At 34.4% G+C, this 72,089-nt stretch overlaps 1 protein-coding gene across 1 annotated transcript; it reads left to right on the top strand.

The window, feature by feature from the left end:
- The first annotated feature begins 7,964 nt into the window (after positions 1-7,964).
- On the top strand, positions 7,965-38,797 carry SLC6A15 (solute carrier family 6 member 15). Its single transcript, XM_063075953.1, has 11 exons — positions 7,965-8,265; positions 12,609-12,766; positions 13,131-13,257; positions 14,772-14,953; positions 22,166-22,276; positions 25,406-25,647; positions 25,747-25,939; positions 27,617-27,809; positions 30,770-30,929; positions 37,161-37,323; positions 38,410-38,797. The coding sequence occupies exons 1-11, from the start codon at positions 7,980-7,982 to the stop codon at positions 38,779-38,781; spliced, it is 2,187 nt and encodes a 728-aa protein (XP_062932023.1). The 5' UTR covers positions 7,965-7,979; the 3' UTR covers positions 38,782-38,797.
- The last annotated feature ends 33,292 nt before the right edge of the window (positions 38,798-72,089 follow it).

The raw sequence follows: 72,089 nt of genomic DNA on the forward strand, positions 1-72,089 counted from the left end.
AAAAATTTATAACAAAATAGTAGCAACCAGCCAGCCACCAAAAAAAAAAAAAAGAAGAAATTACTATGTCACAACTCTGAGATTTATCCCATAAAAGAAAGATTGGATATGATACAAAACCAATGCAATAATTTATATTAACAGATTAGGAGTTAAATGATTATTGTAAATGTGGAAAATTCAGTGTGAAAATTCAACTTATTCATTATTAAAAAAGAAAAAAACTCACTGAAGTAGGAATTAAAAGTCACTTCTCTAAACTGATAAAAGGAATCTATAAAACAATTTATAACTAAAATTGAACTAACAGGTGAAATATTGAGTACTTTCCCAGTAAGATTGGAATGTGAATGAAGATGCCACTTTTGTTCAGCATTTTAGTGGATTTCCTGGCTAGTAAAGTTAGTCAAGACAGGGGGCCGGCCTGTGGCTCACTCGGGAGAGTGCGGTGCTGATAACACCAAGGCCACGGGTTCGGATCCCATATAGGGATGGCCTGTTTGCTCACTGGGTGAGTGTGGTGCTGACAACACCAAGTCAAGGGTTAAGATCCCCTTACCGGTCATCTTTAAAAAAAAAAAAAAAAAAAAAGTTAGTCAAGACAAAGAAATTAAAGGTAAACAAATTAGAAAAGTACAAGTAAAATTATATTTATTTATGGATGAGATGCTTATGTAAGTAGAAATCATAAAGGATCTTTAAAAAAGACAGTTTGACTTAGCATTATAAAATCAGTTTATTCCATATTCTAGCAGAACACAATTGCAACCTGAAATTTCAAAAAAAAAAAATTACAATCATATCCAAAACTATAAACTAATTAGGAATAAATTTAACAAAAGGTGTGCAAAACCCGTACAGTGAAATCTTTGAAACATGGTTGAGAGAAATTAAAGAAAAAATAAATTAATGAAAAGATATATACCAAGTTTATATATTGGAAAAACTCTATTTTTAGATGTCAGTGCTCCCCAAATGATCCATAGAGATTGATACAGTCTAGTTTAAAATCTCAGAAGGCTTTTTTGTTTGTTTGTTTGTTTGTATTGGTAGAAATGGACAAACCGATTTCAACATTTATGTAGAAAGACAAGGACCTAGAATAGGTGAAAAAAATCTTTAAAAAAAGAAGAATATGTAAAATAAAGTGGTTGGGGTTGAGAACGATTGAGTTAGAGATTCATTATGTTGATCTATGAAAATTTTGGATCTAGCTTCAAAATAGATTTATTCTGAAAAAGTATACATTAAGATAATTAAAGCAATACAAAAAAGGGAGAATGAGAACAATGCAAATATGTCTGAATTTAATAATGTAAAGTTCCCAACATTTTTTGCATATTAATATCTAAAGAGATGGATGACTTATGTATACTCAGATAGATGAATAGAAAGATAACAACGTTTTTACATTCATAGTTTGTGTATTATTTAGGGTTCTTTTCAAGCTGTAGAAACTGATGCTGACTAAGAGGCAAAAGAAGAAAAAGTATTGGCAGGGTTGTGGGGGCTTAAAGAAAAAATGGGGTGCTTGGCAATGAGATGGAAAAGGGCAAGAATGAAAATAGTTCTGACACAACCTTCTCGAGGATCCATGACTACAGTAGTAGTTACAGCCTGGGCATAATGCCTATGATGGAATCGATTGAGATGCCAACTTTTTGATCTCTTTGTTCCTGTCTTTAAGATTCAAACTCCAGGGAGAATGAATTTAACAAGACAAATGTGAAAGATTATTTTCAAAGACAGTGACAATATTTTTCTCTTCCCTCTACTCAGGCCCTTTACAATACATTGTTGTTCTTTCCATCAAGACTTGGGGCTTATTTCTCTACTGTTGAATTAATCTGGACTTGGCTGTGAGACTTGCTTTGGCCAGTGAGTCATTAGCAAATGTGACACAAAAACAGGCTCTAATAGCACTTGTTCAGGGAGCTTACCTTCTTTTGGCTGTAGTTGGAAATCTGAGCTTACAATGCAAACAAGTTGGAGCTAGCATTTTGGAGAGACTACATGTAGGAGAACTAAAGGGCTCTGCTTGATAGCCTGCCTCCTACCAGAATGTGAGTGAGACCACCTTAGCCCATCCACCCTCACTGGAGTTAACAGATGACTGCAGTGCGGGAGTGACTGATCATGTATCAAAGCCTAGCTCACATTGCTGAACCAAAGAATCATGAGCAAATAAAATTGTATTTTTTAAGCCCCTAAGTTTTGAGTGACTTGTCATGCAGCAATAGATAACAGATACAAAAAAAAAAAATGGTGTTAAAGAAACTAAAACATGTAGCATCAGCTCTGGACTTATCATTCTCCTTAACAAAGTAGTATACAATAAACCAGTTGTATAATACAATAAGAATGCTAATAATCATAGTAATGAAAGAAAATATATATTGAGTCCTCTCAGCATGCTGAAATTTACTGAAGCTCTTTATTATTAGATAAACATATTATTGTCCTCATTTTATAAATGAAGAAACTGAAGCACAGCTAAGTAACTTGGCCAAGGTCGTGATAGAGCTAGGACTTGAACTTAGACAGTCTGTCTCTAAAACCTACATATAAATATTTGGCAACAATAGATGTCTGTTCTCATCCAAACATGTTAATTTCTATAAGATCCCATTAGAATTAAATAAAAAAGATTATATGAAGTCATGAAAAGGTTGAGGTCATTATTCTCTTTTAGACTATGAGTTTCATATTTAGAAAGAATCTATTACTTCCTGCATGAAAGACGAGAACATTTATTTTATTTCTCCTCACATTTCAATTCCTGATTTTGTCAGTTATGTTATTTTTAGTTTTAATTTATGCATTTCCCCTTAACATAATTTTAACAGATTGTAAATCTTATTGTTTAATGCTCACTTGTATTATTTAAAATGGCTACTCTGTTGCTGAGGTCTTTACTTTGTTTACTCTCTTGATTGTCTCAATTTCATATTATGGAGCCCTTCCCTCTATTTTCTCTCCCCACCCCCACCCCACCCTAGGACCTAGAGGGCTCATCACTTCTCTTATGGATAGGAATATTAACTTGTGGTCTTTATAACTGGAATACAAATGAGTTGAGTTAAAAAATTGGAGATTACATATTTTTTCTCTTAGTTTTTATAGATGTTATTAAAATTCTGAAAAGATTTTTTTATTTACCCTTCATACTTCTGCTTGAAATCCCCAGAAATTCTTTATCATAGTAATTTTTCAAAGCTTACTCTACTGTAATGTTATTATTTCAAAGTACAGGTCTTTAAGTAAAGACTTATTCTATCTTTTATTAATTTTTTGTGTTTTATTCTGTTCTCTTGTTAGGACATACCAATTATAAGTTTGTTGGATCATTTTTATGTGACTTTAGTTTCCACTAGCTTTTTCTGTAAATTACTTTACACTGTTTTATTCTTTTCTTTTCTTTTCTTTCTTTCTCTCTCTCTCTCTCTCTCTCTCTCTCTCTCTCTCTCTCTCTCTCTCTCTCTCTCTCCTCTCTCTCTCTCTCTCTTTACAAAGTTTCTTTAAGCCTGTTCTTCATGTCTCTGGATATAGTTTCAGTAGCATTTATTATAGTTTTAGTTGTTTCTAATATGACTTTTCATTTCTATGATGAGTTCTCCCATTTTTTACCTGTATTCATCTACCCAGCCTTTTTCTTCTAGCTAGTCTTTTATTTCACTTTTATGTGATTTTTTAAAAAAAGAATAAGTGATCTCTTTTTAACTCTGGAGCACCCTTTTTCCTGTTTTCTACATTTGTCTTTTGCTTATGTTTCTTCCTCTCTCAACTACTACCCCTTTATACCCATTTTTATGCAAAACTTTTTTATTCTTTGTAAGGATCCATCTTTGAATGGGGAGAATTATATCTTGGCACTTTTTTTTTTTTTTTTTATAAATAAAGTAGTGACATATAAATGGAGTGAGTTGGGGTACTTCACATCTCCAATTCAGATTTATTCTCTGGAAAACAGGTTGGCATAAGATTAACTCTGCTTCTGTAGCACAAAATTAGCCATAGACAATATGTAAGTGTATGGGCATGGATATGTTCCAAAAAAATGTTATTTACAGAATAAAAACAGTGGGCCGTATTTGGCCCATGGGCAATATTTTGTTAACCCCTGCTCTGTTGCTCAGTTGTAGCTAGGGGGCCCTTACCAGATGATGAGGAGGAAAGTTAATGCAATTCCTAGGTGCAGATGAAGTGCAGCAGGTGATGGCTCCCCCCACCCCCACCTCAGTTAACTCTCTGTTATAAGAATGGATGGTGCTAACTTGGCTGACAGAGGCTGCATAGTTACTTGTCCATGTGACCTCTTGAATACTGATACTTTATCACCCTCTATCTCACTTCCTTCCTGGAAATTCCTGTTTCATTTCTTTTTCTATTCCCAGATGTAGTAATTGTAATATACTTTTGGTAATAGTCAACCTCTCTTCTTATTCTCTTTTTCGTCTGTGTTTATGGCCTACATTAATGGACAAAGTTCTTCAGGCAAGCTTTTAGAATTCATAACAATTTTTATTCTTCAAAAAAGTCAGATCTTGAACATTTGAAGTTGATTTGGCTTCCAAATTGTTGTCTCTATACTTAGCTTTTATAAATCTGTTCAGAAACTCAATTTACTTTTTTTTACTTTTGGCTATATGAAACCTATGTACAAGAAACAAAGGTTGTTATTCAGTGGGTACAGGGTATTGGGGTAAAAACACAAACAAAAGCAAAAACATGTAATAGTGCAAAATCCTTGTTTAGTTATGATATTCTTTCATACTTCTTTCAGTTCATTCATTTGACAGAAAAGTTTAAAGATCGAAAATATGAGGATAAGTAAGATAAACAAAGTCATTATCTAGGCAATGACTTTTTCCACCTCTCCCCCCTTACGCATTGTTGTAATTTCAGTGTTAATTTCAATACCTCCCCATGTCTTCCTACAGCCACCCCAGACAAGAGCAGGATCTGAGAGATTGTAATAAACAGAGTAAGAAAAGGGAGTTTAAATTATTTTACTTGTAGTATCATGAATGTCTCATCACTTTAAAAATTTTTTTGCTTATAATAGAAAAGGAGCTGTAAATGCATGGAAATACATGTTTAATGTCCCTTTTGAATATGTCTGTTTTAATTTTATGAAGTTTGCCTAGGGTTGTTGCATTATGTAATATAAATGTATGTAATCATGTATATTTAGAGTATTTATAATATAATGTTGCATTTAAATTTTGTTTATATTCAATACTGGTTTTTCTTAATAGAAAATATAACCCTCAGGTAGTCTGATCAGAATTTGTAAATGTAAACTTCACTTAAGAGTATCTTATGTAAATTGATGATGATTATTCACTTGATATGTAAAAAAATTCAGTAGTATCCGAAGATGTTATTTTTCATTGTGATTTTTTGGGAGTATTTTTTCCTGCAAAGAGCTGTAATGTGTAGAAGAAATATGACAATTTCTGTGATGATTAATTTGGGGGAGGTTTATGATTAACACTAGCTTTTAAAATTTATAAAATGTTGGGTGTTTTTACTTGTATTAGTCTGTTTGCTTATAGTAGAATACATGGAACTAGATGATTTAAAAAGAAAATGAAATTTATTTCTTATAGTTTCTGAGGCTGGGAGGTCCGAAGTCCTTCTGGTGGTACTGACGGTGACCTAGGTTCTCACATTCCAAGATGGTGGAAGCAGAGAGAGCAGAGAGAGCAAGACAGATTCTCCTCTTCTTTTAAAGCCTTCAGAACCACAACCTGACCACCATTTTTAATCCAGTCACTACTGCACCGTCCTACAGTCCAATCACCTCTTTAAGGCTCCACCTTTCAATTACCATCATAGGATTTCCCACCCTCTTAACAGTCACAGTGGGGATTAAGTTTCTAATACATAAAACTTGGGGGACACAATTTAAGCTTCAGTGAGTTTTGGGGGGACATAATTCAAACTACTGCATTACCATTATAGTATCTCTAAACTTGGGCATTTCTTGCCTTTCTATTTATATAGAAAGAAGCAAAAGGAATAAGAGACCAGTGTTTATTGAGGAAACTGAGGTTAAGAGAGATATAACTACCAGTAGTTACGTAATTAATAATAGAACTAGGACACCATTCAATGTTTGTCAGACTAAAGTTAATGCTCTTATCCATGAATCATTTGTTGCCTTGCCAAAGCCTTTTATTTTCTGATAATTCAATAAATGTAGACCTTTAATCTGGATGATTTGTGTCTCACAAATCACAATTTCTTATATGCCAGTTGTTTTCTAACAGCAAAAATTATTTGGAAAATTAACTTATTGCAATTTTTAATGGTTGGCTTTATTCATTTATTCAACTGATTTCTAGGGGGAAAAATGCAAATTAAATAGACAATCCCAAATCTCATGAGCTATTTTCATATCAAAACCTTATTGTCCTGTTTAAAATACTCACCGTGGGAAGTTTTTCACTTATTCTAGAGATGTGTCTATCACACAAAATATTTTGGGGAATGCTTCTCTTTGAGAATTTCTTCACAGTTTCCTCTTAACCTTCACCAAATCCTAAATGAGTAAGTGTTTGCTCTTAGGTTATATATTTTAATTTTGGAAACAACTAAACATCATCCAAACCTGAAGGCGACAAATTAGTTACATGGTCAAGTTAAAGAATTTTTTTTTTTCCATTGAGTTGCCCAGCACTCTGTCTTGCTCATTGAGATTATAGATTGAAGTATGATAGCTTTTTTTCAATTAACTTTTAATGAAACTATAATAGCAGTTATATCAAAGAATTCCATTTTTTTTCTTAGCAATGAATGGCAAAATGCTTGGGAGTTATCATTTCTAAAGCTTCCCTATCCAGCTTTGAAGAGAAGCACTCACATGTTTAGTAACTCTATAAAATAGACAGTGTCATTGGTCTGTAAACATGCCTGTACATTTACATGTTCTGTGTCTAAATAAAGAAAAGGATATGACATGTCACATACAAGTAGAAAAAGGGAAAAATCCCAAAGTGATGGTAGTGTTTTCTTGAATTAAGAGAATATTCACACTTATATCATGAATTTTTACCATTTCTTGCCTCTGCTTATAGTGTTCCCTATGTTGGTGTGGTCTCACTCCTTTTCTGTTCAACTCTAATGTCACTTCTATCCAACATTCCTGATCTCTCCTACTGCAATGATGTTGGGTCATTTAAGTTCCACAATGTAGTATTGTACTGAACACTTTTGTGTATTATTTGAGATGTTCCTTTCTCTCTGTTAGGTATAAGCTTCCTAGAAGCAGACACTGTACAAGTATGTCTCATTAATGATTGTATCCTACAAGGTCCCATCACAATATCAAATGAGTGAATGGATGAATATGTGAACAGGAGAGATTATGTCTAAGACAGATTTACAGATTTGGCATGCAATCATTTATGTAATTCTATGAGGAAAAAAATAAAGGATGTATAAGAAAAGATCTACTTTAGTTAGGGAGGAAGAAATAAAGAATTAAGAAAAAGAGTCACAAAGTTTTAATTTCTAATGAAAAGAATACTCATTATGCATTGGGGTATATCTGAGATCAAAGCAGATTTTTGCAGGAAGAAGGAAGTTGGCTAAAAGGAAATGTGTGAAACTCATATGTGCTTTACAATTCTTACACTTCTGGAAATACTAAGCTCTGAAAGGCCAAGGAAAATCATATGTTTTATACTCTGTAGAAAGAAGTTTCATCATAAAAATAAACAAGAATGGGTGATTCAGTGCTTTTTAATATTTTTCATCATTAACTGTTTTCACAGGTCAACCTATAATTTTGCAGGTACCTACAGAATATTGGACATACAAATCTAGGATCCATAAGAGTTTACACCTTGAATCAAGGATTTGTTTGATATCCTTCTCAGTCTTTACTTAATATTCAATAACCTTTTCATAAAAAAAGAATTAACACTTTGTCATAAGGGAGTTTTCAAACATAATACTTCCTGTACTTTCCAATGCCTAAGAATAGCAAGGTGGTAAAAAGAGAATTGGACGATGAGGTTATTGAGTCTGTCAAAGACCTTCTTTCCAATGAAGACTCAGCTGATGATGCCTTTAAGAAGAGTGAACTAATTGTTGATGTCCAAGACAAAGATACAGATGTTGAAGAAGGATCTGAAGTTGAAGATGAAAGACCAGCTTGGAACAATAAGCTACAATACATCCTGGCTCAAGTTGGATTTTCCGTAGGTTTAGGGAATGTGTGGCGATTCCCATACTTATGTCAGAAGAATGGGGGTGGTAAGTTGTCTTTTTTTAATTAAAAAAAAAAAAAAAAAAAAACTAATAAATTACTGTAGTAAATTACAATTGTTTATCTTAAATAGCTCCTATTGTTGCTGCAGCCTTATTATTTTTGAAACTATGAATTCCAGATTGTGAAGCTAGGGAGACTCCTTTGTGGGAAGTGAGCCCAGCTCTGTTTTCAGATTAGGTTTCCATAGGAGCAGATTGTCTTGCTGCGAATACTCTGGGATTGCTTAAGGGTAACACATTCTCAAATTCTTTTTCTGGATGCTATAAACATCTCTGAATTACTGACTGGAACTTTTCTAACAAATGTATCCTTTGTGCCTTTCAGTTATTCCCTTTGAAGAATAACCAGAAACCTCAGATAAAAGACAATACTGTTGAAAGATGAAAAAGAAATTTTTTCTCTCCTTGACTTAATAGTCTGAATTTTAAGTTGCCTCACTCATCAAAAAAGCAAAAATGACATGTAATTTTAAATGATTATGGTTTTTAAATGCTGACCAGAACTTTTAGATTCCAGTAGAAGGAACGTAACCAGATAATTAGTGTAATTCCAGACATTCTTCATCCTTAGATATCTTACATATTTGGTTTCCTATTCTACAGTATTTGGAGACAATATTAAGTTTAAAAAAAAACTCTAAAGAAATTAGCATATTTAATTTTAAAGAAAAACATCTGCAAGATCATTGATATTCTTGCTTTTGGTATTTGTGCATGTAATTACCAAGGCTTACTTAGCAAAAATTGTCTTAAAACTATGGAAAAGGAGGAAATTGTTCATGTATAATACTACTTCTAAAGTACACCAAAATGAAACAATGTTAAATAAACTAACATTTGGCTTAAAATTTTATTATCTATGTACATGAAAGCTGTTAAAGTGTGGCTAAAAACTAAATATTCCGTAAGTTATACATTTCAGCACACAAACAAAATAAGGACTGTTTTGGTATTTGGTCCCAGTTTGGGATGATTTTGTTGACTGGACAAAAAAATAGTTTTATTTTTAATGTAGTTATAATCGACAAACCCTATATCAAATGAAATAATAAAACCACTCGTGTGAAATTTTTCTTAGCCACTAGGAGACAAAAGCTAAGGTGTTATAGTGACAAAATATGTTTAAGATATCTTTTAGTTAATTCAACCAGGCATTGACAAATCTGCCTGAGAGGTAAGAATCAATACACGAAGTCAGTAATGTAGTACCCATCAGTGTACTGAAATTGTAAGCTCCTCAGCTAGCTAGTAACATCACATATGAATTATTTGTCCAAACAAGTATAAGCAACTATGTACTACCCTATTTTTTTGTTTTTTTGTTTTGTTTCTAACAAATCATTCAATTTGCCAAGACTAGCAGCAGATGAATTCTGATTTTGAAACCTCTCATCTTGTAAACCTTTCTGGCCATCCTGTTAAGAAAGGATATCTTGGCTGAAAAGTCAGATTGCCTTCCATTTAGCACAGTTTCTGTCTTGGTGGAAAGCTTCACAAAATTTCGTATTCAGTAATTGGCTATAAGCAAAAACAACTCCTCCATCTTACTTCCGTATGTAAAAAAAGTCAAAATATTCTTCCTAGCATTGTTTCCCCTCTTCTAAATACAAATACTAGAGAGAAATACTGCATGTATTCTAAAACATCAGTGGATTTTATCTTTTCAATATGGCTGTTAAAGTACAAAGGTTGTACTCAACATGCGGTATAGCATTGAGCCTTCTAGGAATTTGAGGAATATTTTATGGCTATTTAGACAAATAGCTTCAGGCTACCAAAATTTTATTCATTAATCTTATGAAGCACTTTCTGAATCATAGGAAAAAAGTAATAGAACCAATATAAATTGATTTGTCTAAAGATATTACACTTAAAGCACGATTGTCAAGCTTGAGTAGTATTGTATAGAGCCTACTAGGGCAGGTTTTGAAGTCAGTTTTACTGTTTGAAGCCTGGATTGTTTACATACTAATCATGTGACCTTTTGCAAGTTACCTCTCTTCTTCGGGCTTAATTACAACATCTATAAAGTGGGGTTAGCGATTGTACTCATCTCACTGGGTTCTTGTAAGAGATAAATGAGTAACTATGTGTAATGTGCTTAGAAACGTGCCTGACAAATAGTAAATGCTCAATTATAGTCTAGCTATGACTGTTTTTAATAGAGGGGGCTAATGGTAGAATAATTTGAGTTGAAAGAAAAGGCTAAATATACAATAGCATGACATTCACACAAAACTGAGGAAAGATTCCCAATGATGCAGGTGTAAAAATTCACGTTCACGTTTCAGTTCTTTGGGAAACAGTTTTAGGTCAGGAGTGCCTGAATGTAACTAATTATTGCAGAATTCGAATTTTGATAATTTTGTGTTATAAATAATACATCCATGCTTTACAACACATACCACTTTGTAAAATTAAATCTGAAAGACTGAAAATCAGTCCTAGGAAGTGTATTAGTCTGTTTTCTGTTGCTTATAACAGAATACCTGAAACTGAATAATTTATTAAGAAATAAGATTTATTTCTTACAGTTTTGGAGGCTGGGAAGTCCAAGGTCCAGGGTCACATCTGCTCAGGGCTTTCTTCTTAGTGGGGCAATGCTGCAGAGTCCATTGGCGACCAGGGCATTACATGGTGAGCATAGTGTAAGCAAAAGAAATAACTTGCTCACCTGTTCTCCTTACAAAGGCATCAGAATGACTCCCTTATAAGCTATTAAACCTTTAACCCATTAATGGTTTAATCTATTCATGAGGGCACGGTCCTCATAATACAATAATCTCCTAAAGTCCCCTACTTTTAAATGCCATAATCAGATCTCCCAGCCTCTTAACCCTGTTACAATGGGGATGAAGTTCCCAATACATGAACTTTTGGGGGACATATCCAACCCATAGCAGGAAGGTAGATTATGTACTGATCACTAATTTATTGGAAATAGAGTCATTATTATAGAGATATATAGATCCTAACATAAATAATTTGAAAAAAAAAATCTATTACTATTTACTTCTTCAGCTTAACAGCCACCAGAACAATTTGATTAGTTTCCCAAATATATTCAGTTACATTAACCACATTTTTTAAATGGGAAAAATATAATAAATGGCCTTTTCTTAAAAATATTGGTGACTTCGATTGCGTGACTATTACACTTAACCGTAACTAGCTGGACAAAACTCTAGATTAGAAACTTGAATGTAGAAAGTCCAGCTTAAAGGTTATTTAATAATAATTTGCATATATATTCTCACGTAGAAATGAGTTAAAGTTTTACATTTAACATTTTTTATCCAATCAATAGATGTAATATTAACATTGTCAACATATTTGGGGTTTTTTTGTTTGTTTTTTGTCTTTTTTGTGGCCAGTAAGGGGATCACAACCCTAGGCTTGGTGTCGCCCACACCGCACTCAGCCAGTGAGCGTACTGGCCATCCCCATATAGGATCTGAACCCGCGGCGGGAGCTCCACTGCGCTCCCAGCACCGCACTCTCCCAAGTGAGCCACGGGGCCGGCCCAAATATTTAGTATTTTTAAATTACTGTTAATATGTCTTCACTTGTGGTTAGCTGGAAAAATTTTTTTTTAAATATGGAAACTTCACTACAAGGATAATTTCATGTACATTTTTACAATATACCTTAGATGTTTTAGTTTCTCAATTACTCTCATAACCCCTTCTCAGAATTTTTGAAAACAAAATATTGTTTCCTGAAGTACACTTTTTATGTGTAGTATATATGAAAAAATGACATCTGTCTCTGATAGAAGTTATTTTGCTTTTTTTTTTTTTTTTTTGTTCTAATCTCTAGGCAGCTATTTCTTCTTCCATGATGTTATTTTATTTAGGGAAAAAAGTCAGTTTTAATACAACAAACTCTTCTTCATCCTAATTTGTCAGATTTGGAATGCATGATTTAAATTATTTTGGGTAAAATATAATGACTTTATAAACATTGTGCGAATATGATTTCTTGGAGTTTGTGAAACTTCAGAAAACAATTGATTTTAAAGAATTAATTATTTTTATGAAAAATTAAGCTTATACCCTTGCAATAAAATGAAACTAAAACTATTCATCAGTATCCTTACTTTTATCATAATAACTACTTTTTATCAGAAATTCTTTGTAGCAGTAGAATTCATGTTTCAAAATCTAGATAGGTTAAAATAATGAAATTGCATTTTCTTCAGAGTCCTCTACAATTAGACTGTATAGAAATTCAAGTATTGTCTTTCATGAGATAATCAGAACTAGTGGTGTATTCTCTACTGTGACTATTGAAAGTATAATCTATTTTATTTGTTCTTGTCTTTGTAGGTGCATATCTTTTACCATATTTAATACTACTTCTGGTAATAGGTATTCCCCTTTTTTTCCTGGAACTTTCTGTGGGTCAAAGAATTCGGCGAGGCAGTATTGGTGTATGGAATTACATAAGCCCTAAACTGGGCGGGATTGGATTTGCAAGTTGCGTAGTAAGTTTCCTGGTGTGACATACGCTAATCTTTACAGAATTTGGAATTACAAAAATTCACATTTAAATGAAACTGCTGAGTGTGTGTTTCTACACAATTCTTTCAACATGTTTTTAAAAACACTACTGGAGTATGAATTATTCCACAAAACAAGCTGTAATTATTGATATGGCTAAATCTTGTTAATGCATGATCTAAGGCCTATGAGAGACGTTAACTTTTTAGGAAAGATAATGTGCTTCAAATAAGAAATAAAATGAGGAGGATTTTAAAAATGTTAAATAGAATTTTATGCATTTCATTTCATTGTTTTAAAGGAAGAGTCATGAGAGGGTGAATGTAATCACATTATTTTCTTTTGCAGGTGTGCTATTTTGTGGCCCTCTACTACAACGTCATTATTGGCTGGAGTTTGTTTTATTTTTCTCAGTCTTTTCAGCAACCTTTACCTTGGGATCAGTGTCCTTTGGTGAAAAATGCTTCACACACCTGTAAGAAATGTACAATGTAATGTTTTTTTTTTTAATGTGAATATGGTAAGATTGTGTGCTGGCTGTTTAGTTCAGTTGCTTATAGCACAGTGTTATAACACCAAAGGTCAAAGGTTTGGATACCTGTACTGGTCGACTGCCAAAAAAAAAGAAAGACTGGTAAAGGCACAGGCTCTCAATATTTTTCTTTCTTAAAATAATGTGGAAAAATCTTTCAAAATTATTATCATAACAGACTTGCCTTACTTTTAGGATTGGCATACTCTGAAAGAAAGACTTTTGGCACTGTCTAATTATACAAGCTCTTTCCAAGTCATGTAGGGTAAAATGCCCCATGACATTAGGGTAAAATATTGCAAGCCTTCAGTTGTTAACCTTGGCGGTCTTCCTTTATACACCCTATTGATGACTTATGTTTTCATTAAAACCAACAAAAGGGACAAAAAAAAAAAAAAAAAAGAATTTGAATGAAAATAATTGCTGTTTTGTTGTTTCATAGTTTTCCCGTAATTTTGAAAATCCTAGAAAATAAATCCTAGAATATAAGTAAAGAATAATTTCCTATCACAGCTATGTCCGGTAAACATAGAATGTAACTCACATATATAGTTTAAAATTTTATAGTAACCATGTTTAAGAAAAGTAGAAAGATATTGCCGACCCCGTGGAGCACTCGGGAGAGTGCAGCGCTGGAAGTGAGGCGACGCTCCCGCCGCGGGTTCGGATCCTATATAGGAATGGCCGGTGCACTCACTGGCTAAGTGCCGGTCACGAAAAAGACAAAAAAAAAAAAATTATAAGGGCCGGCCCGTGGCTCACTCGGGAGAGTGCGGTGCTGATAACACCAAGGCCCCGGGTTCGGATCCCATATACGGATGGCCGGTTCGCTCACTGGCTGAGCGTGGTGCTGACAACACCAAATCAAGGGTTAAGATCCCCTTACCGGTCATCTTTAAAAAAAAAAAAAAAAAAAAAGAAAAGTAGAAAGATATAGGTATAATATTTGATTTAATCCAGCATATACAAAATATTATAATTTCAACATATAATTAATATAAACATTAATGTAACAACTTACATTATTTTTCTTGTACTAAACCTGAAATCCAGTATAAATCTTACATTTAAAGCACACATCACTTCAGACTAACCCCATTTCAAAATTGCATGTAGCCAGCAGCTAGCGTATTTGACAATGCTGCTCAGGGAGTCAGATAATTCTGGGGTTGGGAGGGGAAGTACACCTGATTTGTTTTAATTACTTTGATAAGAAGCTCACATATTCTTCTTTCAGAAATACGTAATAAGAAATATTAAAGAGGATATATGTCTTGTTTTTTCACATTTTTTGCACAGTAGAACTTTTTTAGTCTTCATTGTGAATTTAAATGCTGCTGTAGAATGATAGTACTTTTCTAGGAAACATTAAGAATTGATTCACAGGTTTACTGGAAAAATATTTCTCGTTACTTTTTATAGCCTGAAATGATTGTGTGTTACCTTTCTTTCTACAGATGTAGAGCCAGAATGTGAAAAAAGTTCTGCCACCACCTATTACTGGTACAGAGAAGCACTGAATATTTCCAGTTCCATTTCTGAAAGTGGGGGCTTAAACTGGAAGATGACTGTCTGTTTGCTGGCTGCGTGGGTCATGGTTTGCTTGGCTATGATCAAAGGAATTCAGTCTTCTGGAAAAGTTAGTATTTTAGAGCCTCTCCTTCTGCTAATCACCGTTCCTGGGTACACTCAGTCTAGGGAGTTCATTAAAAGTTGGTAAAAAGTCATGCTTTAAAAATGTGCGTAAATTAAGGAAAGGACACAAATAAAGATATAAGGATTTTTGTAGTGAAATCTAATGTTATTTATAATCTTTATTTCAAGGAGATCTTTAAAATTTTTGTCAATACTTAAAAGTCCTTTCTTTTTACTATTTATTTAGTTGACTTTAATGTTTTAGTTCTCTGATTACCAGTTAGTTCTAATCATGGAAACTGGGGAAAGTGGTAGAATGAAGAATGTATTTACTTTGTTTTATAGCATTCATTTCTCTCTGCTGTAGGTATTCTAAGGAACAGTTGCATAAAGAATTTTAAAATAGTGTAGCGTGGAGTGTTTCTTAAAGCTCTGAATGTCATTAGGTAGATATAATAATCCCAACAAGGAATTCAGAGTAATGTGAAAGACTAAAGAGTATGCCTTCCAGGGCAAACTGAAAATTTAAAAAGGCTGTAGTTGAAAAAGACATTAAGTTAATTCTAGATACCTTCATTTCTTTATTTCTTTTTTTAATAAAGGACTCATTTGGAAAGTAATTGCTTTTTTATTTTTTTTCCATTACCACTGCCTTTGTTCTAAAGCATAGCAAGAATTTATGGCTGGCTCTTCTCTCTGTCCTTAACAGTTCATCTCTATTATTTTTCTTTCCAAAGCATAACTCTGATCATATATATTTGTAGGCTAACTTCTTACCACCCACCATCACTTACGAGCAGGAGTGAGAATAGTAGTAGTAGTAGTAGTAAAAATATTAATAATAAATGATGGTAAGCTGGCTGGTTAGCTCAGTTGGTTAGATGCTAATAACACTAAGGTCCAGGGTTCAATCCCTGTACCAGCCAGCTGCCACAAAAACAAAACAAAAAAATAATAGATGATGGCGAAGATAATTTTGACAATGATTAGAGCAAGAAAAATGATAGAAGCCAATATTTATTGCATGTTTATTTTACTTTGGGCATTGTGATAAGTAGTTTATATACTTTATCCTGTTTAGTTCTAAAAATATCTCTAAGAAATAATTGCTGCTTTCAGGCCCATTTTACAGATTGAGAAACAGGTTTGAGAAATTAGTCAACTGGCCCAAAGTTGCATGGCTAGTAAGTCCTGATACTTGGAGTCAAACTCAGGTCTGTCTAAATCGAGAGCCCAGGTTCTTTAATTGCAGCACTATAACGTCTCTCACTATCATATTTGTACCCGCCAAATAGTGACCTCTTTTAAGGCAGAAGTCTATCTAATTCATCTTTGCTTCCTATTACTTTGTATCTAATTAAAAATATTTGACTAATTTTTTTTTTTTTTTTTTTTTTTTGACAGCTGGCAGGAAGGCACAGGGATCCAAACCCTTGAGCTTGGTGTTTTCAAGTAAAAGAACTTGAGTCCGAGGGCTTTTTAACTTCTGGGGCTGACCACAGTTGATAACCAACTGAGCTCTAAACAACTGAGCCAACCAGCCAGCCCTTGATGACTTTTTAACTCGTAAATCTTAGCTGATTTTTATATTTACCTTTCTGCTAGAAGCTCTGTATCATTGTTGTCTTTGAAGAACTGAATATAATAGATAACACGTCTGTATATATTTAACTCTCACAAATATTACTGTATTGTATGACTAAATAATTTCAATCAATTGGTTCAATTGAGCACGTCTTCTACAATGTCAGAGCCACATAACAGTCACATTACAAATAAAGGAATAGATTCTTAAGCCAGATCTAACCACATTTTTATGATTCCTAAGAAAATGTCATTTGGTACATTATCAACTGTGGTCAACCACAGAAGTTAAAAATCCCTTGGACTCAAGTTCTCTTACTACTACATTTTGTTTATTTCTTCTTAGGCTGTGTCTTATTGTCATTTAAAGAACTGTTCGTCCTTTCCTTATCGCAACATTTTTGGGTTTTCTTATATCAGGTAATATAATTTTTTCAAGAAAAATGTAATACAACTTACATAATACATAAATTTACTGTTTTAGTGAGAGGCTTTAGGGAGAGAGTAGCATTTGGGTACAGTTCAAAGAAAGAATTCAGTAGGTACAGACTGAGGGAAAACTAGCTGTAAGTAACATGAGCAAAGATACAGAAGCCTTAATTGTCATAATTCCTCAGTCTGAAACAGTCAGCTATATATATAATAAGAGGAAATTTATGAGGAATCAATGTAAAGTTTTGTGTTTGTCTACTAAACAAAAAATGCCTTCAAATAAATATAGTATGTGTAAAAACAACTTAGAGGATTTAGCAGCTAATAGAATAATTTGTGTTAACTTGTGATGTACTTGGTCAAAACACACACACAATCACACAAGCACATACACACACACACACACCCCAAAATGCTAATTGGAAACTGCATGAATTAAAAGAGGGTTATGATAGTGTCACCGTCCTTTAGCCAAGGTAAACACACCTCAGTTGAACTACATCTGCAATACCAGATTTTACTGAAATCTATTTTCCCCTCTATTATGCAGAAGAGAAACCTCAGCCCTTTCATCACAATCTTCACATAGTTGAATCAAAGGAAGAGTAAGGCGGTTCTGTGTGGCCACATAGAACAGCACTATGATAGGATACTGGGGATCGTGGAGGGTGGTGGAAGGGTGGAAAATCTTCAAAGGACAAAAGACTTTTCAGGAATCAAGGCTGGTAACAATGAGATTAATTGCCTCAGTGGTAGAGAGCTCAGCATCATTGGGGGTTGTCAGACAAAGGATGCAAGACCCCTTGATCCAGCATTTGGTAAGGGGATGCCTGCCCCAAAAGATGAAAGATAGAAATGAGAGGCTCTCAGCTTTCTTCTAACTTTAAGGTAGTATTTTCTACTAGTACTACTTGGCTCTTATTACCACTACCATGCTAAGTACTTTACATACATTAGCTTATTTAATCTTTCTGTCAGCCAGATGATCTGTGTGTTCTTATCCCCATTTTATTGCAAAGTTGACAAGCTTAGGAAGAGTAAATAATTGGCCAGAATTAAACAACTGATAAATGACAGACAGCTAAAACTGGGCTGCAAAATCCTCAAAAACATGACTCTATCTGAAGGTGTGTTTATAATAAATATTTTAATATGTAAGGAAAAGCAAACTAAATGATTTATTATATGTTTACTGCTTTTTTAATAGTTCAATAAAATGAAAATATTTTTACACAATGTTTTGATTGATTAAAAACACTAATCTCTCTTACTTAATGTACTTGCTGTGAAAGGCATTTAGTTATCAAGACCTGGAGGTCTTAAAATTAGCCAAAGGACATATTGCATTGTTTCATTTTCTAGTTCTAAAAATGTGTATTTCTTGGGCAATGTAAGGGTCATTCAACCATTAATTAATTTATTTAAGAAATATTTATTGAACACTTACTGTGTACCAGGCGCTGATCTAGTTCTGGAAATGCAACAATGAACAAGGCAGACAATATGCCTGTCCTCACGGAGTTTCCATTTTAATGGTAGAGCCAGACAAACAATAAACAAATTCATAAAATAATTTCAGGTAGCAACAGAAAAGTATGGTAAGGAGAAAGTGTTTGGGGTATATATAGCCAGTTAGGTTAAATTTAACCTATTTTTAATTGTATTATGCAATTCACTATTTAGTTATACTGAGATTAGAGCCATATAATTAAATGCAAAGAATTTGTTTAAAAACAACATGGATGCCTCTGTAAAGTGCTGACTTAAGATACATGTTTTTCATCTCAGAACTTTATTATTATTATTATTATATTCAGAGAAGAATAGTATTGGGGTGTGACCTATGTAATACCATTTAACTGTTTAAAGTCTTGACTGTTGTTTTTCTCCATGTTACATAATTGAAATGTTCCTCCTCCTTTTTAGGAAGCTGTATTAGAATCTCATCACTCAATTCAGTTCAGCGTCTTTAAGAACTCAAATATTTGTTGAATTAAGATGTGAAACTTGACATAAGTCTAATTACATAATTAGCATATAATTTAAAAAACACTGCAGAATGAAGATGTTTTTTCAGGAAATATATACAGGAGGAAAACTTTCTATAAATCCTGTCTTTAATGTGCAATATTTTTGAGTATCTACTATGTGTCTGGCATTGATGGATATGCAAAAATTATTAGGCCGCAGTCCTTGTCCTCATGGAACCCACAATTTAATAGGAGAGACAGATGATTAAAAATATAGTAAGTGTAGTAATAGAGGCATATGGGAAGTACATGATAGCATCCAGGCAGCCATGGAAATGAGCCTGGATTTGGAGGAAGTCTTCACAAAGGAGGTACCTTTGGGGCTAGGGTTTGATGGTTGAAGAGGAGTTCACCAGAAAGTTCAGAGAAAGAGAACATTGTAGGTATGGAAAACAGCATGTGTAAAGCTCAATGATTGCTGAGGACTCCTGTGTGACATTTACATACGATTTATGCACCTTGTGGGAGATGAAGCATGAAAAGCATGTTGATTGCAGAAGAATCTGGTTGGGCTGTTACCTGGCAAGCAGTTTAGAACATGTGAGGATTTTTTTTGTAGTTTGGGACATCATCAGATCTTTAGAAAGATCACTCTTGCAGTAGTGTGGGGATGTAGGATTTCTGGGTTGCCGAGAAGAGCTGACAGAGAGAATTGGAGGCAAGATGAGCAGGAAAGTTGTCATAGTGAAAGGTGACATCATTGAGGATGGAAACAAAGGGACAGATGTGAGATTTCTGTGATAGAATCAATTGGACTCGGTGATCAGTTAGTTATTGGACACAGGGAAGAGAGACGTATGAAGGATGTGTTAGAGTTGTTCAGTCTGGAAAAATATAAGTACAGGAAGAAATTTTCTTCTGTCAGTGCCTAATTTAAAATTGTACTAAAATGTGAAATAAAAGTAAAAAATAAAGTATAAAATAAAAAGTATATTTTTACTGGAAAAATCATAATCAACCCTTCCAGAATATTTCAGTGCATAACCTTCATTTTTCCCTTTAAAATAAGTAGGATTAGTGGAAGTCATTAAATCACTTATAAAGCAGCAAATTTGAGTTCTGTTAAAATTAAAAAAATAAGCTATTTTGCAAAAGCGAGTACATGCTTCTAGCTCACCTCAAGATTTGTGAAAAAGAATCATAGAAGGACAGAGAGCTTTAATTCAAGCGAGATCAAGGTGACTGACAAACTTAATGAATGCTAAAAATAGGCAGGGAGAATGAAAAAAAGTATCTGAAAGCATTCTGATACAGAAATCAATAAAGGTAGGTGAAGGAATGTAATTAAAGAATTAAGCCAATTTGGAATGATTGAAAATTTAAGTTTCCTTACAATTAATTAAAATATAATTATTTTTATTAAAATATTGATTTTTAAGTATGCTAAAATTTTATCTATAATATTTACTTTTTTCTCAGGACGTTCCGCATATGTTTAAATATGATTATTAAGTAGGTAAAACTACAGAGGAAGTGCAAGTTATTGTATTGCCTTATATTATAGGTTGTTTGTAATTACTCTTGGATTCAATTTCTTACCTGCCCGGCTATAGCTGTTTTTCCTCCATTCTTCCCACTTCCTTCCCTTTCTTTCACAGAAACATATTGTATAGCTACTGTGTGCCAGCACCTGTGTAAGGTGTTTGGGGTACAATAGTGAATAGGGGAGAAAAGGCCCTCAGCCTCACAGTAAATACATTAGACAATTCCAACATGCTAAGTGCTGTCAACAACAACAACAAAACAAACAAAAAAACCAAACAGGTAATATCATGGGTTCTTGGGCATACAGGAGGACAGATGGAAGCTATAGAATGGGAAAAGGCATAGATAGCCTAGATAGCGTTATTTTAGATGGTCAGGGAAGACCTGGAGAGAAGATGAAGATGAGACTTAAACAATGAGGAGGAGCGAGTCACCTTCAGATGAGAGAGAGCCATGCTTTAGACCAGGGCATATCCCTGCTGTGACCCTGAGGCAGGCTGAGCTTGGTGCACTCAAGGGTTGCAAGAACCTAGGGGGTCGGGGGTGGGGCTAGAGCTCAGCAGAGGGGACAGTGTTGGGTCTGGTGGGCAAGCCTTCCAGTGTAAGGCTTCTCAGGACAGAGGGAGGAATTAGCATTTTATTCCAGTGGTATTAGAAATTCCTAGAGTGTTTTAAGTAGGGAATGACATAATCTGAGTGGTAACCTAGAAACCAGTTAGGAGAACATTACAAATAGTCCAGGACTACTTCTAGACATTTGACTTCACCACTGGATGGATGGTGGGGCCATTTTCTGAAATAGAGATGGTTGGGAGCAGCTCTAGGGGAAATTCAGAAGTTCGCTTCTGGTCCTGAAAAATTTCAGAGACCTTTTAGCCTCCACATGGCTAAGTGTCTGGGTAAAACAGTTCCTTTTCTATAATAAATATTCGCTGACCTGTTTAATTTCATGGCAAAAAGTTCTGAAGCAGAAGATGAAACCTTTACGTGGTTAACTGTTCAGGTTCTAGAGGAGACTTAGCATAGGGACCGCTCTCTATTTTGGAAGCTTTACAGAACCATAATGGAACTGTGGTTAAAAGAAAAAAAAGCTTTGTCCTTTTTTTTTCTACTTAAAATAAAAGTGGGAATTTTTTAGGTAGATAGTGCTTGTTAGTTTCTGTCTTAAATATTGCTTGTTTTGTGAACAGTAAAGAATCGATACCATTCAAGTTATACCATACCTATGGACTATTTCAAAGGAGATTAAAGTTTGGATTTTTTAAAAAAATTTTTCATTATATCTGTAATAGTAACTTAAATAAGACTGATTCAAGACTAATAAGCCATTCTAGGCCGGCCCGTGGCTCACTCGGTAGAGTGCGGTGCTGATAACACCAAGGCCACGGGTTCGGATCCTATATAGGGATGGCCGGTTTGCTCACTGGCTGAGCGTGGTGCTGACAACACCAAGCCAAGGGTTGAGATCCCCTTACCGGTCATCTTTTTTTAAAAAAAAAAAAAAAAAAAAAAGACTAATAAGCCATTCTTAAAAGATAGCTTTAGAAGTAATTGATAGTATTATTAATCATACTGTAATTTATAGAACTGTCAATTTATAGAACAAAACACATGCAAGCTTAACTATAAATAAAGAATATAGTTGTTAGTGTGTTTCACCTATTTTTATTTTTCTTTCTTTGCAGATTATGTATTTTAGTTCTCTGTTTCCATATGTGGTACTTATATGCTTCCTAATCAGAGCATTCCTTTTAAATGGTTCACTTGATGGCATCCGCCATATGTTTACCCCTAAGGTATGTACTGTATTTTTATGTGAGGCTTATGATCATGAAAGCATTACATTTATTACTGAAATGTTCCCACAGTTAGACTTAAGGGCTAATTGTCGTAACATATGTACATTAGACTTTTAAATTATAGTTGTACTTTAACTGGCCTAGGGAAAAAAACAGAGCTTTCATATACCTATAATTACATCCATTTGTCTCCAATTTTAAGTGTCCCATTTTAGTTCAGGAGTAAGGCTATCAGTACTTAAACTTCAAAAATCCCTCTTTTATAATAAATTAACTTCTAATTTTTACACTGATAAATTTTGAACTTTTAAATTTTCATTTACTTTTTCCTCTCTATTTCAGTGGTTCTTAACCATTTTGTGTCAACCTTTGAAAACCAACCGTAAGATCTTCTTACCAGAAAAAACTTTAAGCATACTAATTTGCTTAGAGTCTCAGGAGGTTGACAGATCACCTAAAATCCATGAACCCAGGTTAAGAACTCTACTGTATTCTAAAACACTGTGTTAGAGAAAATCAGTGTTTCCTTGTTTTTGTTTGGTTTTGAGGTTTTGTACCTTCTGGAATAATATTTATAGTGGTCAATTTGGGAAGTTCTATAACTTTTATAGATGTATGTGCCTTTCAGGAAAATTCTCAGGCTTCATAGAGGGCTTAGGAGTTATACTCTGTCATTCATCTTAGTAGAGCTGAATTCAATACTGGGCACATTGAACCTAGTTAATCATACCTTGTGGACTTATAACTTGTTACATTGATTTGACAGGAAACAAAATAAGTTTTGGGGTGAATATATTTTTGTTATTCACCTGAATAAAGTTACACCTCCCTATTAGCTTGCTAATACTATCAGATATGGACATAAGATACTACTGTTCAAAGATACAACTTCAAAATTAGTTCAGAAATTGGAAGCTATCTGAAGGCTGAGTGTACAGCTAGCATCGTGCTGTGAGATTTGTGCAGAAGGGATTAGCTTCTCTGGAATTCTTTGTCACTCCTGGCAGCTGCCCTGATGCTGTGTAAAAGAAGCTGTGTTCTTTGTGTGTCTGGTTGTGAGTTGGTATTCATTCTGTAGTAGCAAAAATGCTGACATTGGTGTCTGCTTTTCTTGGCTAGTTCAAAAGTCCTGTTTAACATTTAGAGTTGTTAGAACTTCTCCATGAACAACTAGTTAAGATTAATAAATTTCAGCCCCATTATGATTTAAATCTGCTCCAAATGAGTCATACTTAATGACCAAAAATTGGAAAAAATGTTTTCAAATTTAAAACAACCAGATTCTGTGTGAATTGCTGGAATAGATCCTCTAAATTGGCAATTGCTGTGGCACAATTCTAAACATTTGATTTAAGTAGATATTTTAGAATTTAAATATTTTGATATAATACTTTTATATTGCTCCAGTATTTAAAATTATAACATAAGTTAACAATTTTTAACCTGGACTAGAGATCACTAATAAATGTTGTTAATTTTTTCTTCAGCTCATTTTTCATTGACTCTTGATAAAACACTATGTTTAGATCACTGTAGGATGTATAGTTAGTATAAAAATGGTAAGTAGTTGTAAATTACTTTTTAACTTACATTATTTATGTAGAGGAGAAAGTATCTAAGCACAGGAAATAGTCCTGAAACAGTAAATGGAAATTTAGTTAGGATATTGGAAGTAATCTGAATGTCTTCAGTAAACAGGTGTTTTCTGCCATCTAGTGGATAAAGTAGAGATAGACAGTTGAGTGTATTTCAGTGATCAACATTAATCGTAGAATGGCAATGGCGCAATGGCCAATAAACGATATGCATATTTTAGTCAATTATTTATAAATTATAAAAATAATCATGACTATGTCTCAAGAGCGCATTTTATAATTTTCCATAATAATAACTAAAATTAATTGACAATACATCTTAATATTTAAGAGAGCGTGGATTTTGGAATCTGTGTTCGGATTTCATCTCTAACCCAGAACTGCTGTATAACCTTGAGCAGATTACTTAAACTCTCTAAGACTCAGATAACAGCAGCAACGACTTCATGGGCTGTTGTGAATACTAAGGGAAATAGGCCATGAAAACTGTTTATCAGTGTGTCTGCCACTAAAGTTCATGTATGTTATCAATTATTGAGCACTTAAAGTGTGGTATGCACCCTGGTAAGTAATATGTTTCTTGTTATTCTCATCTGGCTGTTAAGGAAGGTGAAAATCAGAGAGAACCTGTCATTTACCCTAAATTATGCTATTTTAAAATTATTCATTGGCAGAATTAGGATCTGAAACTCTCTTTGGAACTCATGTTCTTAACCACGTTCGACATTGCTCCCAATAAGGGCAACTTCATTGCAATGGTAAAAACAGATAAATACCAATTTGAATACTGTTTATGGAGGTCAGTATTGGATATGGCTAATATTAATTGTTCCATTTAAAAGTTTTGATTATATACAGTGATAATCATCTAAGAAGTAAAGCACAGTTACTTGAAATATGTGTTCAGCACAGATTCAGAACATTAGAAATTTGGGTCTGAAAGGGTATCTTAAAGATGATGTAGTTGAATTTCTATTTGGAAGGAAAAGGTTTTCAGGAAACTCTTGAGTGAATAAATAATACATGCACGAATATGTAATGTACAAATAGTTCAACTCTATGAAATTTATAATTGTTATTGGTTTTAATCATTAGATTTCCACTAGAAAACACAAAACTTGGAGGATTAGTGAAGTAATCATTTAACTTTTATTGATAATTGATTTATTTTGCTTTGTAAAGAAAAGAAGCATAATGGGGAATAATTGGAGATAATTTTTCTTTCATATAGTCCTTCCGTGCTTTGTCTTATAAGATTTTAAAATTCCTATATAAGCAGAAAATCTCCATGTAAGTAAAATCATGTAAAGGCTTGCTAGTCTGTCTTATTCATACTCTTTATCTCTTTCCTAAATAAAAAAAATAAAATGGTTATTTCTGCTGAAGAGTAGATTATCTCCCAGATTTAAATAATCTGTTTGGGTGAATAAATATTATCATAATATTTATTAACAATAGAATAGTTACATATAAATTAATTATTTTGAAATATTATTTTGTAGCTGACTTCATTATATTTAATTTTAAACAGCTTGAAATGATGCTGGAGCCCAAGGTGTGGAGAGAAGCTGCTACCCAGGTGTTCTTTGCCTTAGGTCTGGGCTTTGGTGGTGTCATTGCCTTTTCAAGCTACAACAAGAGAGACAACAACTGCCACTTTGATGCTGTCTTGGTGTCCTTTATCAATTTTTTCACTTCTGTCCTGGCGACATTGGTGGTATTTGCAGTTCTAGGATTCAAAGCAAACGTCATAAATGAGAAATGCATTGCACAGTATGTATTTTAATTTTCATTTGCATTGAGTAGCATGACTGCATACAAAGTATATACCTGAGAACCCTAAATGCTCACTCATGTTATTCTATTTTTCAGAAATTCGGAGATGATCATAAAATTTTTGAAAATGGGAAATATTAGTCAGGATATTATTCCTCATCATATCAACCTTTCAGCTGTTACTGCAGAAGATTATCATTTAGTTTATGACATCATTCAAAAAGTGAAAGAAGAAGAGTTTCCTGTTCTTCATCTTAATTCCTGTCAAGTTGAAGATGAGCTAGATAAAGTTAGTAGGCCATAATTGAGCAATAAAATAATTATCATTCTGTTAAAATATGCATTATTCAGCAGACTTCTTTCAGAAAAACCGCCACTAAAATGGCTAGGGGAGACTGTACTGTTTCACAATTCACAGACTTCATTTCAAAGAACATGCTTTCTTAAATTATGATTTGCTTTACTTTAAAAAGCAATTTCATTGATTGAACGGCAATAATTTAAAGTATGAATATAAATAGATTTTTATCATAGAATGAAGAGTAGTCTGATACCTTCCTTGGTATAATATTTAATGCAGAATTTGAATTATGAATCATTTATTCATTGCATTACTGTTTTTTTGATGCATGAATAAGATTTGATATGGCCATTTTATTAGCCGTGTTTAACGAATCATGATTACATCTTCTTAGCCACTGTCACATATTTTAATAAACAAGAAATAGGTGAACATTAGAAAATGTTCTGGTAGTGACTGCCATTGTATTGTCAAAAAGGAAAATATAATGGATAAATTGACCATTAATCACTTGGCTATAAGATAGCTAAGTATACTTGAGACTAAACATAAAGAATCATGCATAGGAAAGTGTGGGCGAAGCCATCATTAATATAAAAACCTTGAATTCCATAAGCACAGATTAACTTACCTTTCAAAGGGTTTTTCATTTCATTTTGTTTTGTTTTTGTAATTCTTATTTATGTTGTGTTTATGAGATAACACAATCAACATGAGGTTGGTTTGAGGTAGTTTCTTAGGAGAAGTAAGTTGTTATTTTACAATTCAACATTTGTGATATTTATTTTTTATAAAAAGCCCCTTTGTTAATATTTGTTATCAATCACATTTTATTCTGCTTGATTAGAATCTTTGTCTTATTATCTATTTTATTATTAATTTTGACTGGAAATTTACTTTGTCTCTTAAATTATGAAACAAGCATATCAGCCCCAATTTTTTTTTTTAGCCGGAAAGTAGGAATATCAGAAGTAGAAAAAATGAAGATGTATTTTTATTTTAAGATTGAAAATGGACTTTTTATAATCTAGTTATTCTGATAACACCATTTTATTTTGCATTCACATTTTTCTTTTAAATTAAAACAAGTTTATTATTCAAAGTCTATATTTTCTTTATACCAATAGCTTAAGCCACTATGAGGTAAGGTAAAACTAAATATTTTCTATCTTTATATATAGCCCCAAAATAGTTGTATATATATTTGTACTTATATACAAGAGTAATTCAAAAAGTTTTTGGAAAAATAAAATTGAAAGATAATATGCATCTTTCCATGAACTTTTTGAAGTACACTCTTATCTGTGATAATAAATCACTATTCATATTCATGAGCTTTAACCAAACCAAAAACTATTGTGTATTCTTGAATATGATATATCATTCCAGGATCATTGTGAAATATTTAGAACACAACACAATATATCTGTGTACCCTGTTTAGTATATCTAAACAGAGTTTCCTTATTTGAGTCCACTTGATCTAATTAAATCTACATTCTGAAAATGAGAACACGATCTAACAGGTTAAAGGGTGATGTCCAGATGTTTATTTCCAGTGGCCCTTGGCCAGTATTCAAAAATTTCCCTCCCTTTTGTAATTGATTTATAGAGCCATTGTATCATATTACTCTGTATTAATGCTGTTATTTTGCATATTTTACAGGCTGTTCAGGGGACTGGTTTAGCTTTCATTGCCTTTACAGAAGCGATGACACATTTCCCTGCATCTCCCTTCTGGTCAGTGATGTTTTTCCTCATGCTGATAAATCTAGGGCTTGGCAGCATGTTCGGAACCATTGAAGGGATCATTACTCCTATTGTGGACACTTTCAAAGTGAGGAAAGAGATTCTTACTGGTGAGTTTTTTACGTATTGGACATTTCATTGAACTGAAACAGGCACTTTATTTTTTTGGTGAGAGATTAGATATGGAAACAGAAAAGTGTTGTAAGATTTGAGGTTTTATTAATGTATTTATTACTATTTATTTATTATTTTATTTATACTCATATCTATAATATATAAATATTATGCTTAATGTAGATTAGATTTAATTGTTCATTAATGATTACTTATTTTGTTACTATTTATTAATAGTAATGTGATTATTATGAATTACTGACACTGGAATAAAGTCATAGAATGTTCATGTATAATTTTTATACAAGTCAAATAATTATAGAGAAGTTCACATCTAATATTCCTTATCCAAAAAGTGCATAGTTGAAAATGTTAAACCTAATCCTGTTCCCACGTACAATAGCAATTGTGGTTTACTAGTAGTTAATGTCTTTAGGTAGGAAAGAAAAATAAAACAACTGATCAGTGTGGAAAGTTGTTAATATGTACAAACTGCCAGCGATTACCCAAGTACCAGTTCTGTGCTGCACCATTCTTGAATTTGGGGGATGTAAAGGATATGAGAAAAATTGTAAGAGAGACACAGAGATATAAAAAAGCTTCTTTTCCAAAATTAATAGTACTAAAATTAAAATCAGGTTGGGTAGATAAGACTTGTATTATATAATATGATGATAGAGAGCATGATGGGGGTTGTACATAAGAATTCAGAAGAGGCGAAGTCATCTAAATATGTGATGGAACTGCCAGAGGAAAAATAGAGGTTGAATTGGAAAGGTTAGGGTCTTCTCAGGAGCCAAAAAATAGCTGTAGTAAACATATATAAACAGAGTTAAAGGAAACAGTAAAGGAGCTAGCCAGACCAGAGTGCAGGAACAGTAGTTGTAGGTGATGTAAAATAAGACTGGGTAAAAAATATATTGGTGACCTTGAACACTGGGCAGTGACAGGCAAGCTCCCCAAGGCTCTGATTTTAGCCCTGAAAGATTTAGTAATAAATAATGTGTAAATAATTCTCAAATATATACCTTTATCATTTACTTCCCTGCTAAGTGTGTGTGTGTGTGTGTGTGTGTGTGTGTGTGTGCGCGCGCGTGCGCGCGCATATGTGGATAAAAATTTCAACAATCTGTTACATATTTATATCAATGTATTCTCGACTCAGCTGAACAAATATAAAAAAAGCTTTTTAATTTTCTCCCAGAAGCAGTTTCTACTTCTGAATATCAAAATCAATACCCTGCCTGACATGCAGGCTAAAAAAAGTCGTTTTTGCATTTTTATTTTTGCATTCTTGCTTTTGCACTCTTATCTTACCCCATATCTGTACCATCCTCTCCTATAGCAAAGGGCTTGCAATATTAAGGGAAAAGTAACATTGTAGAGGGAAAATCACACAAGGTAGTATTTGCTGACTCCTACTGGGACACTTATTTGGAAAGAGCAAAGGGGAATGCACTGTCTTCTCCCATTTCCTGTCTTTTGAGATCATGCCTATATTTCAAGTCATATCTGACCTCGATGAAATGTTACCTCATCACCTTTGTTATGTGTGTTTTTTCTTCTTTAGTACAGTAAAACTTAGAAAAGTGAATTCATTATATTTTCCTCCTACATCTCCAGCAAAACTCTTTCTGTCTGTGTCACTTAGAAGGCACTTTCTTCATATTTGCGTCATGCTATGGTGTAAGGAGAATGTGAAAGTGACACAGACTATGGAATCAGACAGACTTGGGTGCAAATCCAAACTCTGATACTTCCAGCTGGAGACTTTGAGTACAATGCTTAAATTCCTCAAGGTCATTTCTCCCATCTGTAGAGTAAAGATAGCAATACATTATTCAACTGGAATTAAGTGACATAATAATAATTCACTGTATACTGTGATAAGAATTTAAATTTAATATGCACTAGACTCCAAGTAAATGTCACTTTTCCTTTTCTACATTATAAGTTTACAAATGCCTTTCCTTTACATATGTTGTAACTCACAGTGCTAGTATAGTGCTTAGGAGATGGAGGTAATGGCTTAATGTAACGCATAATTACCGAGGTTGTCAGAGAACCCTCATGTGATTGAATCCGTAGATGTCCATTTTCTCCTCCCCTTAACTGCTGTCTCCTACTCTACTTCCTTCAGTTTTAAGGTTTCTCTGCTAAGAGTATGAGAGAATAAAGAGACTAACAAACATATGGGAATATTACATGGCTTCCAAAAGCCTCTCTCAGGTTTTATATTAATGGTAGCTGGTCAGAAGTTTATGCACCTGTTTCTTAGATATTACTGGGGAAATTCCATTAAGATGTTTTTTCTTAGTTTTTACTTGGATAGTCAGATTGCTTGATCCTGTCATAATTAGTTTCCAAATTAATCTGTTTAGGCAAGATAAAGATATAAGCATGGGTTCGTGCTGAGGCTAGCTCTGATCAGATTTTTCTATTTATACTTCAAAGATAACCATCTTTTAATCAAATATAAAAGTACATGTTTCACAATTTTTTATTATAAGCCACATTAGTCTCATTATTAATTTAAAAATTCCATATAGATTTCAACATTATATAACTTTGTTACAGGTAGAAATGACCTATGCATATTTGCTGCCTAAAAAGGTCACTTTACTATTAGTAAGAGAAGTAGGGTGTGGACATTTATACTTTTAAAATTTTCTCTCAATTTTGCCTCATTTATTATTTGTGTTTGGTAAATAAGTTTCACAGTCTCAGGAGACGAGGTGCTGTTTATGTATTTATATTAAAGCTGGGGCTAAACCCGGGTATCCTAACTTCCAATATGTCATATTCTATAGTATCAGGAAAGGTATTTTCTGTTTATATAATTGACATGGTATAAAAGATAAAAAATATTGTTTGACTGTAATATTTTATAATGAAGTTGAAAAGATGTGACTTTGAATAGGGGCTCATTATTTTTTCATTTATTCCTTTTGTCTAGTTATATGTTGTCTTCTGGCATTTTCTATTGGTCTGATATTTGTGCAGCGCTCTGGAAATTACTTCGTTACCATGTTTGACGATTATTCTGCTACACTGCCTCTGTTAATTGTAGTCATTTTGGAGAATATTGCTGTATGCTTTGTTTATGGCATAGATAAGTAAGTATATTTGCTTTTATGCATTCATTTTTCATATCTACATTGAAAAGACCAATTATCAATATCACTTAGTGGAGAAGGGAAATAAATGGAGGGAAAAGTTCTTTAAAAAATCATGTCTTTTGTGGGCTCTTATTCATTCAACAATTTTAGTATAGTTCCCTCAGTGGATAAGTAGTTAGAATTGTGTAGACTGTAATATCATCTAGAATTCTGGAGCCTTGATTTAATTCTGGTTCTAAAAGAGAAACTTCTAAGATCTAGTGAGTATTGGCTATGATCCAAGAGCTCTAAGTTCTTTGAGGTATTATTGCTATCTACATTTCACAGATGAGGACATCAGACTTAGAGAGACACCAGGTGACTTGCTCATCACATACCTGGAAAGCAGGAGACCTGGGCTTCACAGTCATTTCTGTTTAACTCGAAAGCCTATCTTCTCATTATTTTGCTTAGCTGGTTTATAAGAGGAATGTGATTGTCATAATGCCTTATGTAGAAGAACAGTTTTGGAGAACAATATATCCTTCTTTGAGATATACAAATAATTTTCTGCACACAAATGTCATATTTATATAAAGTCATTACTTGAACTCACTATATGCCTAACCTCTGAATTATGTACCAGCTTGATGTGAAAAGTATATGTATTTGATATTAAATGAAACATCAGGGTAATCTCAGGGGAAAAATGATCTTTGAAGGCTTTGTCTAATATTTCTTAAAGTCATTGCTTCAATTTCACAAATATAGATGGAGAGGCAGTAAGATCATCAAGCTTATTACAGCTCAGTGTAAAATAGGAATGAGTGCACATTGAGTGAAGACCAGAGTCCTCTTAAGACACAGAAAGAATATTATTGGTATTGAATGAGTTTTATGACAAAGCTTAGAGGATGTTTTTCATTACTGTCAAAAGCTCCAGGCCAGGAAGGATAGGGGAATTTACATTTAATAATCATGTACTATATGAATATAGCAATGACAGTAATATCTATCTGACATGCATTAACTCTTAAGCCTCATAAACACATTCTGTAGATGGCAAATAAGCAAATTAAGGGATGCTTCACATCATATGTCATCAGAGAAATGCAAATTAAAACAATAATGAGAGACCACGGCACATCTGTTAGAATGTCCAACACCTAGGACACTGATAGCACAAAATGATAGAGAGAATGTGGAACAAAAACTCTCATTCATTGCTGGGGGGAATGTAAAATGGCAAAGCCACTTTAGAGGACAGTGTGTGGCAGTTTCTAACAAAACTAAACATACTCTTACTATATTATCCAGAAATCACACTCATTGGTATTTACCCAAAGGAGGTGCAAACTTTGTCCACATAATAATCTGTACATGAATGTTTATAGCAGCTTTATTTATAATTTCCAAAACATGGAAGCAATCAAGATGTCCTTCAGTAGGTAAATGGACAGATAAACTCTGGTAAATCCAGACAATGATATATTATTCAGCACCAAAAAGAAGTGAGCTATCAAGCCATGAAAAGACATGGAGAAAATTTAAATGCATATTACTAAGTGAAAGAAGCCGTATCTGAAAAGGCTACATATGGTATGATTCCAACTCTATGACATTCTGCAAAAGCCAAAACTAGGGAGATAAAAAGATCAGTGGTTGACAGAGACTAAGGGGAGAATTAGGGAGGACTAGTTAGAGGACAGAGGATTTTTAGGGCAGTGAAACTACTCTGTATGATACCATAATGGTGGATACATGTTGTCCATTTGTCCAAACCCATAGAATGTACCACACCAAGAGTGAACCCTAATGTACACCAAAAACTCTGGGTGGTGATCATGTGTCCTTGTATGTTAATCAGTTGTAACAAATGTACCACTCTGGTGGAGGATGCTGATATTGGGGGAGGCTGTACATGTGTGGGGTGGGAGTATATGAGAAATCTCTACCTTCAGCTCCATTTTATTATGAATCTAAAATTGCTCTTAAGAAAATAAAGTCTATATTAAAAAACTAGTCTGCGGTAACTAACATCACTAATATCTTAAAGTTAGAAAAGTGGCCCTTCTTGTACAGGGGGATACAGCATGTTAATTGTAGACCCAGGACTTTCACCTAGACCTTGATTTCAAATCCAGGATTCTCTATCCTATCCCAAACTACCCCCAGCTTCTAACCTGCACCACGATGGAATCTGATACTGTTCTTGGTCTGATCTATGAATCAGCAAATTCATAATTTAGATTATATTTAAACAGTTCATCATTTATGATAGCCATATTACACAATATATCTTTCTGATAGTATTCCTAAATAAAAATAGTTATAACAGGAGAAAAAATACTACCAATAATAGATAGATGCATCTATTGAATTCCTACTGTATGTGAGGTAGTGTAGCTCTGCATACATTTTTTATGATCCTAACAATAACACTCCAAGGTAGGTATTACACTATCTTTTTTGAAAATGTCAAAAATGAAGCACAGAAAGACTAAGGTATGCATTAAAAGATGGCAGAAATATATTTGAAATGAGGTTTTTTTGATCTCCACAGCTCGTATTTTGTCCGAGGGGCAGGTATATAATTCTCACATCAAAAATGCTCTAATTTACTTACTTTTCCCTCCTTTAAGATTCTGGAGCAAGTCTGTTCTTTCTGCCCACCTTCACAATTTCATGAGTTCAATTTTGCTCTATGTTCTCTGCAACTTTTCCACAGAAAAGGTTGAGAGGAAGCAGTCAAAACCTAAACTTTTTACACAGCAGGTCTGAATGCAGAAAAAGAAAATATCAAAGTATAGCAATTTAGGGGTTAGGCAGAAATATGAATTTAAAAAACTTGAAAAGGAGGATTCTGTGAAGCTGAAAGTGATGGCAGCATAGTTTTTGTATTTCTCCAAATCTCATTAAGAAGAAAAGAAAAATAAAAAGAATGAAATAGCAAAACCACAGACCCATGGATATTGGCAAGAAGATACTCCCGAGAACTGTCAAATGTGAGAGGTAGGGACAAATTGATAGCCATAGACCTGTGTGGGAGATGTCATAGGATGTGCATCTGGGCTTCTGACACCTCCTTAATCATCTGTAATCATCTCTGAAAAGTGAGCCATTATGGAAAGCAGGATGGAGGTTCCTCAAAAAATTAAAAATAGAACTACCATATGTACAGCAATCCTTCTACTGTGTATATATCTAAAGGAAATGAAATCAGTATATTGAAGAGCTATCTGCACTCCCATATTTATCACAGCACTATTCACAATAGCTGAGATATGGAATCAACCTAGGTATCCACCAAAGGATGAATGGATAAAGAAAATGTGGTGTAAATACACAATGGAATACTATTTGACCATAAAATCCTGCCATTTATAACAGCACGGGTGACCCTGGAGGACATTATGTTAAGTGTAATAAGCCAGGCATATAAATATCATGTGATGTCACTCATATGTGGAATCTGAAAAAGTTGATCGCATAGAAGTTAAACAGTAGAATAATGGTTATAGAACAATGGTTACCTGAGTCTGAGGTGGTTAGGAGAGAAGGGAGATGGGAAGATGTTGGTCAAAGGATCATAATTGCAGTTAGAGAGGAGGAAAAATTTTCAAGAGATCTATTGATCAGCAAGGTGAATATAATTGATGATATATTGCATTCTTGAAAAATGTAGAGTAGATATTATGTGCTCTTACAACAAAAATAACTGAGATAATGTATTTCTTAATTAGCTAGATTTAGCCTTTCTGCAATGTATATGTACTTCAAAACATCATGTTATACATGACAAAAGCACACGATGTTATCTGTCAATTAAAAAAAATTGTGACATGCTAATCTGAAGACAATGACCTAAATTAGGAGGAATTTTATAGGATCCTTGCCCTCATTTAAAGAAATGCAAAGGGATCAAAATGCAGTAAGATCACTAGTGCTGGAGCAGTCTGGTCTTGAAAAACTCTTGAAACTAACAAACCAAAGTTTCCTTCCAAGACAAAGCTCTGCACCTAAGTGAAAGTGATGAGAGTAAAATCCGAATTGAGCAAGGCAGAGACAATAATAAGGGCAATGCAAAAAGAAAGTCCAGATAAGTAGGAGGAGGAGAGGGGAGGCGGTAGATCAGAGACATTATAAGGCCAAACTTTGATTACTTTGCAGAAAAAGAGATGATGTGCTCATCACTCCCTCCTAAAGATGCAGGAAAATTCATTTTACTTAAATGTGGTCAAGTCTTAAGAAAAGTCATTTTATGAAAAAGGATGAAAGGAGCAGAGTAATATTCCTGCAGAAAACAAAAGCACACAGCAGGACAGATGAAAAACTATTTCAAAATAAGCTGAAAAAAACTTTCCAAACTGATAGCCACCACAAAAGGACAGCATATATTAGAATTATTTAAAATTACTAAAATGTGATAAAGAAAAGGAAGGTTTGAATATAGAGGTGGTAGAACTCAGCAAATGATTGTGAATAAAATAAAAACACTTCAGAAATGAAGATCAGATTGAAAGAAACACGAAATAAGCACATAATAAGCTAATTCCACAAGAATTAGAAGATAGGAAAAAGGAATTATTTTTTTAATCAAGAAGAAATAGTAAAAGATCTAACAAAAAGAAACAGAAATTAAGGAAAGAGTATTCAACATATATATTAGGGTACTTCAAAAAATTTGTGGATTCGTATTTTAATTCTATTTTCCATGAACTTTTTGAAGCACCCTTGTATAATGAAGGTTTCTAAAATCAGTGACCAGAAAAATTAGAAAACTATATTTCAAGAAAGTTAACTGAAATAAATGACAGCTTGAATGTTGAAAGGGCACAGGATATACTTGGAAAGTTAGGCATAATTGCCAACACATGCACATAGTCTAGGTTATTAGTACCTCAAGAAAAAAAGAAAAATCAGGGCATCCAGGTCAAAATAAACAAACAAAAAAAAGCTAAGTCATTAATAAGAGGAAAATCTGATTGTCCACAATCTTTTTTTGGCACAGTATTGTCATTTGACATATTTATGGTATTCAAGAAAAGAAAATATAAGTTAAAGATTTTAAATACAGCCAAACTGACATTCAAGTAGAGTGACCACAGACAATCCCAAATATGCAGGAACTTGGGGAATATAATTATTATGATCCTTCTTTGTAGAATCAACCAGAGAACTAGCTTTAGAAAACCAAAAAGTCTCCAGAAATAGCAATACAAGGACTGATGGGTGAGCAGCAAATATCTTTCTTTAGGTAAATAATAAAGGGAGATTAACTAGCACATAATGGCCGTATGCTCTGACAGTGTCACATCATACACCTCAAAATGGTGAATAATATTGTATATTATGTAAATTATACCTCAATAACCTGACTTTAAAAATCCATTGTAAGTCTAATCATGACTCTAGGTCTAAGTACTAACTTTTGGGAAATAGAATGGATCAGACATAGCTGTGAAGCAGCGTGGTGGGGATGCAGTGAGCAAAATCCAAACTGGGAAACTATGACAAAGTACCCAGTTAATTCAACAAAAAGTTGGAAGAAACAAAATGAGATGGAGGAGGAACCTAGAGATAAAAAATGGACTTGAGAAATCAATTAGTTACAATATGCGGACCTTCTGTCAATTCAAACAAGCAGACTATAAAAAGAATTGAGAATTCAGAAAATGTAAATACCAGTTAGGGACATTTGATGATACTAAGAAATTATTACTATGTAAAAAAACAAGATAAGGAATTTTTAATGCACAGCAAATATTGTGTTCATAGAATAGAAAGTTATCAGTAAGTAGGAGGAGACTTTTCAATAATTGGCTTAAAAGCGTTTTCATTAAATGAAAATTATAGTATTTAGACCCACATGTCACAACAGTCACAACAATTTCTTGAACTTGTTAAGACAGGTGAAAAGATATGATGTTGATGGGGGAAGAGAGAGGGGAGAAAAGGAATAATTGGTAAAGGGACACGAGAATCAACTACACTGTATATTGATAAATTAAAATAAAAAATGAAAAAGAAAAAAATGATATATGAGAAACATAAAAAAAGAAAATTATAGTATTTAACTGGTTTCACTTTGCCTTATAAATTTCATCTTCCAATATGAATTTTTGATTCAATGTAAAATGTCATCGGGTACTCATGTCTAAATCTCTGTCAAACCATTGATTAATTGCACATTTTTAAGGTATAGCAATATTTACTCGAGGAATAATTAAATCCTTTCTTTTTATTTAGGTTTATGGAAGATCTAAAAGACATGCTGGGTTTTGCTCCCAGCAGATATTACTACTATATGTGGAAATATATTTCTCCTCTAATGCTATTATCATTGCTAATAGCTAGCATTGTGAATATGGGATTAAGTCCTCCTGGTTATAATGCATGGATTGAAGATAAGGTAAAATACACAATAAGGAAGTTAAATTATAAAAATAGGTATATAAAAGGCCAATTTAGAGTTTTTTGTCTTTTGGTTTTTTCACAATATTTTTTGCTGTTTGATGAATGATGTTGCTTTTATGCAATGATCTTAAGATTGTTTTGTACCCTAAACATCTATGATTTTTTGTATACATTGTGAATTTCTTTAATGCATGGAAACACTGACCTTGTCCTTTATTTATTAACATTGATAAGCCAATAATTTGGGGGCTTTTGGCTCTAGAAAACATTAATGAAACTTCCAGAATTATTTTTCTTGCATAAATGTATTAAATTGTATGCCAGATACAATATAATAATGAAAATATGCATTAGCCTTGTAAACATAATTTAAAATAAATGTTGAAGTAAAATTTTTATAACTTTTATATTAGCAGACTATTTCAACTTCTGTTCTCAAGCTGCAATAGGCACATAATAATATAATCATGAGGTATATATTAGCCATTATAAAATCAGAGTGCTTATTTTTCAGATATGTCTCTGACCTTTTACTATCCTATGGTCAACAATTCTATATAATAACAGCTAAAGTCATGACTGAGGCACAAGCAAGTCCATTATCCCTTACCAAAACCCTTGGGGCCAGATGTGCTTCAAAATTTAGGTTTTCAGATTTTAGAAAAATGATATGTAACAGGTATCTGTTGCTTGGTAACAAACTACCCCAAAACTTAATGACTAAAAGCAATGCCAGTTTATCATTTCTTACCATTCTTGGGTGAGCTGGGCAATTCTTTGGTCTTGCCTGAGTGCTCATGCAGTTGCAATAAGTTTGGAGAGCTGGGGTGTCTCTCAAGGTGATCTTTCAATCTTGGCTTCTTCCAAGCATCATGATCTCAGGGCAGTATTCTAAGAAACAGAAGCAGAAATTGCAAGGCTTTTAAGACCTAATCTTGAAAGTTGCTAACTGTCACTTCCATAGCTTTCTATTGGTGAAAGCAAGACACAAAGCTAGCCCAGATTCTTTGCTTACAAACCTGAGACAATTTTTTTTTTTATGTAGGTGCAGAGTATATTAATTTTTTTTAAATTTTAACAGGCATCCGAAGAATTTCTGAGCTATCCAACGTGGGGAATGGTTGTCTGTATTTCTCTGATGGTCTTTGCGATCCTTCCCGTCCCGATAGTCTTCGTTGTTCGTCGCTGCAACCTCATAGATGACAGTTCTGGTAATTTAGCATCTGTGACCTACAAGAGAGGAAGGGTCCTGAAAGAGCCTGTAAACTTAGAGGGAGATGATGCAAGCCTTATTCATGGAAAGATATCAAGTGAGATGTCATCTCCAAATTTCGGTAAAAATATTTATCGAAAACAGAGTGGATCACCAACTTTCGATACTGCTCCCAATGGACGGTACGGAATAGGGTACTTGATGGCAGATATGCCAGATATGCCAGAATCTGATTTGTAGCTGGGAGAAAAAATCAGTGGGTTTTATTTGGTTCATTTTTATCAATTAACATTGGCTCCACTAAGAGAAGCATTAGACTTCACTTATCAGAGGGCGATCTCAGGTGTTCCATGGCTGTGATCTTTAATCCTAACAGGATATGTCAATTCAACTAGAGCCTTCCTTTGGATTCTTTGGTTTACATTTTTGCAGAAAGGATAACAGAGAAAGCTTACAATCACTGAGGTCCATGTTTGTCAGGATTTTTAAAAGTACTTTTGGTGTATTTTCAAGTATTTCTATCTCTTACAAAAACAGGTGTTACCTCAGTTTCTAATAATTTCTGGATTTAATAGTATTGGCAATTCAAAAATGGTATACCTTAAAATTTATAAGTTTGCCTTCAGGATAAATCCCAGTATTACAATGAGCAGTTCTGTAAGTTGGTGCCTCTCAGCACATTTTCATTAATATATTGTGTAGATACGTTATACTTATTTTGGTAGAATTGATATCTTCTTAGGTAATTAGCTGAAGAAAACTGCAAAATATTTTCTTATGTAATAGCTGTATAGAGCAATAGTATCAAAGAATAAGGAGGCAGTAATGCTGGGATAAAAGATTAGATGCAGAGGTAACTGAGAATCATGTCAGTGATGGATGTATATTTTGTGTAAAATATGTGTGTGAAAATGATCTAGGAGTGAGTCACTCAGCACTCTCAAGAATTATGCAGATACTGCATTTTTCTTATGCCGTGTGCCTAAAAACCTACTTGATAATTTATTGTGGCTTCAAGATTACTCATAGTATATTTATATACTTGCAATGTATATAAATGTATATTAGTACTCTAAGTACTGATTTGAAACTTGAAGCAAGATGGCATTTTATTTCATATATTTCTGTTTTGCTTCTGTTTTATGCAAATATAAATCCTTTTTTTAAGTGATTGTTAAAATTGTATGGCATTACATTTTAATCTACAAATAAACAAAGTTAAAAGATAATATTTGTTTTTCACGTTGATTTTCCTTGTTATCACCTGAACTGGACTTTCTTGCATTTCAGTCAGCACTTTAGGCATTTCATAATAATTGATCACCACATTTCAAGTAGGCTTCATAGATTGATTAGTAGAGCTACCACTACTTTAGAAACAAAAGAAAATAAAGTATTATAGTTACATAGTCTTGTAATGTAGTTTCATGATTCTTGAAAAAATACTCATATCCTCCCAGGAAACCATGTGTACAGTTGATTGCTTGCTGGATCGGTACTGTTTCTGAAGTGTAAAAAAATATGATGATTTTTTAATGAAACTGTTGTATGTATGAAATTAGATGAAGCAGAGGAACACCATCAAGTACCATCTAGTTAAAAGGCTTTTATTTATAACTATCTAACCTCAATATCAGTTACATTTTAGCAATAATAATGGATATAACCACAATATAGGTAAGGGTAGTACACATACCAAAAGTCATGTATAATAAACCCAATATCATCCTGAATGGGGAAAAACTGAAAGCTTTTCCTTTAAGAACAGGAACTAGACAAGGATGCTCACTCTCACCACTCCTATTCAACATAGCATTTGAAGTACTAGCCAGAGCCATCAGGCCAGAAAAAGAAAGAAATGGCATCCCGATTGGAAAAGACGAAGTCAAATTGGCACCGTTCACTGAAGACGTGATCCTATATATAGAAAAATCCATAACCTCTACCAAAAAACTTCTAGAGCTGATAAATGATTTCATTAAAGCTGCAGGATACTAAATCAATACACAAAAATCAGAAGTGTTCGTATACAACAACAACGAACAAGCAGGAAAAGAAATCAAGAAAGCAAGCCCATTTACAATAGCTACCAAAATAATAAAACACCTAGAAATAAACTTAACCAGAGAGGTGAAAGATTTCTACAATGAGAACTACAAAATTCTCTTGAAAGAAATTATAGAGGACACTAAAAGATGGAAAGACATTCCTTGTTCATGAATTGGAAGAATTAACATTGTGAAAATGTCCATTCTCCCCATATCCATTGATTTATTCTTGTCCAATATTCTTGCTCTGCTATAAATATACATTAACAGACTGCATTGCAGAATTCAAAATATTAGTTCCACTGGTGACTTAAATTTTTAGTGGTTTTTTTTTTTTTTTACATATTCTTGGATATTGTGTTTTGTATCACTTTAAAATTTTTTTTTTTTTTTTTTTTTTTTTTTTTTTTTTTAAAGATGACCGGTAAGGGGATCTTAACCCTTGACTTGGTGTTGTCAGCACCACACTCAGCCAGTGAGCGAACCGGCCATCCGTATATGGGATCCGAACCCGGGGCCTTGGTGTTATCAGCACCGCACTCTACCGAGTGAGCCACGGGCCGGCCCCACTTTAAAATTTTTAAATATCTTTTAAATAGGCAATATATTCACATTATACATAACTCAAAAATTATAACAATTTAGTGTAAAGTACGAGTCTACACATTACATAAATCACAGCATTCTGTATTCTCTCTTCTACATCTTACTTATTTTAGTGAATAATTTATTTTGGATATTGTTTCATATGAAGACACATAGATCTGCCTCATTATTTCAGAAGTGGAATTAGTATAAATTTTATTTTTGTGGTGAAGCAATATTATCTTATAATTTATAAGGTACCCCAATATTTAAAAGTTTGCAGCAAATGCTTAACCTGGCAGCATTTAACACAACATGGTAATACATTGCCAAATAGCACCATCCCTGTTCTCTCCTTCTCTTGCTAGGAGGGCTCTTTTAAAAAATTGTATATTTTTAAGATGTAGAACATGGTGTTTTGAGGAACATATACATAGTGAAATGATTACTACAGTTAAGCAAGTTAGCCTGTTCATCTCATTCCCTAGTTATGTGTGTGTGTTAAAAGCATCTAAAATCTACTCTATTAGCAAGTTTTCAGCACACACTACAATATCACCAACTATAGCCCTCATACTTTACATTCACTCTCTAGACTTATTCATCCAATGTAACTGGATGTTTCTTCCTTTTAACCTACTTCTCCCTGTTTCCTTCCCCTCTATGCCCTTGGTAACACACTGTGTTTTCTCTCTCTCCTATGCATTTTTGTATATTACCTTTTTTTTTTTTTTTTTTTTTTTAGATTCCACACATAGGTAAGATCATGCAGTAATTGTCTTTCTGTGTCTGGCTTATTTCACTTAGCATAATGTTCTTGGGATTCATTCATGTTGTTGTAAATGGTAGTATCTCTTTTTTTAAGGCTGAATAATATTCCATTGTGTACATGTATATCACAATCTCTTTATCCATTTATTGACTGATGGACAGTTAGGTTGTTTCCATATCTGAGCTATTGTGAGTAATGTTTCAATGAACATGGGAGCACAACTATACCTATGAGGTGCTGATTTCATTTCCTATTTGCAAAATCTACAGTTTTGATAGCTGTCTTGCACTAGGAAATAGGTTTCCATCCTTCTGTTAATGGAGTAATATGAAGAATGCAGGAATCATATTTTTTAGATGGAAGAAAATCTAAATCCCTTCCAATGCCCTCATTTGGCAGATGAGGAAACTAGACTGAAGAAATTAAAGTGAAATAAATAAGGTTCTTTCCTTTTTGCTTCTTTCATGTCATCAATTCTTTAGCTGTTCATTTATTCATTTTGTCATCATTTTTTTTTAGTATATATATTAAGTTAAAAATCTACCTTATTCTTAGTCCTAAGCCAAGGCACCATTGTCATCAGAGTATAAATGCTATTCATTTGTTCCCTATTTTCTCCCCACTTCCAGTGAGACCCCTTAGCTGCCCTTTCCCAGGCAATGTAGTATTTAATCAATACATAGTAATTTGAGGTATACTTATCAATACTCTAAAATTTGAGGCTACCTGTTTTTATATTCCTTTCCACTGCTTCTATAAACTTTGGCTTAAATTTGCACCTAGATGGGGCATAGCCAAGAACGGCCTATCTCCAAATGGAAAGGAGGCCAGGGAGTGTGGCCAAGGCCTATTACTGTGTTAGAGTGGAACAAAAAGATGAGGGAGAAAATATAGTTACTATTCCATGTTACAGTCATCATTGAGAGTCCAATATCTTGATACAATGAGGTCTTAGGATGTAATTTCATGAAAGAATATTTGCATTTCTGTGTGTTTGTGTTTATGTGCATTTTCTGTGCAAAAGTTACTTTTTTCAACAAATCTTCAAATGGATATGTGATCCCAGAAAGTTCAAGATCAAGATACAGTACTTCTTAACCATGATTATGTTTACAAGTCACCTGTGCCCTTTCAAAGCCATATTTCCAACCTATTGAATTAGATTTGGATTCCTCTTGGGGTAAGGCACAGGACATGAGTATTTAAAGAAAAGAAACTTCGGAGGTATTCTAATATGCGTTCTTGGCTAGGAATTGTGAGTGCAAAGAAAATGAAAAGAATGACAAGTGAAATATTAATCCTAATTGTCTTTCAAATAGAATGAAAATGAAGTTGCTATAATTATAAAAATTGTGGGGAGGAATTATTTTGGTGGGGAGAAATTGGAATTAATAATAAAAAGTCCTTTGAAAACTAAAATATTTTTCTCTTACTGAGCTTATTCTGTGGGCATTGTGTTTCCTGAACATCCCCCAAAGAGATTCATATCTATGTTGGTTGGGTATGAATAAATCAATACCAATTATAGCAATTGCATAGATTTTTTTCCATTAATTTAGTTGTAAATCTTTTGAGCCATAGAGTTGTGACAAAAAGGGAAATACCATAAAACTCTAGAAAACCATTGTAAATATTAACACTATCCATAAGCTCTCTGTTACTGAGCACAGCAGATATTTACCTTCATAACTTGAGCCTGAAGTAAAATGCTCCCTCTGTTATTTTGCCTCAAGTGACTAATTCCAAAGTTAACTCATCTTCTAGGTATGATGACATTCATTTCTACCTAAAACATTGTCTTAAGAAGGCCTCTCATGTGGAGGTAAAAAGAAAAAAGAGACGGGGACATTCTCTTAAATTCAGTGCCCTTTGGATTCTACTATTGCTTTAACACACAGAGTAATTCTTAGCACCACTATCAAAACACACACACAGACCACCACCACCACCACCAAAACCACCTGATTTATTTGAACAGGAGGAAACATGCCTGTGTGATACTATATGAGTATGTGGTGCCATGTAAATAAAAGAAACTATGCCTTTTAAGTAAACGGTGATACACCAGCTGCTATTCTTTTTTCCTCAATTTCGCTTTCCAGGTGTATTCAGTTGTATAGTGAAAAAGATAAAGGCTCTTTCAAAGAGGTTGACATTTATCTTTTTTTTTTTTTTTTTTTTGGTGGCTGACTGGTACTGGGATCTGAACACATGACCTTGGTGTTACCAGCACCACGCTCTCCCATGTGAGCCAAGCATCCAGCCAACACTTATATTTCTGAGAACAGAATTTTCTCAGGAAAAAAACCATTATGCTAGTTGCAAAAAAAAAATAGTGTTTTAGTGTCTTTTAAGAGAATGCTTATAAATAGTAAAAAAGGCAGAACATTACACTCCAGTATACCCTGACCTGAGAATACATAGTAAACCTTAAAATTTGCAAGCACAGTAGCAGTGTGGTATTCATTCGATCTGTTCATCACTAGCATTTACCCACATTATTGAAAGGTCAACAGAATTCGTAGATGTAGATGCCTGGCTTATACTCATTCCCCCTAGAGCGCTCTCTCTCTCTCTCTCTCACTCAGTCACTCACTCACTCATCTGGAATATGCTTTTGTTTGCCTTTCATTTTAAAGTTTTGTTTTAATTTGAGTAAATGATAAAGGATCAATATGGAAACATTCAAGGCCAGTTAAATCAATAGCTGATAGAACTGAACAATTAAAATAGCCTCTCTGAGCAAGAGGGACCTGGATAGCCTAACTTCCACTAAACAAATCAAGTAGAAGTTTAATCATTCACTGAATAAGGTACTTCAAAAAGTTCATGGAAAATAGAACGAAAAGATAATACAAATCTTTCCATAAACTTTGTGAAGTACCCTCGGATACTTTCTTAATCAACTTTTGAGCAGAGTTTTTTGAATTCAGCCTTTCTGTAAACATTCCTGTCAAAGATTTAGTCAAATCAATCCTTTTTTTCTGAGTTAGTGTGTGAAGTAATGTAATGTTGACGTAGACAACCAACTGGGCATTCTAAATAAGGACGTTTATTCCTCATTTCTTTTGCCAAGTGAGGCCACTGGTAAAGTGGTTTTAGGACTTAGTTTCAGTAGAATAAACCTGATTATTTACATAGTACGCACTTTAATATCATGGTATGGAACTTATTATCTATTTTGTTTTTACTTGACAGCTCCTAGTCATAGTTCATGTCCATAAAGCATAGACAGCATTTTCATATCCACAATTGTTTCACTTTTATTTTTTCCCCACCTCTTGATAAAATGTTTATATTCAAATGAATCCCAACCCAAACAAGTAGATAAATCTATCTTCTTGTCGAAATTTATAGTTTTATCACACTAGCAAAAACAAGACATTCTTTTTGCCATCACTTTGTTGTTTCTGTGTTCTTTTAGGAAATACAGCAGTTAATATGCTAAACATCAGTTTTTCAGTTTCCAGTTTTTCAAATTTCCAATACATTAAAATCAGGCTGTTAGCACTGGTTCTACGTTTTCAGGCCGAGTGAGCAAACATCTCTAGAATGGGGATGATGGATAGAGCATTCACTTTCTATGCTATTTTCATCACAAAAATACATTTTATAATACACATGGTGATGATTAACATTAATTCTGAGATTTTTGCTTTGATTCTGCCATGACAATAGACGTGCCTGTAATTTCCCAAGTGGTTTGTTTCATAGGAACTCAATAGTTGTATGTGATTAAGGCATAAATACTTCTTTATTATGATCATATAATTTCAGGTAATGTCAAGGCCATAAAAGAAGTTTTTGCTACAGGGAAAAAATATTTTGGGTAGTAAATGATGCTATTTCTGAATGAAAATAATGATAATTTGACGACAGAATCAATAGAATTCTACATTTCTATCTTTACTTCATAGTTCTAGTCATCGGATAGGAAGAAGTAATTTGTATGTGAATAAGTCCTTGTCTTTTCATAGAAAAAGTAAAGTATTGCCTGTGTAATACCATTAAAGAAAGATATGCATTAGATGGAGGAATGGACTGAGAGCTCGTGCTCCCCATGCCCATGCTGTGCTGTCCTTCACTGGTCATCCAGGCATGGCAGCCTTGTCTGGATCTTACTGATTAACTCTCAAGGCTGACTTAAATTTTTAAGAGATTTATCAGACCATAATTACACTTTTAAACATTCTAGTTATCTGCATTTTTCTTTACAAATATGAAGGAAAATAGTGAAATCTATACTTCATTATTACTCTTAGTATTAGATTTATGTATTGCATATTTCTGAGCATATTATTCAAAATTCTGTAAAAAAATTTATTTTGCTACCCCACCTATTACAAAAAAATTCGATTTATTTTTAAAGATGATTCATGGCATTTTATGCCCAGTAATACATACACGCACAATAAATGTCTAAGCAATGATGGAAAAATTAACCTTTAGTTACTTATATTTTAATAACAGTGTCTTCAAAATGTTTTACTAATGTTTAGAATTGTTACTGGAATATCAATACATTATGTCAATTTTCTTGATGCTTGCTTTTATTTAAGACAACAACATTTTTAATGACTATCTGTATTTTGTTTTTAAGAATCAATAATGTTAGTCTTTTTATATTTTTATGAGGTTTTTATTTCTATATAGAAATAAAAATACACTTTCTTTTAAAATTTCATAGTAGTAGAGTTGTATAAAATAAAGCTTTAAGCCAAAAAACAACAACAAACAAAGACTTTCCATACACCTTCCAAAGCACCAAAATCCTTTAAGGCTCTGAATTTTCTGTAGTTTAAACCACTTAAGAAGGAAGCCCTGGTTCCTCATGGTGAGTTCCTGCCTCACCTCTTCAGCCCATCTCTCCCCTAGTACATTCTACAGCAATTGTTGTATTTATAGTTTTTTGAATATCCTAAATTCCTTCTAATCCATTTCTTTGTACATGCTGTTAGCTGTGTTCACATTCTCTCCCTTCTTCCCTTAATCTTTGGCTGGAATCAACACATTTTGAGTTCTCAGTTTAGACGGTGTTTTCCTTCGTGGGGCTGTTTGTGCTGCCTAAAGGTTCCACTGACCCTTGGAACAGGACTCACCACACTACATTCAAATTCTGTTTCCCACATTAGCCTGTAAACTCCCAAAGTTCAGATATTCTGTTTGTTCAGAATTGTATTTCCAGAACTTACAGAACACTTGACATGAAAGAAACATGCATTTTTTCTTTTTTTTAAGGAGGAGGAGTAAAAGATGAGATATTGAAGGAAGAGACATTAAATGTGAATAAATGAAGCCTTATCTGAATGCTCACACTCTTATAGGGTCAAATTATTCTGCCCATTTAATTTTTTAAAACATTAAAACAATCTAACTGGAGATGAACTGACAATTTCTAGGTTCTCTTCAGGGATCATGGATAAATATATAAGATCTTTATATAAATCATCTTGATCATAGAGGACCAGTAGGGTTTTGGAATCAGGTTGTCTGGGCTCAAGTATCAGCTCTGCTACTTAGTATTCACGTGAACTGGAGTAATTGACATAACTTCTTCATGCCTCCATCTCCTGATCTGAAATTAGGGATAATAGTACTTAACTCAAGTTGATGTGAGAATACAGTGGGTTAATAATTTAGAATGATTTGTACTAGAAGAATGCATGTCAAATAGTATATGTTATATAGTGTTAACAATTATTTTTAACACTTATTTTACCCAGTTTTTCCATCTGTGTTAATTGGCAATGGTTTAAACATTAAAAGGAGAATTTTTACCAACCCTCAAACTTACGTGCTCAACTATTATATTTCAATTTTCCATTAAATATACTGTTGTATTTCTGACACAAGTTTAAAGGACAAGAGGTGAGAAGGAAATTTGTCCAAATTTAATACTGATTAGCTTAAAAGGGAACAAATTATACAAATAAAAATGTTTTTTAAATATTATAGTCAGTAAATTAACTAACAAATGAAGCAAAATGATAAGTGAGCAGAATAAAAAGTAATGAATTGTACCATATTGTTTAAATCTTATTTATATCTCTACTTCAAAAGGGATGTGTAAAACCTCTGAGTGTCATACAACGATTTTCCAAAAGAGGGCAGTAGTATATTTCCATATCAGTAGAAAGTTGTCAAGTATTTTCAATTACGTTTTATCAAAATAAATTGATAGTAACAATTGGTGCTCCGGAAGGTGAATGTTATATAAAATATATTTTTTTCTTTTTGTATTAAAGTTTTATCTTATATACCTCTACTACCAGAGAGTTTTTTCAATGAATTTTTATTTTTATGTAACATAAAACCTTTATAAAAAATTTTTAAAAATATATTGATTCTTACAAACAAAATACAGATAAACAATCATTAACAATGTCGCTTTCCTAAATGAAAGCAAGCATCAGTAAAGTTGACATAATGCATTGATATTCTGGTAACAATTCGGGGACATTAGTAAAACATTATGAAAGGGTTTCATTAAAGTATAAGTAGAAGATGAGTTAGACAGTTTTTTCAGCATTGCTTAGGCATTTATTATGTGTATATTAGTGTGTGTAAAATGCCATGATTCATCTTTGAATATAAATAGAACCTCTTTGTAGACTAGCAACATAAATTTATTTATATCATTTTGCATAGTATGCTCAAAAGTATGCAATACTTTTCATTTCTATAAATTTATCATGTTTCCTAAGGGAAAAAAATCTTCAGGTAGTTTAATAGTAACTGTAAAATATATGATTATGATTTTAAGGATATATAAATTATTGAAGAAAATAAATCTGGAGAGTGCTAATGTTAACATGAATTGAGAGCAAAAACAATAATCTACCCAAAATATTTTTCAGCCACAACTAACATTTTTTATTAAGTACTTACTACATGCCAGATAAAGCTCATGGCAAAAACTTTACCGCTCTAATCTCATTTGTTCTTCATAACACCTGTATGAGTTAGGGGTCTAAGACTATGAACTCTGTTTTGTACTTGAGAATTAAAATCTTTTGCCCAAGTTCACAACGCTAGCATGTGCCCAAATCATGTCTCAAAGAGCCTGAGAACTTAGCCAGTTTGCTGGAGCAAAGCATGAAACATTTGACACATTTTTTAAAAAATAAGATATTATAGGAACTAAGTAGTCTATTTTATTATATTTTCTTTTATTTATTTATTTATTTATTTATTTATTTATTTATTTATTTATTTATTTATTATTATTTTTTTTAAATTTTATTTTGTCGATATACATTGTAGCTGATTATTGCTCCCCATCACCAAAACCTCCCTCCCTTCTTAGAATCTGTGTGACCCTGTGTGAAAGGGTTCATTTTAAAGCATGGTTGCAATGACCTAAGACCTCAAGAATGAAATTAAACTAGTTAAAAGACATGGTGATCTTTCCTTTTTCTTTATTCCTGTATTTATTTATTTTTTTTAGTCTTCTTTTCCCCCTGCATAGGTGTTGAGCTTTTGTCAAGACTGCTGGAAGATTGGTACGTACAACATGCGGATGGCAAAATATGCAAATAAATTGAGAGTAAAGGGAGCCAAGTTTCTGACTATTAAAAAAAAAAAAATGGAGTTACAGGCATGGAAAGGGGAAGGCTAGAATTGAAAGTAGTAGTGTGAAATCATGATTTTTTAAAAATAAATTCTACATAAGTAGATATAGCAATAGTTGTATGTGTTTATATGTTTGTATATACGTATATTTTTCCCAACTCTCTCCGCAGACTGGCTAACAGGTCCCAAATATGTCTGAAACCCAGCAGGGCAGGCATTAAATCTTACAGCTGGTGAATCATATACCTCGACTCCATGTTCAGTGTCCTCTGCATGCTGGTGTGAGGGTGGAGATCCCAAGTCCTCAGGCAGCTCTGCTCCTATGGCTTTCCTGCTTTCAGGCCACACTTCAGCTCTCACAGGCTGGCATCCCACTCTGGTAGTGCCACAGGTCTGGGGTCTCCATGGCAGCCCCACTCTCACAGCTCTACTAGGCATGGCACTGATGGAGTTTCTCTGCTACAACTCTGACCCCATGTTTCTGCTCAGCATTGTTCTAGTGTAGGCTGTCTGCAGTGAATCTGTCCCTGTGACAGAAGTCTTCCTGGGTCCCCAGGCTTCCTTTGAAATTGGGGTGGAAGCTCCAAAGCTTTCCCAGCTCTGGCATTCTCTGAGCCTACAGACCTAATGCCATTTCGACACTGCCAAGACTCTGGCTTGTATCTTCCAAGGCTGCGAGTCTAGACACACCTGGGGCCAATTTAACCATGGCAGGAGCAGCCAAGTAGCCAAGGTGCTGGTGCTAGAAGCAGCTTCTGGAGGTGGCACTGAGTAGCGAGCCTGTGGAGGGTCTCTTAGGCCTGTTCCCCAAGACTGTTCTGTCTCCCTAGGCCTTTGGGCCTGAAATGGAAGGGTTGTCCCCAGAAGCCTCTGCAATGCCTTCAGGGCCTTTTTCTCCTTCTCTTGATAATCCCATACTTTTGTGGTTAGTCTTCTTAGTAATAATGAATTTTTCTTTCGAAAATGCTCTGCTTCTCCAGCACATACGCAGTCTGCAAATTTTCCAAATCTTTAGACTCTGCTTCCCTTTTAAATTCTGGCTTTATGTTGTGCCTTTGCCACCATAACTCAGCATAGGCTGTTACAAGTAGCCATGCAGCTTCCTTTATGCTTTGCTGCTTAGAAATTTCTTCCACCAGATGCTCTGGTTCACAAATCCTAAGTTCCAACTTCCACAAAGTCCTAGGGCATGGACACAATTCAGCCAAGTTCCTTGCCAGTTCACAACAAGGGTGATCTTTGCCCAAGTTTCCAAATAAACTGCTTCTTATTACTAACTGAGACCTTCTTATAATGGTCCTTACAGTCCATATTTCTATCAGCATTCTGCTTGCCACCACGTAACCAGTCTCTAAGACATTCCAAAGTTTCCCTTGTCTTTTTATCTTCTTCTGAGTCCTCCAGACTCCTCCAACCTCTCCTCAACACCCAAATCCAAAGCCATTTCCACATTTGCAAGTTATCTGTTATAAGCAACATCCCACTTCTCTGGTACCAATCCTCAGTTAGTCTGTTTCTGTTGCTTATCAAAATACTTGAAACTGCATGAGTTACAACAAAACGAAATTTATTGCTTACAGTTTCAGAGGCTAGGAAGTCCAAAATCTAGGGAATACATCTGGTGTGGGTCTTGTTCGTGACAATGGTGACACCATTATCACATTGTGAAAATGGTGGAGCAAAGAGTACAAGAGACAAAGACAGACTCCCTTCTCTCTTTTATTTTAAAGCCCTCAGAACCACACCCTTGACCACTATTTTTAATTCTATCACTACTGCACAGTCCTACAATCTAATCACTTCTTCAAGGCTCCACCTTTCAATTACCATAATAGGATTTCCCACCCTCTTAACAGTCGTAGTGGGGACCAAGTTTCTAATACATAAAACTTGTGGGACACAGTTCAAGCTTCAGTGAGTTTTGGGGAGACATAATTCAATCCATTACACTTGGGAAAGAGTATAGTTATACAAAGTTATGTCAAGCTAACTTGATCAGGTTGAAGCAGATATTTTTAGTGTTCCTTCCCAATTCTCCCACTTCTAATTATGGTCTAAAGCTTTATGACCATCCCCCCCACCGACCACCCGCCCCCAATATGATGTCACAATGTTTTCAACAGAGATGTTGATATATAAATGGCCACACCTTACTGTGGGGTAAAAATCTTTAAAATGGTCGTTGTTTTAGAGCTGGCTAAAATCAGAGATGACACCATTTTCTGGGCTAAAACCCAATGAATTTTTATTATATAATTTTCAAACATACGCAAGGAAGAGAGAAGGGTAATAATAATCCTTCACGTACCCTCATTCACCTAACTTGAATAATTATAAAGGATTCTCCAATCTTGTTTAATCTATAACTTTTTTATGGAATATTCTAAGGCAAATCTCAGATATCACATAATTTTAATTTGGTTATTCTTAATGAAATAAAGGTTTGCACAGAGGCAGAGCCCAATCCACTATGCCTGTTTATTACTTATCCCAGGCCAATATTAAATACAATCAAGTTCTTCTATCCCCACAGGTTTCAGCCCTTGGCCCTAATTAGAACAGTTTTTTCTCTTCCTTCTCCTTTTCTAAAACTCTGAGCAGTTCTGGGCTTCCCGTAGAGGGAAGTTCTGGTCTTGCTTACAACCAGGTGACTGTTGCAAAGTAGAGAGGAATTTGGCCACTTTTATTACTTCTGCTTGGGCAGAAACAATGGGTTGTAGTAACAGGCAATCATAATTCTATCACCTCATTAGGGACAGGTTCAGTGAACAGGTGCTCTCTCTATTCTCTAAAAACAACACTAAAATAGCGAGCAATCATTATATGTTCCTTGTGTTTTGGTTATTTTACCTATTCTGGGGAAATGTTTATGTAGATATTAAGGTCAACAATTGAAAGTCCCTAATCCCACCTTTACCCGCTGAGAATAAGAGAAAAAATGTCTTCCCTATTATAAATAGTGTTAGGAACTTCCATGCTATCGTGAATCATTTAACCAAGGGATTTTCAGAATCACTCAGGCCCCTGTGGGCAGACTCCCAGAATGTAGACATGTTCCTCTATGTCAAGGCCTTCCTGTTCTCCATCTCTTGAGATATATTTCTCTGTCAACTACCACAGTTTTATTTTCCCCACCTAGAATCTAACTCAACTCAAAACTGCAGAGTCCAGTCTCATTCTATAATTAGTTCTCTTCTTCCATTATTACAATCTGGGGAATATAATATATGGGCTTGAGTAAATATCACAGGTCTAAGTCATGCTTTTTAAAATAAACTGCCTAGGAAATGTATGGAAAGCATAAACAGAACTGTTCTGAATTAGATTTGGGACTTGAGGTGTAGCTCACAGGTCTGAATCAGACTTTGGCGCTCCAAGTCTCAGTACCCTCTGAGGGTTCTCCACAAGGATGTATTGAAGATGTGTAGTTGTTAGTGGATAATTAGTGTAAGATTTATGCATGTACATATGCCTACACTTGACAAATAATCTGTCAGTAAGGTCCATATTCACATTAAACACACTACATTCTCTTTAGGGTACTTTGCTTACCATGTAGACTTGAAAGTGTTATCAGTCACTCCCGCGCTCCTCGTACTATTTCCAAAACCATACCCAAAGGGCTATAGGCCAAGGAGAAATTGTGCCAATTGCTATGCATTTTCTGAGCATTTACCCCTATGTGTGCATTCTACAGTCTTTTCAGAAGAAAAAAAAAAACCTGTTTACTTTCCTTAGATTAGACAAAAGCAAATGGATGTAAGTGAATGGGGGTAAAATATTCATTATCCTTCTGTACATAGCAATCAGTTCTCCAACCAGTCAGGAATTAGGAAAGAGAAGGGGGCGTTTTTTTAGTTATATACTCACTGAACTATCCTTACTTTTCCAATTTAATGTGAACCAGAGAAGACTTTATGGCACACTGAGGAAAGGATGAAATATTTGTCTCTAGAATTAAAATTAGATGCCCCTAAAGTTAAAATTAGATGATCTAATAATGTTAATTTCTGAATATAGAGATCTTTAATAAACATTAATTTATGCCTTTATAACAATAGTTTTCAAACCTTAATGTGATTAAAATGGCTGAGAAAACTTATTTAAATGATAGCTTCTTGACTTTTAATAAATCTGGGAGGGACTCAGTGACCAGCATTATTATTGACAAATATCTTTAGGTATCTTGATGCAAAAGATTTGTATCATTCAACGTGAGAAATATTCTTCCACAGAATGTAAACACATGAAATAAACTTTAGTTATTGAGAAGAGGAAAAAATATAGGGAGTGTATATCATATTCCATTAACTCAGATGCTCAAATTATTTCACTTTACCAAGTGCTCTTAGTGCTGTCTGGCATACTGTGAAACACCTGGATCTAAAGAATCTTTAGACTTGCTTAGATCCAACACACAGCTTTTGGCTTATTCTCTCTCACTGCAAGACACTTGTTTTGCTTCCTTTCTCCCCTAAACCTCCAGTCTCTATACCCTCAATGAATTCATATTTCTGGATGAGAGAAAAGGAAAAGTCTGGCTACAAACAATTTTTCTTTGCCTCTGAGGCAGGGGGTTCCATAGGCATGATGATAAAAAGAGAAGGAAAAATATTAAGAAGGAAAATACACAAATTATTAACTTAATAAATTATCTTGCCACCTGAGTAAGCCAACTGGTACAGATGTCCTTTATCATTATTATAGTATTCATACCAGATACAATTCTCATTTGGTATATTTTTGAAATTCTTTTTAATTATGAAAGTAATTCATAAACATTATAGAAATTTGGAAAATACGAAAAAAGAAAATTGTAAAAGTAAATAAAATCACGTGTAATCCCATCAAGCAGAATGTAATCTGGGAAGTTTTTAAAGAAACTTCAAAACAGCCCTAAAATCTCTACACCAAACACTTTATTTCACAAGCAGAATCCTGAAATAACCATAGATGAAGCAATCTCATAGGAAACACTGGTAAGAATAAACATGACATAATGGAGTGTGGGAAATAATAATTACAGAGATATTCACTTGAGGTTTTCTTCTTGCCCGAAATGAAACAGGACACTAGCATGAGTGTGTAGTTGCATTTAGTGGTCAGTATGGTTGATCTCTGAGATAACATATGGCCTAAAGCAAGTTAGATTTTAAAATTTATAGGAAAAAAGTAACTAATTTTTCTAAATATTCAAGTAGTTCTAGGCTCAAATACAGTACTTGTAGACTTTTAGGAAATCACTACATATTATTAGTGTTTTCTATAGTTTGTTTGACACAATCCTATCCATTTGCATCTTTTGGCATAGATTCTAAATCTCATATCTAGACTAGCTCTATCCTAGCCTGTTGGGCTCTTTCAAAAAATTTTTCCACTTATCGAGCCCCAATGAATCAGAATCTTTTGGGAGTAAGTTTTGAATTCTGCATTTTTATAAAATAACTTGAGTAATTCTAGTGTGTGGCCAAGTTTGGGAAATACTAAAACAGAACAAAAAGATACATGTGTCACTAAGTTATTTTCCTCTAAAAATCGTTTTCAAAATATTTGAACTTCCTCCATAAAACTTTTTTTTTTTTTCTTCCCCAGGCAATAGCCTCTTGATTGTCAGTGACTCGAATTTATGTACATGTATTTCTGGTCTTGCAATGGCTTCATTTTGAAAAAAAGATTTAATAACATTGTTTAGAATTGCTAAAAATGAGTCAGTATTAATTAGTAATTTTCTTACCCTTGCTATTTTCACACTACTCAAGAAAACAGATACAACTCATATTTTCCTTCTACCAAGAGAATTCAGTCAAAGTTAGTTCTTTGGCCTGAATTATTCAAACTAATTAAATACATTATTGGAAACTTTTCATTTTATTTTAATCTCTGCTATAATGACTGTGTATTAGACTCTGACAGTTTTAGTTAAAATGAGAGCAATTTCAATTAACTCTAAAGAACAATTTCTTTGGTCTTAAAAATGGAGGCACAGCAGCATTGCCAATAACTCAAGTTACAAATGTTATGTATACTCTTCATCCATCCTTCTACGCCCCTTGTACCACTGGATCTTTAGAAAATGTGGAATGGGCTACAGAAGAGAGTTATTTTAGGAATGTGTAGACCTAGATGAAAGGTGGGTTAATTAAGGGTTAAGGAGTATGTATTTTATAAGGAACAACCCTAAAGATTTTGCCCTTCTGAACTTACAGAATTAAGTTGAAATGAAATATTGTACATAAACGCTGTCTAAAACAGAAAAAATTTATGAATTACTTTTAAAGAACACTTTTTACATGCAGTATATTTTATTTGACAAATCTTTAAGTCAAGTTGAATTTGAAGGTGCAGGCTTGATTGTTTTAAAGTTTGTGACAGCATTTTGATGCTTAACCCAAAGTATTTTACTTATTTTGCTGATTTTTGATTCAGCTAATAATCTTTCAACGTTACAGTTGACCTTAGCAATGAATGATAATATATAGCATACCATATTGAATTAGGCTAAATGTCATGTTGCAAATCAGCCTTATCTTTTTCAAATAAATTTTTTCCCACACCACAAAGCATGGACTTTTAACGACGAAGAAACTCCTGCATCTTCCAAATCAGGTATTTTTCAGCTGGCTGCCAGTGCATAAGCAAATGTGAGTCATTGGGAATGGTTTCAATTTATTGTCAACCACAGGCAATATTGCAGGTTGCTATTACTGCAACATATTCACTTTCAAATACAATGTTTGAATCAGAATTATAATTTGTTCCTTGCCATGAACTTGAAGAGAAAAATATTTTGTGACATATTTATTTTGTCCTTTGGTGGTGGTGTTGGGGGTTTTAGGAAACTATTTTTGTTTCTGTGGAAATTATGTAGGCATAATTATATTTGGTTTTGAGGTTTATTATTTTTGTCCGATATGTATTTGTGTACTATATGTATTTAATGCTTTGTGTGTGTGTATTTTTAGTGTTTCTTCATATATATGAAACCCTGAATACTTTCTTTTTATTTTTTTAAATTAAAATATTCTATTTAGTTTATAGGTTATTATTTATTTTAAAACTATATATTTGGAGAAAAAAATTCTGAGCCCATAGTATATTCCTCATGTCTACTCATTAAAAACAAAAGGAGAGAGAAAACAAAATGAAAATAACTTACATTGCCTGCCAGACCTGAAAAAATACACCCTCCCAAATTCTTCCTATATAAATTTGAACATTCTCCAATATTAAGAATACAGAAGAGCAATTTCAAGAGTTCTCCATAGAAACTTAAAACAAAATGTTTTAGCAAAGGATTGACAAATAATTATACTATTATAATATCAGATTACACAATTTGCATGATGGATTTCTGGCCACATAAACTATTTTACAAATTATTTCCAGGTTATAAAAATATGGGTGAAATTTACATAAGAAATCCCATGAAGAGTGTTTGTTGGGAAGGAAGGAGATTATTTTATTTCCTCAGGCTTCATTTCCTTCCATCTCAAAAACAAGTTTCAAGTACTTGGGCATATCTATACAGACTGAGTGTAAGAAAAGAATTGAGGGCTGAGCCAGTGAAGTAGAGAAATGCACCTCAAGCTTGAATGTGTGTACAAATCAGCTCACAAGTGTGTTAAAATATGGACTCTGTTTCCATAGTTCTCTAAGGCCTGATATTCTGCATTCTAACAAGCTCCCAGGTGAGGCTGAAGTTGCTGGACCATAAATCACATTCTGAGTAGCTAGAATCTAGGGCAGAGAATCCTATCCTTGACTGCCTATCGGAGTCACCTCGGGGAGGTTTTAAACTAAAAGAGAGGCCTGGGTCTTAACCCAGATCTAAATCAGGGTCACTCAAGTAGGCCTTTGACATGTGTGCAGTTAATAAGCTCCATCACTGATTCTGAATCTCAGCTAAGTTGGTGAACCACAGACCTAGACAAATGGATTTCTCTTCTGAAAAAAGGTATAGTACAGGTGTATGTTGGGGAGGTGTGTCGATGGACATTTGAGATGGAAGTTTTTGAGGTTGAGAGAAGAGGAGGATTTCATTCTGAGCAGGTACAACTCCTGCTCTCACTCCTTCTTTTCTCCCAAATGGAGCAGTGCTGATTTGTGACACAAAAATAGGACAACACAGTCACAGCCTCATCATTCAGACCCAAACCTGAAGAGCTTAGAACATGTTATAAGGTCCCACATGGCCTGGATTCCCATTACCTGTCTAAAATCATCTCCTTCTGCTACTCTTCACCTCCCTAACTCTGCTCCAGACGTACTGGCCTCTTTACTATTTGTGATAGTCCCCAAGCAAAAAACACCATGAAACTTCACATTAGATGTTGCCTCTGCCCATAATACTCTGTCAGGCTAGGTCTGACAGACCCTTTAAAACCATTGTGCACAAATTGGGTCAAAAGCTCCTCACATGCAGGCCACAAGCTAGGTAATAGGAAAAAGATCCTGGGAGCCGTGGGTAAAAATTAATAGGCTTTATTTAAATGCAAGCTCAGGTAGCTTGCAGCAGCCGCCCTAGTGGCCTCCCAGGGCATCCTGAGGGCACTGTGAATCAGAGCTGTGTGTCCTTTATACTTTGCAAGTCAGATAACCAAAGAACACCTGGGTACACATGCGCGATTACATCAGACAATAACCAGGGAACACCTGGGTGCACGTGCATGTATTTACATTAAATGGGCTAGGTCATGCTCGGCAAGATTCTGAACATCTGAGGGATCCTGACCATTTATCCATTTTCCCTACAATACTCTTAGCCCAAATACCCATGGTTCTCTTAATTCCTTGGAGTCTTTGCTCAAATATTGTCTCCTCAATAGGCCACCATACATAAATGGCAACTTTCCACCAGCTTTTAGGATCCCCCTTATCTGTGTTGATTTTTTATGGCACATATCACACTCCTTAATGTTAGTCATTCATTATGTTTACCAATCGTATTTTTGGTTCTCATCCCTCTTCTCCACCATCACTAGAAGGTGGCAATGGCAGGGATCTTTATTTGTTCCCAGATATTTCCAAATTGCTTAGAAATCTTCCTATCCTATAGTATGTATTTCATAAATGAATAAACGTGTATAAACTCAGTTGTCACTTCATAGAGGTCTTCTGTAACAGTTTCAGTAAAACGAAGTACCCACCTTCAAACTTCCTTCCTGTCCTGTTTGTTCTTTATTATATTTGCCTATTACCTTATTGTATTACCTTATGTTCTCTCTCTCTGTCCTCTCTGTAAACACAAACACACACATACACACACACAAAATTTTTATTTGGTTTTTAGTTTATCATTAGATCATAAAATCTTTAAGGATAGTGTCAGTTTTTCAGAGGTATCTATTAAACAAGCAATACCTCCTGTAGTAGATTATGTTCCCCCAAAACTCATTGAAGCTTGAATTGTGTCCCCCAAGTTTTAGTATTAGAAACTTAGCCCCCACTCTGACTGTTAAGAGGGTAGGATGTGGAACCTTGAAGAGGTGATTGGATTGTAGGACTGTGCAGTAGTGAACAGATTAAAAGTGGTGGTCAGGGGCATGGTTCTGAGGGCTTTAAGAGAAGAGGAGAGTCTGTCTGTCTCTCTCTTTGCTCTCTCTGCTTCCACCGTCTTGTAATGAGAGATGCCTGAGTCACTGTCACCACCACCAGTGGACTTTGGACTTCCCAGTCTCAGAAACTATAAGCAATAAATTTCATTTTCTTTATAAATCATCCAGTTTCAAGTATGTTGTTCTAAGCAACAGAAACCAACTAATGCAGAAAATTGGTATCAGAGAAGTGGGGTGTACATTTTCAAGTATAACAAATACTTGAAAATGTGGAAACAGATTTGGAACTGGGTGTTGAGGAGAGGCTGGAGGAATTTGCAGGAACAGGCTAGAAAAGCCTAGATAGTAGTGAAAATTTAGAAGACAAGAAAACCAGAGAAAGTTTGGAACGTTTTAGAGACTGGTTAAATGATGGTGACCAGAATGTTTATGAAAATATGGGCTATAAAGACCACTCTAAGGAGGTCTCAGATGTAAATGAGAAGGGACTTCTTGGAAACTGGGGCAAAGTTCAACCTTGCTTTGAACTGGCAAGGAAATTGCCTGCATTGTGTCTACATATTAGGACTTTGTGGAAGTTGTAACTTAGGAGTTGTGAACCAGAGTATTTGGTGGAAGAAAATTCTAAGCAGCAAGGCATTAAGGAAGCTGCCTGGCTACTTGTAACAGCCTACGTTGAGTTATGGTGGCAAGGCACAACATAAAGCTAGAATTTAAAAGGGAAGCAGAGTCTAAAGATTTGGAAAATTTGCAGCCTGGCCATGTGGTAGAGAAGCAGAGAGCATTTTCAGAAGAAAAATTCAATGGTACTAAGAAGACTAACACAAAAGAACAGGATTATCAAGAGGAGAAAAAGGCCCTGAAGGCATTGCAGAAGCTCTGGGGCCAACCCTTCAATTTCAAGCCCAAAGACATAGGGAGACAGAATAGTCTTGGGGAACAGGCTTGAGGCATCATCCGCAGCCTTGCTGCTCAGGACTACCTTGGGAAGCTCCTTCTAGCACCAGCACTCCAGCTCCTTTGGCTGCTCTAGCCATGGCTAAATTGGTTCAGGTGTGGCTGGACCTGCAGCTTCCAAAAACACAAGCCAGAAGTCTTGGTGATGCCCAGGTAGTGTTAGGTCTACAGGCTTGCAGAATGCCAGAGCTGAGAAGGCTTGGGAGCTTCCACCTCAATTTCAAAGGATGTATGGAAAAGCCTGGGGCCCCAGGAAGAGATCTATCATGGGGCGGATTCATTGCAGGCAGCCTCCACTAGAGCAATGCCAAGCAGAAACATGGGGTCAGAGTTGCAGCAGAGAAACCCAACAGTGTTATGTGGAGCTACCAGAGTGGGATGCCAGCCTGGCAGAGCTGAAGTGTGGCCTGAGACCAGGAAAGCCATAAGAGCAGAGCTGCCCAAGGACTTAGGGACCCAACCCCCACACCAGTGTGCAGAGGCAGTCGAACATGGAATCAAGGTACCTGATTCACCAGCTTTGAGATTTAATGCCTGTTACCTCTGTTACTCCTTTAGGACCTGTTACTCCTTTCTTTTGGCCTATTTCTCACTTTTGGAATGGGAATATGTACCCTGTGCTTGTCTCACCATTGTATCTCAGAAGTAGATAACTTATATTGATGTCACAGATGGGGCTTTGAACTTTGGAATTTGAGTTGAAACAATTTAAGAGTTTGGGAATGAAATGAATGCATTCACATGTGAAAAGACATGACTGTTGAGGGGTTGGGGCAGAATGTAGTAGATAAAATTATGTTTCCCCCAAGTTTCCCCCAAATCCTTGAAGCTTAAATTGTGTCCCCCAAGTTTTAAGTATTAGAAACTTAACCCCCACTGTGACCATTTAGAGGGTGGGAGGTGAAGCCTTGAAGAGGTGATTGGATTGTAGGACCCTGAAGTAGTGAATGGATTAAAAATGGTGGTCAGGGGCATGGCTCTGAGGGCTTTAATAGAAGAGGAGAGTCTGTCTGTCTCTCTCTCTGCTCTTTCTGTTTCCACCATCTCGCAATGTGAAACTGCTGGGTCATTGTTGCCGCCACAAAATGGACTTTGGACTTCCCAGCCTCAAAACTGTAAGCTATAAATTTTGTTTTGTTTATAAATCACCCAGTTTCAAGTATGTTGTTAGAAGCAACAGAAACAGACTAATAAACCTCCTAACAGAGTAGACGGGTAATAAATATTTGTTCACTCTTTTATTAAAAAATAAAAGTGGGATAATAAAGATAACTTTTCTGCATTGCTGTAATGTAATGAATGATTTCACTGTTTACATTTCTATTGATAGAGTAACACTATCTGGTGCTGATGGCTGATTTAGTGTTCTTTATTCAAGTGAGCAAGGGCAAACATAGCAGTATTTGTAGATATGTATTCCCAACATTTATGCTCTATGTTCCTTTAATTGAGCAATGTTTAGAGTATGAGTATGTCCAGTTGCTTTGCTTGCCAAAAAGCATCCAGGTATTCAGATTCTCCCTTCCTCGTCATCCCTTTTTCTTGGCTCCAAAAGTTGCATACCCAAAATTCTACTAATGATGAATTGGCACTGTTGAGAGTCTGGCTCAGCCCAAGGCAAATTCACACAGCTGGCTGAAGTAATTGCATGGTGGGATGCTGTTATTCTACTTAAGTATACTTGTGGTCTATTGAGAGCTCACTATTTCATAATTGTTTACTTTCGATCCATCAGGGCCCACATTTTCCATTGTACAGCATTTCAGCAGCCCTGTAGCTGCAGAGACTGTCCACACTGGCATGGCATGCATGAGGGATTGATACCCAGATTTGCTAAACAGACGTAAAGCTGGTGTCTGTGTGTTCTTTTCTGACCTGGGTCACCCAGTTTTGTTCATTTATTTGCATAGTTTGTGGCACAGGAGACCATACTCAAAGATCCAAAGACAGTTATGCATTTGTTGCTCCTCTTGATCTAGCTACAAACACAAGTAGGTATAGAAAAGAAAAAGAAGCCTCAATTTCAACTTCAAAATCTAATAGTATTATTTTCTAAAATTACAATAGTGATTAAAATCAAAGTAATCATTTTTGAGTTGACAAGGCAGGAGCTAAACATAGTTCATAGTAGGTCTCTTGCTAAGCATCTTGCCAAACAATAAGTATTCACTTAATTTAGTCATTTATTTAATAATTCACTCAAATAGTGAAACCTCTAATGTACACAATGTTGTGTAAGGCTGTTAGGGACAAAAACTTCAATTATGCAAAACAAAAACGAAAGTAGAAGAAAAAAGGACCATGGATGTAGTGACTGTAATGAATTTAAATCCAATTAACAAATATTTGTTAAGGTAACTATTTTATGCTTAAAAAGTATTACCTGCACATGCACATAGATTATTATTAGATGGTTTTACCAATTATTAGTTGCATATTGTGTAAGCATGAACTTGATGTCTGGATTTTTAAAAATCCTAGAACATTAAGAAGGGAAAACACTGTAAAATCATGCTCATTAGCACTATTTCTTTGCAAAGGGAGAGTAGTATTTATATTATTTACAGTAGTCAAGATGTGAAAACACCCTAAATGTCCATCATTGAATGAATGGATAAGGAAAATGTGGTATATACATGCAAAAGAATTTTATTCAGCCTTAAAAAAAGAAGGAAATTCTGCAATATGCCACAATGTGGATGAACCTGGAGAACATCATGCTGAATAAAATAAGCCAGGAACATGAAGACATATTTTATGCTTCCACTTATATGAGATATCTAAAATAGCTAAACTCACCAAGCAGAGAGTAGAATGGGGTTGCCAGGGACTGGGGGAAGGGGAAATGGGGAGGTGCTGATATTCAATGGGTATAAAGTTTCAGTTATACAAAATGAATAAGTTCTAGAGAGCTGCTGTTTAACATCTGCCTATAGCTAACAATACTACATTGTACACTTGAAATTTCTTAAAAGACTATATCTCATGCTGAATGTTTTTATTATAAGTTAAAAAGAAAATCATGTATTGAGATCTGTTCTTTGCTAGAGTATGTCAGGATTTTGTGGTGTTCTGGTGATAGAGTTGGGGTTACAAAGACAGCAAAGTTTCATCCCTGCCTTTAGAGTTTATAATCCTTATGAAAAGGGAAATTACTAAATACATCCCACCTCCAGGGTCACACTTTACTCATTTTAGCACTCCTACCCCAAAAGCAGGTATGGGAATTGTACCCCAGCTTCCTGCTAAGTGTTCGGAAACTATTTTTAGGCTGACGTGTGTTCTGATACATTGTAGGGATATGCACTGAAGGGTAGTCAGACAAGAAACAGAACAATAGCTCCTTGCATGCCTGGCTTCCAAGCTCTGCAGTTAGCAGGTGAGATGGTGGTTTAGGGGAATAGTTTTGGCTGATCAAATGTCATGTCCTGGATCATATGGATGGAAGGTCAGAGTAAACTTGGCCCTTAGGAAAAAAGAGCACCTTTTACCTGACACTTCCCCAACAGTGGGATCCCACCTCACTCCCTTATTTTCTGGAATGTAATTTTGGAAATTGTGCTAAGGTTCTGTCCCACATTCTTTTTATCCCTCCATAGGAATACTACATTTTCCTTTCAAAATGGACATTAATTGTTCATTAAATAATTGTCTAAATAAGTAGCTTTTAGAAAATAGGAAGGGGTCAGTCTTCAACATTTCCTCGTTACTAGGAAATATTTGCATTGCATTCTGGGTGGTGATGATGTTGATGAGATGCTTCTCCTAGAGTAAAATTAATCTTAATATAGAGGTATATACAAAATTATATGAATTCCTGAAAGTGGGGCAGGAGTTAATATTTTGTTGAGTAGGTTTTTGATTGTCACAATTACTATTGTGCACTGCTACCATTCAGAGGCCTTACCGCAGAGTATTAGAAATTCTACAATGTGGAGGAGAGCCCCACATAAAAAGTAATTTTCCTATGTCCTGCATGAATTTTAAACATTTTCATAGTCAATATTACAGATGAAAAAATCATTGATAATAATTTGGGGCTAGAACTTCTCTCTATTGTACATATAGACAAAAAGGATTTCTTGCACAAATTTTATGTACACTCAATTGTGTAGGAATGTAAGTACTGTATAAATCAAGGGAAAATTACATGCTATTCTGTTTGAGAATTTACCAAGAATATTATGTATTGTGGGAAATAAATAATAGTAAAATGTAAATGGACAACATAACATATACAGTGTGGGTCAGTATCTGTGGCAATGAATCCACTGTGACTTTGTGTATAGGCACAGCCCTCACATAGGCATAGCCACTTCACGTCACTTAGTGTAGAGCTTCCTGAGTGTTAAGGTAGGGGAAAAAACAGTATTTTATTATAAATTATTATATTTATTTCTCAAATGGCAAAGTTCAGTCATTAGGTAGATTTTTTTAAAAAAATTTTGCATAAGTAGTTATTTTATCTACACATTTAATTTTAGGAAAATAATGGGGTGTTAGGAAATTATAAAAAGGAATTTATATATATATGAAAAATTCAAAAAGCATGATACTAATTCAAGACATTTTAAAAAGGTACATGTCTCTATTAAAATCATTTGAAAGTTTATTTCCTCTACATATAAGATATGGTAGAGAATACATAAAATGAACACAAGTAACAATAAATTATGACAAAACTCAATATGTATCGTCATAAAGAAGACAAAAAGTGCCATTAAGAGCACACAGGAAGGAGAATCAGGCCTTGAAGGATGAATAGAATTTACCAGCTGGGCTGGGGAGAGAATTGGGAAATAGCGTACAAATATCTTAAAGAGAATATTATGTATAGGATGTATATTAGTCCGTTCCTGTTGCTTATGACAAAATACCTGGAACTGGGTAATTTATAAAGAAATAATATTTATTGCTTACAGTGTCAGAGGCTGGGGAGTCCAAAGTCCAGGGAACACATATGGAAAAAGCCTTGATGGTGGTGACAGTGATCCAGGGGTCTCACATGGCAGATGGTGGAGCAGAGATTGAGATACTCTAATATTCTCTCCTTTCAAAGCCCTCAGAACCACGCCCACGAACACCACTATTAATCCATTCATTAAGGCATGGATTTCATAATCCAATCACTTCTTCAAGGCCCCATCTTTCAATTACCATAATAGGATTTCCTGTCCACCTAACAGTCACAGTAGGGATCAAGCTTCTAATACATAAAATTTGGGGGACACAAATTCAATCCTTATCAGAATGTGTTTAGGAAAAGGCAAATTGTTCCAATCTCTGGGGGTAGTTATCTTGATAAACAAACACTTAATTTTCGGCTAAATTTTTTGATGAACACAAATCACAGACAAGAATAACATTTGGAGCTTCTCATATAGAATAGAAATGAATGAATGCAGAGAAAAAGATTGAGAAGAAGCTGCTGGAAACAAGTTACACCAATGCCAAAGTACTGAAGTTAGTGGAAAACAAGAGTACTCTAAGATTCTCTTATCGTAAGAATATTTGCATGTTTTTACAACATAAATAATGGAATTGTGTTTCAAATACAGTAATTGTATAGGATTTAACTCCCATGCCATTTGAATAAGCACCCCCCCACTACATTTCAATTCAGAACCTGTTGATTTTATGACTAGACTCAAAACATATTTCAAAAAACCAAATTTGTCTGGCTTTAATCATCATGGTTCCGTGGAACACACAGAGGATATGAGAACTTAGTCTGGCTAAACCAAACAGAAACCACCTGTGTTCTGGCCATGTTTGTGCGGGTAGAGTAATTTAGTGGCTGAGTATATAGGTTTGAAACCTGTGATAGGCAGCATGCTGTCACAGACGGAATTAAGGATGCTAATGAGCTGTCTTTAAAATAGGGAGAGTACACCGAATTATTCAATTGTGTTTAATATAATCATAAACCTTAAAACTGGGAGAGAGAGGCAGCAGAGACAGAGACAGAGGAAGAAATAGCTATGGAAAAGGATAGATAATGTGTGGTGTGAGAAGGACCCTAGACTAATACAGAGAAATTATGGGGATTCAGATTCCAGCACTGCCACATAGTAACTATGTGACTTTGGACAAGTTGCTAAACTTCTCTATTCCTTTGTTTCTCATATGTAAAATAGGGATGCTAATGATAGTATATGCCTTCCGGGGTTGTTGCAAGGATGACATTATTATTTGAAAGTATTTCTGAAAATCAGTGAAAACAGTGCATGGCATTTAGTAAGTGCTACCCTTACCATTATTAGCGTTCTCTGTCACTCAGGAAGAAAGCTCTGGAATCAAAGTCTTGTCCGTTTCTTTCCCTCTGCCTGGAATGTTCTTCTCTGAGAATCCCTGTTGCCTGCTATCTCTCTTCTTGCAGGCCCCTATTTAATTAAATGCCATATTGTCATTGAACCATGCTTGATTTCCCACCCACAGCATTTTCTAGTTCTCATATCTCACATTTTCCCCCATATCACCATTTGCCATACTAAAGACATGTTTGTAAGTTTTGCTTTTTTTTAAAACAATCTTCTCCAATAGAATGATTGCAAACAGTTTTTTTTTTTGGTTCACTACTGTATCTTTAATGTCAGGAACAGTACCTAGAATTAAGTGGGAGCTCAACCAATATTTGTTAAACTGATGAATTAATGTGTTAATCTATTCCAGTCAATGCTGGAGCTTTTAGGTTGTCTGCAGTGATTTTCTGATTTAACACCAGATTGCCACAGTGCAAGGACTTGCCGAAGTACAACACAAAATGCTTTCCAGCACTGCTGTGTACTCGCTTTGCTTCTTCATATACATATACTTTTATATAGTTTTTCTTATTAATTTATTATTATACAATGTAGTTGATTTTCGTGGCCCTTTACCAGTTCCTCCCTTCCCCCCGCCTTTTGCTTGACTTGAATTGCCTCAAACTGCATTCTATATCTGATATGTAAGCGCTACATTATCATCATCATCATCATCATCATCATCACCATCATTATTATTATTATTTTGCTATTTGGTCTCCTAAAATGTCTCAGGCTTCATGCTTTTCCTTTTGTTTTTGTCACCAGGTCCACGAGTCTCAGTGGCCACATGTTAACCCTTCTGGCTTTGGCAGGACTGACCTTACACACATTGGAATGCCCATTTTGGTTTCCCAGACTTCTATAATCTGTCTCACCTGCATTTTCCATATCAACTCAGTGAGGGTCTTCACTTTGATAGTTTTAAACAGTGAATAAAAGAATTTCCTATGGAATTCTGCTAGTGTTGGTTTCTCCCCAGAAAAATCACTATTTGTTTTCTGTGGTCTCTTTCAGTATTTCATTTTTCAAGGTGTAGGAGAATGACCATAAACTTTGGGTTCCCCCTGGTAGATTAGAAGTCAGGCGTTGGCTGGTGTTGATCAGGAGGTTGGAGCGTATCTTCATTGCTGAAGGTGTTCTCTGGGCCTCAGCCTACCTCTTTTACCCCCTGTCCTCCATCTCCCTTCACTAGGTAACTCTTAACAGTCCTTTGGTTCTCAGCTGAATCATAATTTCTGTAGAAATGTTTTCTGCGAGCCCCGGCTTCTGTCAGTGAACGCTTATGCACTCTCACGTGGTACCCCATACTTTTCCTTCCTGCCTCGTGCCAGTTTGCATTTATGTGTATTTGTTTGATTGGCATCTTCCTCAGCCGTGGGAACAGTGTGCTAACCTGCTTTACTTACCGTTATAAATGAGCACACGTGGTAGGTACGGATGAAATTTTAGTTTTCATTATTTTGCCTTTCAATGACAGAACTTTTCACAATTTATAAATATACTTTTGTTCCTTTTGCAAACTATAAACTCCAAGAGAGAAGATACATGGTCTGTTTCCTGAGGTTTAGCAAAGTTCTACATACATTACAGGCACTCAAAACTGTTTGCTAAATGACTAGATGAATGAAATCTACAGATTTTCTTCAGTTAATGACCTTTATTAACACTAAAATTCTTTCTGAGTATCTTTTTGGTCTATTGAAAAGAAACATATCGTTCTCTTCCTCTTTATTGAGATTCACATGACAGTTGCTTTTAAAAATCTCCTAGGACCCAGGTGAAAACATTCTCTCACAATGCTAGGCTTCTCTTCTCAGTAGTCTTTCTTCATCTTACATCTTAATCTGAAATTCCCAATTTCTAATAAAACCCTATGTCTAGCTTGAGAGTTGCCTTTCATTAAAAAAAAAAAAAAAGAAACACATTATACCTGTTTATGGGGTACAGAGTGACATTTTTGATACATGCAAACAATGTACTGATGTCTATCAATGGACGGATTGGATCTTAAATGGAATTTCTGGATCCCTCGTTAAGGTTAAAGATTCTACTTAGTAAGACTTCTAGATACGTAGGAAAGTTAACCTGCTATAAAATTCAATGTACAGTTACAGTTGGTTACACAAGTTCTTTATAAGCAGGCAAATTCACTGGGGCAAAATTGGATGACCCAAGTTTATTATAGATTATTTTAAAAACTAAATGGTATTTAAATATTACGAATAACATTTTGAGACAAAAGCATATTTACCTACTCTTAATCAAAATTTTGGTTCAAGTTTTCGGCTTTTTTATTGTTAAAGAAGTTTTATTAATCTTTCCTTGGAGCAAGCAAACACATCATACTGATAATCATTAAAGATTAACTAATATTTTTTAATTTTTTAAAATCTAAAGCTACCAACTTAAATGTCTTGTTTTGCCATTCCTTTGATCTTGTAAAGAAAATGTACTTATTAGCAAAGATGAGAAGTCACAGAGTCTTGAAACATTGCAGTTTTGGTGAAAGGGACTGATGAGGCAAAGGACATAAAGAAAGGCATGAGCTATTAATTTCCTCTTCTCCTTGCTTCTCTAGAGGAGGGAATAACTGAAAAGTAGCCACATGTTATTCTTCCAGATTAACTTTTAAGAAACAGGAAAGGAAAATTGCAATGATTAAACATTGGGCAATCTCTTTGAGTGACTCATTCTGGAATCTGGATCCTGGAAAAATATGGCCTTTGAAAGCTGAGGATGAGAGGGTGACCTGCAGAGGTTACCTCTACTCTCTACCTCACACCTGCCCTGAATCCCAGTTCACTAGATCTATGTGGGTTCTAGGAAGATGCATTTTGAAAAAAACGAAATCCTTTGTTTCTGATATTCCTTCATATTACCTCACCTTTCCCTCTTGGTTTAAAGATCACATGCTTATAGTGAGACCAGAAAAGGTAGATAAGTAAACACCCAATGGTTAGGAATATTTATAGTTTTTAATTTTGAGTTCCTTTCTCTGGTGTAATGAATACAAATAATTATGATAGTAATAGTACAGTGCTTACTATGGTAAGCACTTCACACATGCTAACTTTATGATAAACCTATGAAGTAACATATTATTATCCCCATATTACAGGTAATAAAACTGAGACATAAGGAAGTTAAATAATTGTTAAAGGATTGGAAGACAGAAAATGAACTCAAAGTCTAGCTCCAGAACTCCCTTTGTTTAGCCACACAGGATACTGTGCTGGTTAATTTTAGGTGTCAGCTTTGACTAACTTAAGAAATAGATAGAAACCTGGTAAAGCATTATTTTGGGATATGCCTATGAGGGTGTTTCCAGAAGAGATTATTATGTAAGCCTGAGTAGATGGGGTGGTAAAGACCTGCCCTCAATGTGGGCAATACATTATCCAATACATTGGGGGCTGGGAGAGAACAAAAATGGATGAAAAGGCAAATATCCTCAGTCTATTTCCACTGGAGCTGGGATACACTCATCTCTCCCATCCATGGACGTCTGAACTGGAGACTCTTTAGCCCTTGGGTTCCAGGACTTACACCAGCAGCATCCCAACTCTCATACCTTTGACCTTAGACTGAGAATCAAACCATTAGTTTCCCTGGTTCTGAGGCTTCTGGACTTGGACTGAACCATGTTACTCACATCCAGTTTGTAGACAGCCTATCGTGAGACTCCTCAGCCTTCATAATTGTGTGAGCCAATTCCTCTAATAAGTCCCTTCTCATATATTTATATACACATTCTATTGGCTGTCTCTCTGGAGAACCCTGACTAATACAGGTATTATATATGTATTGTATATAAAATGTTTATCTAATTATTTAAATGCATTAACTTTTTTATGACTTTCAATCATGATAATTCATTTCAATTATTCCAAAAAAAAGAAAAGAGAAATTTAGAGTAAGTACACGTTTTATTTTTGTCTAGAACAGACCTGTAGTTACTAGAGGTGGGAAAGGGGAAGGGAGAAGGGAGTTAGGGAGTCATTGGGAAAGGGACACAAAAAATAATTGTGATTTGTAATGATGAACTTGCTAATTATATTGATTTGATCACCACAAATACTGATAGTCATCTCTGTACCCCATAAATATATATAATCAAACATGAATAAATAAAATTAAAAATAAAGTTTGAATTTCATCATGTTAGATGAAAGATGCACTTTTACCTGCTTCATTTAAGAGATATTAAACTAAATTCTGAACTAAGAAAAAAAAAAAAAAGGTTTCACCACACACACACACACACACACACACACACACATACACACACACACATACACACACATCTGTACATCCATATAAAAAATATAAGTGAAATATATTGATTAAGCTATCAGTAAAATGTTTTCTTATTCACAGTCTGAGCCTTCTGAATCACTTTTGCATTCAGAGTCATCAATATCCCCATTTTTCCTTATAATATCATTTTTTGTGTTATCAATAGTGTTTGTGATTCTTTTTTAAAGAGTTTGACTATTAACTCCAGAATTTTCACCTGAGCCACTACTACCTATTCTGTAAGTTTTAATGATTGCACTTTGTTGATATTACCAGAAGGTGTCAATTGAATGTTTTCAGACAGCTACTGGGGCCCATAATCTGTCCTCAAATAATTCTTAAATAAAGTATTGACTGAAATTTTGAGGAGTTGTGATCATTCTTCCAGGAATAATAACCAAGTCAGTGCATAAGCAGACACATAGCATATTTGCTGTCACAACTGCCCTCTGGCAGAGAGCAATTGTAAGATGCCATAATTATAAAATATATTCCAATCATAGAGATATTAAACTATGAAAAATGTGCAATCATTATTGCTGAAATAATGGCAATTTAGACAAAGTTTTACTCTCATTATTAATCAGTGGAGAACAAATATGAACTTTTGATAAAGGAGGATTATGTGTTAAAAAATAGATTTGACTCTTCAGTCTTTCTTTGCATTTTTTAAATATAAGAATCATTTTGAAGAATTATAGTTAAATAATTTATTACACATTATATAGTTTATCTATTCTAAGTAATGGAATCTAAGGCAGGTCCATAAATCAGATGTACACTGTATTACTTGGAAATTTTAGTAACCCATATAAATGCTGAGAATTTTTGTTTGTTGGAAACAAATCTCACTAAAGGTCTTTCAAAATGGAACACTTTTTGTTTTATTGTTTTTATTATTTGACTACGTTTATTTGTTTTTAGAAGTTTAAGGTAGAAAATTCCATTCAATTCCCATAGGATTGGGAATGAAGACTTCTTGAAGGTCACAGGCAGAAAAATTATATAGTATACAATATATCTGAACCACAAGTTCTCCTAGAAAATAATAATAAAAAAAGTGTCTGTTTTTTATTTAAGCTTTATACATAAGACCAGGGAAATACACATGTTATAATAAAGTTTAGAAAGCAACAAATATCAAATTGTATTATTTTATCTCTAGAACAAAAGCATATCTTCACACTGTCAAATTCCAATTTGTACTTTTTTGAAGTGGCATATTTCAAACACTGTTTATTTCAACCCGTTATAGACCACTTGCCTTTTATTTATTTCATTTAATGGATATCTTTTAAAATTGTGACCAATTTAATCTTAATTATTTTTTTCATTTTTAACTGCAATTATCTGTTTACTAAGCCCTTATGTCAACTGGACTGTGATTTAAATAGACAGATGAAATATTTCCAGTTCTACAAAGGAAAAGTTGAAGAAATAATCATGTTCTTGGGTTTTT

Source organism: Cynocephalus volans, chromosome 12 (genome assembly GCF_027409185.1).
Source record: "Cynocephalus volans isolate mCynVol1 chromosome 12, mCynVol1.pri, whole genome shotgun sequence".
Lineage (NCBI taxonomy): Eukaryota > Metazoa > Chordata > Mammalia > Dermoptera > Cynocephalidae > Cynocephalus > Cynocephalus volans.

Excerpts from the sequence above, each read along its gene's own strand:
- SLC6A15 (XM_063075953.1), top strand. The coding sequence starts at position 7,980 with ATGCCTAAGAATAGCAAGGTGGTAAAAAGAGAATTGGACGATGAGGTT. Across the intron at positions 22,277-25,405 it reads GCCATATGTTTACCCCTAAG|CTTGAAATGATGCTGGAGCC; the intron begins GTATGTACTGTA and ends AATTTTAAACAG. Across the intron at positions 25,940-27,616 it reads TTGAAGATGAGCTAGATAAA|GCTGTTCAGGGGACTGGTTT; the intron begins GTTAGTAGGCCA and ends CATATTTTACAG.